A 71,552-nucleotide genomic window follows, 5' to 3' on the forward strand; every position below is an offset into this window, starting at 1 on the left:
GAAATTGAGCTTCTATATGGGCCCGCAATACCACTTCTGGGAATATATTCTGAGGATGCAAAAAAGCACAGTAGGAATGACATCAGTACCTATATATTCATTGCAGCACTGTTCACAATAGCCAAAATCTGGAAACAATCCAAGTGCCCTAGAACAGATGACTGGTTAAAGAAACTCTGGTACATCTACACAATGGAATACTATGCAGCTGTCAGGAGAGATGAAGTCATGAAATTTGCTTATAAATGAATAGACATGGAGAGTATCATGCGAAGTGAAATGAGTCAGAGAGGGACAGACATAGAAGGATTGCATTCATTTGTGGAGTATAGAATAACATCACATGAGGCTGACACCCAAGGACAGTAGATACAAGGGCCAGGAGGATTGCCCCATAGCTGGAAGACTTCTTCATGAGCAGAGGGGAGAAGGCAGATGGAATAGGGAAGGGATCACTAAGAAAATGATGCCTGGAGGAATCAGTCGGGATGGGAGATGCGTGCCGAAAGTAGATAATGGACAAAACATGATGACCTCTCAGTGTCTGTGTTGCAAGCCATAATGCCCAAAAGTAGAGAGAGAATATTGGGAATATTATCTGACATGGAAGCATGGGGAGGGTGGGAAAGGGGGGGTATACTGGAGATATTCGTGGTGGGGAATGTGCACTGGTAGAGGGATGGATGTTTGATCATTGTGTGATTGTAATCCAAACATGAAAGCTTGTAACTATCTCACAGTGATTCAGTAAAATTTTTAAAAAATTAAAAAGAGAAAAAAGAAAAGCTTTAAAATTTAAGTTAAGGGGCTGGAGAGATAGCACAGCGGGTAAGGTGTTTGCCTTGCACGTAGCCGACCCAGGTTCGATTCCCAGCATCCCATATGGTCTCCTGAACACCGCCAGGAGTAATTCCTGAGTGCAGAGCCAGGAATAACCCAGGTGTGACCCAAAAAGAAAAATAAATAAGTAAATAAATAAATTTGAAGTTAAATTTACTAATCTATCTCAATTAACTCAATGAATTTAAAATGTCATTCCAAGACTGTAGAGACAGAACAGCAGGTCATGCGCTGGCACACAGCCAACACTGGTTCAATCCTCAGCACCCAAATGTGGTTCCCTAAGCCCACCTGGCATGATCTCTGAGCACAGAGTCAGGAATAAGCTCTGAACAAAGGTGGATGTGGCCCAAAACCCAAAACAAAATTAAAATTTAAAAAGCATAAGATATCGTTTCACTATAAAAGCAATGCAAAAATTATTAGCACAATTTTTTACTTTCTCTTTTGTTATGCCAAAAGTCTTCAAAGCCTTCTATGAATTGTTTATTCACAGGAAAGCAGAGCACCAGATAGTCTGTTTTTCCCAGGCTCGGTAGACATAGATCTCTGGGGGCTCCCAGACTTGATGGCACAGCTTAGAGCCTCCTGCCTGGGTTCCCAGTGGGTGTTACAGTTGCCATCTGACGGTAACTGTAGGTTGTTCACATTTACATTTCTCACCATATCCTATAGCTTCACTGTTCCAGTTAATGTTCAACGGTATCTAGAAAAAAGTGGCTTGCACCTAAAAAGGTCCCAAATTGACACTCAGCTGCTACACCTGGCCTCAGGAAGGAAGGAGCAACCCCGGGCCTCGTCTGTCCTTTCCTCTCATCAATATCATTTTTTTTTTAACCCCACCCTCCCTTTTTGAAGCAGACTGGATTTTACTTATATATTTTGCTATTTGGGGCCACAACTGGCAGAGCTCAGGGGTTACTCCTGACTCTGTTCTCAGAAATTACTCCTGGTGGTGCTCGGGGAACCCTATGGGACACCAGGGGTGGACCTCAGGTTGGCTGCACACAAGGCAGGCACTTTACCCACTATAACATAGTTCTGGCCCCATGGGCTTGATTTTTTGAATTATAAATTGTAACAGCCTCTACATGGAAGAGCTTTTAACACATATCTTATTACCTCTAAAGATATATAAATGTCAGGGGCTGGAGCGATAGCACAGCGGGTAGGGCGTTTGCCTTGCATGCAGCCAACCCGGGTTCCAACCCCAGCATCCCATATGGTCCCCTGAGCACAGCCAGGGGTAACTCCTGAGTGCAGAGCCAGGAGTAACCGGTGTGCATTGCCAGGTGTGACGCAGAAAGAAAGAAAGAAAGAAAGAAAGAAAGAAAGAAAGAAAGAAAGAAAGAAAGAAAGAAAGAAAGAAAGAAAGAAAGAAAGAAAGAAAGAAAGAAAGAAAGAAAGAAAGAAAGAAAGAAAGAAAGAAAGAAAGAAAGAAAGAAAGAAAGAAAGAAAGAAAGAAAGAAAGAAAGAAAGAAAGAAAGAAAGAAAGAAAAGAAAGAAAAGAAAATTTCCCCCAAAGCTGAAAAAGGCCATAGTTTTGTGTCTAATAAATCACTGCCTGTTGAGAAGGGCTCTCCTGAATGTGTCACCTTCCACAGGACAGTGGCTGTGCCTGACAAGCGTGATATCCTCCAACACTGTATGCAGTGAACAACATGATTGTCCCCATTTTACAAATGAGGAAACTGAGGGTCAGAGAGAGCAAGAGGCTTACCTAAAGACATGTCATTAGGGTCTTCATCGGAATTTATGCTTAGATCACTAGTCACAACTGATGTGACTGGACTGTTGTACAGTTTCAGTGAAGCCATGATGTGGGCCTGAGCAGCAACCAGGGTTCAGACTAGCAGACCAGCATGCCCCCCCCCCCACTCTCCCATAGTGGTCAGAAAAGAAAATCACCATGACCTGGTTAAAGCCCACACTCATGTTGAATGCATCCACAAAGCTGGCATAATCTCTGAACACCTCCAGTCTGGCCAAATAGCTGCTCTCCAGGCATTCCAAACTCCTACCCTCAAGTATTCCAGGCTTCCCATTATCCAATGAGTAAAGGACTAGAGCCCAGCACCCTCCCCAGAATTTTAATACATCCCGACCTCCAATATATTTGTCAGTGCCTATGCCACAAGGGCTGATGAGTATTTTTAATATAATTTTGGGTAATACAAGATTTGTGGCTTGGAACTTTGTCATAAGTTAACTTACCAAATGATCTCATATCCTTCCTCCCATTCAGAAGAATACTTATCTGGCCAACTATTTGATAATTTTCTGAGCTCCAGAAAGGCTAAACATGGGAACTGATATAGAACAAGCCCTCAGCCCATAGCCGTATCTTGAACTCTCGCTATGCCATTGGTAAGCTGGGTCTGTCCTTTCTTGACTCCTCTGTACCACTGCATATCCTGAAAGGTGCTCAACAAGACTCTAGGACCAAGAGATGCTACAGAATTAAAAACAAAAGTGAAAACTGAGGTCAAGTGAATTCGGGGAGCCGAAGCTGCTTGACTTCACAATGTGAATGACGTGAGAAGGGTTGCGGTCCAGAAACTGGGTTGGCATTGTTTGCTTCCAAACCTATTTGGACTAATCAACTGGAGTCTCTTTCTCTGTAGGGAGAGTCAAGTGGGTGGGTAAACACCCATGTGCCACCTCCAGAATTCACATCGGAAACATGTACTGTTTCCAACCCAAAACCAAGTTAAGACGATCAAGCTGTGGTAGGCGTATCTGTGCGTGCATGTGCATGCATGAATGTGTGTTTGTGTGTGTGTGTGTGTGTGTGTGTGTGTGTGCGCGCGCGCGCGTTTCACCTGCAAACTGGTCCTGAGAATCATTTCCCTGAAGGGACCCAACATTTGAGCATGGATGGAAGAGGTTGGTGCAGCTCTTACAACATGTGAACTTCCGTGGCATGTGAACACACAGGTATGTAGACTCACTTCTGTGGCACAGGAGCTCACAGGTATAGAGTGTAGACTCTTTTTTTTTCTTTTTGAGTCACACCCGGCGATGCACAGAGGTTACTCCTGGCTCATGCACTCAGGAATTACTCCTGGTGGTGCTCAGGGGACCCTATGGGATGCTGGGAATCGAACCCGGGTCGGCTGCGTGCATGGCAAACGCCCTACCCGCTGTGCTATCGCTCCAGCCCCATGGAGTGTAGACTCTTTCCCATAGCGAGTGAGTTCACATGTGTGTAGACTCTTTCCCATGACGAGTGAGTTCACACGTGTAAGGACTCTTTTCCACCGTGTGTGGACTCACACATGCGTAGTCTCTTTTCCATGGTGAGCTCACACTTCTGCACCGTGGAAGCTCATGCAGGTAAGCATGCACCCTGCCCGGTCTCCCTTCCGCTGAGACGGTGCTGGCAAGCGGTGGGGTGGGGACAGAGGGGAAGGCTTCCTTGAGGAAGGGAGTGTTGAACCAGCCATTTAGGAGGGGTGGAGCACAGAAAGGCAAGGCTGAGGGTGGAGGTGAAAACGCCACACCCCTGGAACCGGGCACCTTCCAAACCATGCGGCACCCTGTCAAAGTCAGCTGTTGGCTCCGTGCCCTGGCTTTCTGCCCTCCTTCCTTCCCCTCCTTCCCTCCTAGGTCCAGAACAACCTCCTGAGTCAGCTTTGGGCTTCCGGCTGAGGGCTCTGACCCCTTCCTGCCCAGGGAAGCGACCACTGCCTTAGGACAGCAGGGTGCCTTGTCCCCTCCTCTATGGCCAGCCACTGACTTTCCTGCCTTGGGGGGCAGAGCCTCTAAGGTGGTGTTTGCTCCGGGTCAGCCCTGGCTTAGAGCTCAGGCAGCCTCTCAATCCAACCTCTCGCTTGCCCTATGGGGAAGGCAGGAGCTGAGGAAGGAGCTGAGTAGGAACCCCCTTCAGGCTGGAGGGAGCATGGGGGTCCCCAGGGCCCACTAGAGGCCTTGGACTGAGCTTTGCTGGGAGCGGCTGAGGTGGGAGAGGCAGAGAGCAGGCGCCGACCGGGCCGTCTCTCCACCCCAGCCCAGGGGAGCGGTCTGGATCCCTCCCTCCCTCTCAGCTGACAGGGCGGGGCCCAGAGCGTGCAGGGACCTGGAACCGAAACTCAAAAAGAGGACTCACCCTGAGGACCCTCGCCCAGGCGGAACCCCAGCAAGCCCCGAACTCCCCTGGAGCTGCCCCACCCCAAGACTGTGCCGCCCTGAAGGGGGCTGGGGTGGAATCACAGACCAATGGCAGAGGCAAGGCTTTGCCATCAGACAGGGGATGTTTGCTGAGCACCTGTTACGCTTTTCTTTTCCTTTTTTTTTTTCTTAATTAAACCACTGTGAGATACACAGTTACAAAGCTGTTCATGGTTGGATTTCAATTATACAATGTTCCAACACCCGTAACACCTGTCCCTTCTGCCAGTGCACATTTCCCAGCACCAACGTCTGGTTTCTCTCCTTCTAGCACCCACCCCTGGAACCCCCAGGCCGCCTTTACAGCAGGCACTTTTCCTCTCTCTCTCTCTCTCTCTCTCTCTCTCTCTCTCTCTCTCTCTCTCTCTCTCTCTCTCTCTCTCTCTCTCTCTCTCTCTCTCTCTCTCTCTCCTCTCTCTCTCCCCTCTCTTTCTCTCTCCCCTCTCTCCTCTCTCTCCCTCTCTCTCTCTGTCTCCCTCTCTCTTCCTCTCTCTCTCTCTCTCTCTCTCTCTCTCTCTCTCTCTCTCTCTCTCTCTCTCTCCCCTTTTCCTTGTGGGCATTATGGTTTGCAGTATAGGTACTGGAAGGTTATCATGCATATCCCTTTACTACTTTGAGCCTCAATTCTTGTCCAGAGTGATCATTTCCAATTATCATCACCATAGTGGTCCATTCTATATCCTAACTGCCTTTCCCCCACTCTTGTGGCAAGTTTCCAACCATGGGCCAGTCCTCCTGGCCCTCGTTTCTACTGTCCTTGGGTAATAGGCTCATTCTATGTTTTTTTATATAAATGAGCACCTGTTATGCCTCGGGCCCCAAGCTTGGTTCCAGAACATACACAAGGTGGGACACAAACTAGACCTGCCTCTTACAGGCTGTGTGGCTTTGTCATGTTCCCCAACCACTCTGAGCCTCAGCTCTAGTGCCGGGCTCTGAATGACCTTCTGCCTAGGTAGCTGTGAGGACCGACTGGCCTAAGCTTCTGGGTGTGGAACCCCGCAAAGCGAAGGGAAGGGGCTGGGATATGTTGGCTCTTCAGCAAGTCTCACTATATTCAGGTCAGCCCTTTGCTGTCTCTGCAGCAGCAGAACCCCAGTATCCCCTGGCTGACCTCAACAGACCCTGCCCCCCGCCTCTCTAGCCCTCAGTTACCTCTGCTCTGAAACTGGATCCAGCTCTTGGCCACTTCCTCAGATTCAATGAGAACAACTCTGAACCCATTAAAAAGTCCGCACAGGCTAAAAAGGGGCCACAGAAGCAATGGCTTTCAAAATGCGGGTCATGACCTATTATGAATTTTGAAAACCGGGTAGAAGCTAAAAGCAAGAATTTTAAATAGGCAGAAAGAAATAACATTGGAGACCACTCAGGTTGCATGAGGTACTTTTCCTGAATAATTTTTTTGTTCCAGTTAAATGTTGAGAGATAGATGTGTTTTCTGATTCAGAATGTAAAATGTGTTTCTTGTCTTTTTCAAAAAATTTTGGCCCACACCCTGCAGTGTTCAGGGGCTATTCTGGTTCTCTGCTCAGGAGTGACCCCTGGTGGTGCTCAAGGAACCATACTCAGGGATTTGAACTGGGTGGGCCACATGCAAGGCAAGGGCCGTATCCCCTAGACTATCTCTTCACCCCCAATAAAATGTGTTTCTTAATGAGGGCCCAAAACCAACAGAAACCTACAACCCAGCTGGTTTCTGGGTTCTAGAATCCTGGGCTTTTTGTTTTGTTTTGATTCTTTTTGGGTCACACCCAGCGATGCACAGGGGTTACTCCTGGCTCTACACTCAGGAATTACCCCGGCAGGGCTCATGGGACCATATGGGATGCTGGGAATCCAACCCGGGTTGGCTGTGTGCAAGGCAAACGCCCTACCCGCTGTGCTATCGCTCCAGCCCCAGAAGCCTGGGGTTGCCCTTGCCGATGGTTTGATGTTGGGCAAGTACTTTAGCTCCCTGGGCCTCGGTGTCCTTCTCTGTAAACGAAGGCAGAAGTAACCCCTATCTTATGAGGTCTACTAGGGGCTGCCTCAGAGCGCCTACCAAAGCCTGGCAGGGAATGCCAGTCGCCAGTTGGCCCTGGTACTGGCAGAGGTAGGGCTCAGGGGTAGCATCTCTGAAGCAGGGCTAGGGAGCGGGTCAGCCCCTGAAGCAGGAAGAAGAGGAGCTGAAGCCTGTCCACCTTCCTCTCGGGAGGCTGTTCCCCCCTCTCCGGAGGCAGGCCAGTAACTAGCCGGCTCCTGCAGTGGACTCAGGGGCCTGACACTCTTACTCCGCAGCCTGCCGGACCACATTCTGCCCTCAGAGTGGGAGAGGAACGGAGGTGGTCACCAACGCACTCTGTGGGCGACACTAAGCGGGGCACAGGCTCCAGAGGCACTAGGCTGGGGCAAGCAGAGTAAGGTTCCTGGCCTCAGGCGAGGGTGCCTCATGGCCCCCAGGACCACACTGGCCTTTGCTCTCAGGCCTTCCCTGGACATTGAAAAGTCCCATCAGCACCAGCTGTTTTAACCTGTGATGTATCTATCAACACAAAAGGCCGCTGTGAGTCCCCACTGGCAGGACGAGCTTTCCCTCCCCCCCCTCAGCAGGCAGGAATGTGATCCGAGCAGGCCCAGCAGTTGGGCCCCGTGACCATGACCATGAGCTACAGTGGGCACCAGGCAGTCTCTGCTGCATGTGGTTGTACCAACATCTCCAGCTGCCACTTTTTCTTCAGGAAATGTGTATTGTTTTTCTATGAAGGACAAAAAGATTATTTTTATCAACCAAAATAAAAACTCCTACCCACCTCAACTGACTCATGCTACCTTCCCGGACCCGCACGTGGGTTGAGCCCAGGCCACGTTCCTCTGAGAGCCGCCAGGCGTGTCCTTCTGGTTTGGGGCACCAGAGCCCCAAGAGGCAGCCTGCTTCTCTCTTTCTTTTCTTTCTTTTTTTTTTGTTTGCTACCGGTGGCTTTCTGTGTAACACACACACACATGCTACAGATGGCGCATCTCACGTATAGCATGCAGGAGGCCGGGAGGATGTCCCAGGTTTATCGGGGGTGACTCCTGCATCTTCTGTGTACAAACCGAAGCCAGGAAGAGATCAAAGTTGGGGACAGATATTCTCTAAGCCTTGAGTGCCAAAACAAGATGTGGTCTAGGTGGGCAGGGTGAGCAGCAGAAGTGGGCAGGTAAAGGAAGAACTTTAGAAACTGCTTCACAGCCAAATGGCCCTTTATTGGGGCTGGAGAGATAGTACAGTGGGTAGGGCGTTTGCCTTGCACACGGCCGACGAGGGTTCGATTCTCAGCTTCTCATATGATCCCCTGAGCACCACCAGGAGTAATTCTTGAGCACAAAGCCAGGAGTAACCCTTGTGCATCACCGGGTGTGAAAGAAAAAAAATGGCCCTTTCCTGAGCCTTCCCATGAGCTACCTTATTCAACATAAGTGTGTGTATGTGAGTGTGTGAGCTAGTGCATATGTGTGATCACACCTGTGTTTCAGCAAAATTATGTGTATGTGTACAAATATGCATGTGTATATGTATGTGCACATGTGTGTGCATGTGTGCACCTGTCTTCAGGTTCCTGTGTATACTCTGCCTATGTGTGCCTAAGTGTATACGTGTATGTGCATGTGTATTGGGGGCGGTGTTGAAGGGAGAGCTGCTATTTGACCAAGAAGGAGTATAGCAGCTGAGGAGTGCATGTTGGGTATCGGGCATAGGGAAATAGATTCAGGTAGACCCTTTCAAAAGCCTCCCCACCTTCCGGGAGGCTGCAGCTTTGCCGGTTACCACAGGCATTCAGAAGTGAAGCCTGTCCCCAGCACCCCAGATACCTGTCCCTTCCGCATAGCACATTTGCTCTACACCACCTCCCCCTCCTGCCCGGGTCCCAGGGTCCCTCCTCCCACTTGGCCTAACCCCAAGCTGGACACGGTGCCTGCTACTAGCAGATGCTCACAGATGTCCATGGAAGGACTGAGCATGAAGACCACTGAAGTTTGGGGGGCATTACAGACCCCTGCCCAAGGCCAGGGGGACCCAGATTCCTTTCCCCTTTGGCCCATGAGTGAAGGGCAGGCGCACCTTCTGGGGTACCCGTCCCTCTTTCTGCTCTGCCTGCAGAGAGCAGCTTGTTGACCCCCACCTCATTTTCTGCTCTAGAGAGGAGTTAGGGAAAGGTTTTTACAGAGCAGAAGTGGGAGCATACAGCCTGCCAAGAGAAGGTCGCTGTGCATGTTGGGCCACTTCAGGGAAATCAGCAATCACTACAAAGTTAGATGGTGAGGGCAGGTGGCTGGGAGTCTGGGAAGCAAAGTTCAGAGACTTTGCTTGAGCCTCTAAGCAGGAGGAGGCCAGCAAGAGAATCTGAGAAGACAGGACCAGACCCAGCAAGGAAAGTTTGTACTAGTTTGGATCTTTACTATGCGGAAACCAGGCCTCAGCTGACACTACACGAGGGAAAATTGCCTCCATTAGTTCAATCGCTGTGCATCAAATAGAAGTAAATGCCAACAGTGCCTCCTGCTGGATGGTCTGAGCACTGTACCATTGCATCTTTTTCTTCCAAGAGATCAGAACTAAAACAGGGCATTTGATATCTACCAGTACTACTGCCGCTTTTCTTGTTTGAGAGCTTACTGTGTCTTGGTTACTGTGCTAAATCCTTTTGTTGAATGACTTGACTCATCTGAGAATTATGATGAATTAATGCTGTCTACTAGGGATGTTGGAAGGGATACAGCAGTGTGTAAGTCAGATGTGACTTCCTTTCTAACATAATCCAACGCACTGTTTACAGTGATGTTTACAGTAACCCCAAGAAAGGGATCAAGGCTCAGTCTACACAGTGATCTAAAAGGCATTTCAAATGTACTGTCTAAGTAGGAACTCTTGCTTGCACCTCCAAAGTTTTCCTCCCTCTATTTGTTTCATCACTGGTCACCGTCTCAGCCAATGCCTTGGTACTATCCCTCTCTCCCTCTTGCACCTCACATCCAATTTATCAATAAATCTCATTGGTTCTTGCTTCAAAATATGTCCATAATAAGCCGCTGCTCATCACTTCCACACCCCCCAGCACCATCATCAGCCCTGAGCTAAGAGAGAGAGCTAATGTCACACCTGACGAGTCCTGCCCCTGGATCTCTCCACACACTAGTCTCAATACCTCAGACATTCATCAGCTTTCTGGTTTTCAAAGTTCTTTTACATAAGACACACCTCTCTCCCCCCCACACACACCACCTTGCACAAACATGTGTGCACGCGCACACAGACACACAGACACACAGACACAGACACACACACACACACACACACACACACACACACACCATGCTCTTTCCACCCCAAGAGCCTCTATGGTCCACCTAAAGGTCCCAGGTTGGAAAGGTCTGGTAAGGAGAATGGCAAAGAAATCCAAAAAGACGTCTTTCTTCATCTTAGAGTACCCCCTCCTTGAAATGTCTTCTTGGTGTAACGGAATTTTGCATCTTCAGTCGGAATTCTTTTTGGTGTGTGGTGCCCCCTTGTGCTCACTATGGTGAAATGCAGTTGATTGACTAAAAGCCGGGGTGTGTGTACCTTTAGGGTGGAGGCAATGCCTCAGGTTCTCTGCCATTCCCCCTCTCAGAGGAGCTCGCTCTCAGTAAGGCTCTTCTTTTTTTAGAAGCTGGAGTGGTTCAGAAGGTAAAACAAAGCTTACCCTTTTCATGTAAACCCACACTGGTGCAGCTTTCCTGAAAGTGTCATTTAAACACAGACACACATACACACAGATTTTTTTTAAAAGGGCTTGCATGATTTATCATGACAAGTATAAATGAAAACTTAGTACAAACATAAGTGAAATGTCATATATGCCAATTCCCATTGAACATGCCCACAAAGAGAGCAGTAACAATTCTGGAGAGGGGGCTTATGTTCTTTGGTTGTTTTCTTTGTGATTTGCTGTATTTTCTAAATTTCTCTATCCTGAGCACATTTACTTTTGGGGAGGGGGTGGTGTTCGAATGACACCTGAAATTACTCCTGGCTCTGTGCTTAGGTATCACCCTGGCAGTGCACAGGGGACCATATGAGATGCCAGGGATCAAACCTGCGTCAGTTGTGTGCAAGACAAGCACCCTGCCCACCGTGCTATCACTCCTGTCCCCACACACACTTACTTTTTAAATCTAGCTCCTTAGACATCTCAGTCACGCCATACATGTACTTTTTCAGTCACATTTTAACAACAAAAATTAATAAGAGTGAAGCTCTTTTGATGTGGGGTCTGGCCCATTCTCCAAACAGGCTGGCAGAAGCTCTCCTAGAAGTACACAGTGAGTTATAAGCAAGTGAATTTGTCCCCTGAAAGGAATTTTTGTGCATTCTAGTCCTCAGAGGGCATTGTGCCAACCCAAGCATCTTATACCCTAGCAGGAGGGGGGGGGAGGAGAAGACCCACTGGAGATGGAAACAGTGACAAGGAAACAGGGAACCATCCTCCCATCTCCCACCAAATAAATAAATTGTCACTGTCATCCCATTGCTCATCGATTTGCTCAAGTGGGCACCAGTAACGTCTCCAATTGTGAGACTTGTTACTGTTTTTGGCATATCGAATACTCCACGGATAGCTTGCCAGGCTCTGCCGTGCGGGCAAGATACTCTCGGTAGCTTGCCGGGCTCTCCGAGAGGGGCGGAGGAATCGAACCTGGGTCTGCCACATGCAAGGTGAACACCCTACCCCAAAATGTCTGGAGAAATATTCTCAAGCTGAGCAGAAATTACAGACTGCAGAAAGATTATGTACATAAATGTGGCCAGGACCAGAGAGGTAACAGGATCCTCCCAAGGTCATGCAGTAGATAGAGTGAGTCTAGATCCAGAACAAGTAACCCCTGAGCTTTTCCCCCTCGTTAGCTACCTGGAACTTCCAAAAAGTTCTCTATTTACTTTGGTGGGTATGCAAATTATCACAGCAATGAGAAAAGAATATTGGCCCACAGAAGTAAGCTTGATGAGATCAGAGGCTGGCAAGGATCCTGAGCAAAGAATAGTCTCAGGTGAACGACTGTAAAAATGAGACTGAGCTGATTACCATGGAGACCAACTGGCAATCTTTCACACCACACACAACAGTGAACTCTAGCTCCAGTATAAGATGAAAAAAGGGAACTTTGCAGCACTTTGTCATCCTGAAAACCAAATACACTCAAAGGAGTCATTGCTTATACAACAGTTCACTCGAGTGCCACCCATCAGAACTGTGGAATAATCTGAAAAGTTGGACAGGAAGAGGGGAGTCTCCAGTTATTGATGCAGAAAGTTCTCTGCCAAGTTTTACTGAGTGAAAGCTGCCAGAAGCAGGTTGCAGAAAGGCATGACCTTTTATTAAATACCACACACAGAAATACACAATATCATATCATTTCTATTAGTTGATTTAAAAAAGTCTTAGAGAAGTCACCCCTGAAACTGGCCATTGCAGTTACTTTAAGAGGAATAAGGCATGTAGGAAGGGGGGCCAGGGGGCACTGCTGTGCTCTGTGTTAAAGGGAGAATGCATTCATGTATGTCTTATATAATTAAAAACTTATCCTTGGGGCCAGAGAGATAGAACCATGGGTAGAGCATTTGCTTTGAACCCAGGTTTGATACCCAGCACCTCACATGGTCCCCTGAGCACCACCAGGAGCAACCTTCAAGTGCAGAGCCAGGACTTACTAGTCCTGAGCATTGTCAGGTGGGGCACCCAGACAATAAATAAATCACCGTCACTGTCATCCCGTTGCTCATTAATTTGCTCGAGCAGGCACCAGTAATATCTCCATTGTGAGACTTGTTGTTACTGTTTTTGGCATATTGAATACGCCACCGGTAGCTTGCCAGGCTCTGTCGTGCGGGTGAGATATTCTTGGTAACTTGCCGGGCTCTCCAAGAGGGGCGGAGGAATCGAACCCGGGTCAGCCGCGCGCAAGGCAAACGCCCTACTTACTGTGCTATTGCTCCAGCCCAATAAATAAGTAAATAAATAAATAAAAACATTCTTTACAAAATCGAAATGAAGGCCCAGAGAAAATATGCAGCAGGTAGGGCACTTGCCTTGCACACAGTCAACCCAGGTTCAATTCCCAGCATCCCATATGGTTCCCTGAACACTACCAGGAGTGATTTCTGAGTACAGAGCCAGAAGTAATCCCTGAGCATTTCTGGGTATGCTCCCAAAACAAATACCCCCCCCCAAAAAAAACACATGGTAAAAAAAAATAGAAATAACAGAAAGAGGAGGAGGGAGCTTTCCCTTTGGCTGGATAGCTCACCACATGCCAGCTCGGGCGTTCAGGATAGAGATATCATGGGCTGGATGATTCCAGGAGGAAACAGAGGCTCCATTGCTAACAGGCAGCTCCCCGGGGGCAGGGGTGCAGGGGGCAGGCTCATGCAGGTGCCTCTGTGTTCCCAGGAGGCACAGGTTGGCATCTGGGCTCTGGGCTAGGTCTCTGCATGCGCACTGCAGTCCCTACATGCCCAGTGGCCAACAAGCCTGGGAACGGCTGACAAAAGCCTGGGGGCCTTCCCAGGCTGGAAGGAGCTGATAAAAGGCAGGCTTGGAAAGGTCCCAGCTCCTCTTACAGGATGCAGGCAGGGGGTTCTCAGGATAAGAGCAGCTTCTCCTCTCCCACTCCCTCTGTGCCCAATAGGCAGCATGTCACTTGCAGTCCCCTACTTTTCAGGCCTCTGACTGTGAATCAGGACAGGTTTCAGCCCAATGGGAATATGAGGAAACCTACCTAAGATAAATTGCTGAACTGAGGTCAAGAAAACTGGGGATCCTGTTACAGCTGCCTTATGCGCCTGGGTTCAAATCCCGGCCCACCTCTCTCTAGCTTTGTGCCCGTAGGAAATGTGCCCCACCCCCCAAATTTTAATGAAAATACTGGTGACATGCCATAAAATCCACTTTTAAAGTGTATGGTGTGGAGTCAGGAGATAGTATAGTGGTTAGGGAATGTGTCTTCTGTGTACCCAATTGGGGTTTGATTTCTGGAACTATATGATGCCCTGTACATCCCTAGGTGTGGTTCTGGAGGTCTCCCAGCACTGACAAAGGGAGTCAAGGTATTCCTGATATCTAGGGACCAAGCAGCACCAAATCCTCAAACCCTTGCATTGAACAACCCAGGCTGACTGAGAATTGCCATTGGGTCCCCTCAGCTTCCTGAGGACCATTTGGGAGTCCCCCACTGCCAAATAAAGTAAAGTATATGGTGTCTCAAGTAAAATAAGTGTATATTATCTTACATATTCACAAAGCCACACAATTGTTACCACTAAAAATCCAGAACATCACCTGAGAAAAGTACTCTCATACCCACCATCAGACGCCCACCAAGACTCTCTTCCCTCTGCCAGTCCCTCAACCACTTACATACCTAAAGACTCTGTAGATGCGCCTATTCTGGGTGTTTCATATAAATGAATAAAAATTCAAGACGTGCCCTTTGTGTCTGGCCGGTGTCCCTCAGCACCATGTTGTCAAGGTCCACCAGTGTTATTTCCTGTCCCCACTTCATTCCTTTCAGTGGACCGAACTTGGTTTCTTCTTTCATCTAGTGATGGAAAGTTAGGTTGCATTCACTTTCCAACTGTTGTGGAAAATGTCTTTGTGAACTTTGAGGGCAGTTTTGGAGAGCACAAGTTCCCTGTTCTCAGCCACACACCTAGGAGTGAAACTGCTGTGTCATATGATAACTCGATGTTTGACATTTTGAAGACCCACCCAACTATTTTTACCACAATTGCACCATCTTATACTCCCATTAGTTAACTTCTTACCCTCCTTGAACCTTATGGCAAAACTTCAGTATTGATCATTCGGTAAGACGTAGGGGATAAACTTAGCAGGTAATGGTGCTCAAATCCTGGAATTATTATACTTAGACAATCTACAAGACTTCATTCCTGCTCCTTTTGTTTTCTTCAAATGACTGAACATCCGTTCCTCATTCTCTCCACTTGTTTAATCTATGTCTTGAATTTCCCTCAAAAATTAAATTAACTTTACTATGGAACAAAATCAATCTCAATCTCACTCCCAATGTTTTCCCTCCCCATTCTCTCTAATGGGGTCTAATTCGAAGACAAATGAATGCCCATCTTTTAAGGGCAGGAAGCTTGTGTGGCTGGTCTCGGGACCCCTCATTTGTTACCCTCTGGATTGTAAATGCACTGTTTTCTCTGCAGCATTCATTCTTTGGGAAGTTCGCCTGCTCCCCTCCACATGCATGATTGAGCTATTAATCAGGATGCCCCATTCACTGCTCTCACCCCAGGAAAGACATTGCATGCAGATCAGTCAACTCGGGAAGCCCGTTCTCCCTGATTAAAGTATTGACCCAAATCAGCCCAATCTTCTTTTTTTTATCTTTTGCAAAAATTACATTTTATTGGATTTTTAAAAATTTAGATGCCATGACTTACAGTTGTGTTCATATATATGTAATTTTTGGTTTGAATCACACCTTCTGGTGCTCAGGGCTTACCCCTGACTCTGTGCTCATACTGAGCTCAGGAGACCAGATGGGGTGCCAGGAATCAAGCCTGAGTCAGCCACATGCAAGGCAAATACCCTACCGGCTGTAGTGTCACTCCAGCCCAATTGTGTTGACATTTATCAGGCATACAATGTTGCTGCACCACACTCACCTCTAATGTGCTAGCATCTCACCACCAAGGTCCCTAGGATCCCTCCTAGTGAACTCAGTTCCTTATAGAATATTCTCAGGGTCTTTGATCATTAAGTCAGGCCAATTAACACCTTTTTTTTCTGTGAGAGCCATCCCATAGCCACTCCAGCCTTGAGCTGTTCATTCTGGAAGACTGCAGAATTTTTTTATGGCTTTAGCCCAACTGAGGCATCTGTCCTGGTCACTGATAAATTTTTTTTTTTTTTTGCTTTTTGGGTCACACCCGGCGATGCACAGGGGTCACCCCTGACTCTGCACTCAGGAATTACCCCTGGCCGTGCTCAGGGGACCATATGGGATGCTGGGATTTGAACCCGGGTCGGCCGCATGCAAGGCAAACGCCCTACCCGCTGTGCTATCTCTCCAGCCCCTCACTGATAAAATCTTAAGTGACGTGGCATCCGCCATATTATGAGGACTATAAGCAGGTATGAACTTGGTGGCGCGGGAAGGAGAAAAAAAAAGAGAGAGTTATGTACTTAGAACAGCGGGATGCTTGGGCAGTCTCGGGCCGGGGCCGATACCGGCTCGCGCTCCGCCGAGACTTGACCCGGGCGGCCACACTTTGGTGCGGCCGCTTTGCTGCTGATTGACCACGATTCAGAGGCCAGCTAGACTACTCTTGGTCCCAGAAACTGCTTGCAGCCATGTTTCTAGACTGTGAACTAAGCCATTGCCTCACACCGCCCCAGGTAGGGAAATTATGCAGTTCCTAACATAAGTCTCCCTGGACTTAATTACTAAAATACTAAAATACAGAAATCCTAAACCATGCGGCCACTACTGCGGCAGCGTGACTTCATATCTCTTCATTCTCAACAATGGAAAACTAATTATCAAATGCTTCCTTGTCAATAGGGCTGGTTTTTTTTTGGGGGGGGGCAAACTCCAACAACAATAGTGAGTTTTGTGTTGAAATATGGAATGTAATCAAGGTAAAGAGAAAATGAAGTGAAATTTATCAGGCGGGGTTGGGGGGTTGGGGGGTGGGAGGTATACTGGGTTTTTGGTGTTGGAATATGGGCACTGGTGAAGGAACGGGTGTTTGAGCATTGTATAACTGAGACATAAGCCTAAGAACTTTGTAACTTTCCACATGGTGATTCAATAAAATAAATAATAATAAAAAAATCTTCAGTGACACTACTATATAAAAGTGGCTCTTCTGAGGTGCCTGACATAGAGGAAGGTTGGGTTGAGGGGTAGCTTGAAGGGATGGGAGGGAAACTGGAGACACTGGTGCTGGGAAATTACAGTGGTGGAGGGATAGATGTTGGAACTATGTATGACTGAAACATAATTATGAACAATTTTGTAATTCTCTATCTCATGACGATTTCTTTTAAAAAATTTTAAAGAAAAGAAACAGAAATGGAAAAAAATAAAATAAAAGTGGCTCTTCTGTCAAGAAGGCAGCCTCACAGTGGCATGTGCCAGAGCTGGCGGAGGGAGAGCAGCTCCCAGCTCTCTAAACAGCCGATGGGTTATAAAACTTCTGTGTAAGCAAATATGGGTGTCCCTTGGATATTCTGTCTCAGAAAGAGCACCATTAAGTGATAACTGCCTGTCACCCACCTTGGAACACGGAACAGGAGTGGGGCTTGTGAGGATGGGGCCACCAGCTGGAGCTACCACAGCTCTCGGTGCTATGGGCAGTGGAAGAGTTTTAACATGTCTGAATAGGGTTCTTCAGGTCCAACTTGGCACCACCGTGGAGTGTAGGTCCCAGAGTTGAGGGATTGCCCCAAGTTCCCACCATGGGGCTCTGACAATTCACTGCCTGCAGGTAGGCCCCACCACCATTTATTTCCCAGACCAGCCTGCAGCATCTTATGGAGGAATACCTCCCTGAGTGCCAACTGTCTGGAGACCCAAGATGGGGGGGAGGGGTGTGCCTCCTGGTCAGGCTTTGCTGGACTGGTGACTGTAGCCTGCCCAGAGCAGCCAGGCCATGGACAGTAACAGCCCTGACCCCAGTTCTGGTCCCTGCTGGGGCTGCTGCTGCCATCACCACTGGGGCCCAGGGAGCGCCATGCCACCAGCTGGTCAACCTGGACCTGTGGGACAAGTGCATCAGCAGCCTGACTTCAGGTTTCCTGATACCCCAAAACTGCTGCTGTGCCTCTGGCCAGACTCCAAAACTCAGGCCCAAGTTTCCCCAAAAATTAAATTGCCCACAGTTCAATATGTGGGAGCCATAAACCACCTCTGGCTCAGCCACAGAAGCTCATTTATCAGCCTTGCTTCAGAGACCCATAAATACGTCTCAAAAGAGATTAAAAGCCACAGTTAATTTCAGGCCCTCAAAAGGCTGAACAGACCAGATACAACAAAGGGGCATGGGTTATCCCAATGCCTGCCCAAACAGAGCCCCCAGCAACCACTTGCTCCCACAATCCAAAATCGCCACCATGTCCCCAGCCAGACTTGACCATCTCAAATGGACATCACTGAAATATTAACCTGCTGAAAATTTGGGTATGCAGATTTTGTGACTGAAATCTCTAGGCTTTCTCAGGATCAGGATAGGCTACTTCCCCCCACCTCCCTGTATTTTCTGAAGCCCTATCAGTCATGTCCACAGTCCTAAGCTACCAGTTAAACAAAGCTACTTCACCTGTTTCTTCTCTATAAAAATACTTAATGCCCTGAATAAACACAGTGACCTCTTAGTATCTGTATTGCAAACCATAATGCACAAAAAAGAGAGAGAGAGAAAGAAGAAAGGTGCCTGCCATAGAGGCAGGTGGGGAGGGGGAGGGGTGGTGGGAGAGAAAATGGGAACATTGGTGGTGGGAAATATATACTGGTGGAGGGATGGGTGTTGGAACATTATATGACTGAAACCCAATCATTAATAGCTTTGTGATTATCTATCTCACAGTGATTCAATTTTTTAAAGTGGTTCTTCTTAGGGCTGGAGAGACTATATAGAGGGTAGGGTACTTGTTTTGCATGTGGCTGACCCAGGTTCAATCCCTGGCACCAAGTATGGTTCCCCAGGCCCACCAAGAGTAATGAGACAAAGCCAAAGCCAAGAGTAAGCCCTGAGCATAGCCAGGTATGGCCCAAATAAAAAAAAATAAGAAAAGAAAAGAAAAAACAACAACTACAAAAAGTGACTCTTCTTGCTCTTACACTAAGGTCTGCCACTGCCCCTACCCCAGCATTGAACTAAAACAAGAGCAAGAAGAAAAGAGTCAAAATAATAATTCCAATTAGTTTAAACTCTTCAGATTCCTGGGAGGGAAAAATGTTAAAAGAAATCCTTGTCCTAAGAAAACAAAAAAGGATTTTTTGTTTGGGTTTTGATTTTGAGCTACACCTAACTATGCTCAGGGCTTTCTCCTAGCTCTGTGCTCAAGGTCACTTTTGGCAAGGCTCAGGGGACCATATGGGACACTGGGGATCTAACTCAGCTCAGCCATGTGCAAGACAAATGCCCTATCTGCTGTACTATCACTCCTGCCCAAGAACAAAAAAGTTTTAAAATGTATTTTCTCCATCTTTCTTTCTTCCTATATCTTATTTCTCAACTGCTGATTTCTAAACTGATACTTTCTTCTCCAGAAGCCCAACCCTTCACTGGTATTTATTGTCTTTTTACTGCCTTTTTAAATGTCCCTCTACTCCACCTTGTTGACACTAGGCCAGTCCAGGTGAAAGAAGGCAAGGCATGGGGATCTAGGCTATTTCTTGGGACCATTTGCTAATATGCCCTTCTCTGGGTCTATGGGAGAAGGCTGGTACAAAAGCCGGCTATGACAGGAAGTGGGCAATGAGATCATACCTTCAGAAGAGATACCAAGAGTTCTGAAATATGAATCATATACCAGTTTCTACTTGGTAAATTATTTCTAGACATTTAGTAAATAGAATGCCAGCTACAGCCTGGAGCAAGGCTGATTTTCCTTGGGCACATGAAATTGTCCTGCTGAGCCCGGATGTTGAAGCACTGATACTTTTTTTTCCACACCCTGCTTTGCTCAGGGATTACTTCTGGCTCTGTGCTCAAGGATCATTCCAGGTGGGGCTCAGGGACCATATGGGATGCCCTGGACGAAACCCGGATTGACCATGTGCAAAGCAAATGCCCTACTCACTGTACTATTGCTCTGGTCTCCTGATATTCACTCTTGGAATATCTATCAAGTGCCAGGGCATAAATAGGTAGTCAGAAAAAAATAGTAAACACACACACAGACACACAATGATTTCTATGAAATACAGATAAGTCCTGCCAAAGAGCCAAATATGAGGGTTGAGAATGAAGTTATTAGGAGCTAAGGTGAAGTCTGAGGACTGACCTATGATCTGTGACAGGAAGGAAGAGCAAGAGTTGTCTGGGAAGGAGACACTGACATCATGAGTAATATTTGGAAGGCTGAGGTGTATGTGTGTGTGTGGTGGGGGGATAAGGAGAAAAAAGGGGGAGATAAAAGAAGGGGCTCCATGTGGCTGGGCCTGGAGAACCAGAGAAGGAGAGAACTTCAGGGAGTCTGGGGGGAGACTGTGTTTTGACGGCCTTGGACAGCTGTGGAAGAGATCTTGAGTCTCATATTGGGGATCACAGACTTTCAGCATGAATCCCACAGGTCACATGGGCTTGGGGTCAGTTTTGTTCTAAGCACCCATCCACTGGGCTGAGTATTGCTAGGGTGGCCCTGGACTACCCCTCTCAAGCTCAGCCCTATTAAAACAAATAAGCACAGACATGCACAAGTAAATAAAACCCCAATGTTCAGTTGCAGGTTGTCCGTCCTAGAGACAGCAGGACCTCCAGGCCCTAGCCTGGCTGGGCAGAGCAGAGCAGACCACAGAAGCTTTTCTCCCAGCTCACCATTCTGGGTCTATTCAACCACCATGGCCTGATTCAAGCCACCAAAACTAGCTACCAGGCAAGGCTGCACTCTGTCCCCCTAAGACTAATACTTATAACACCCCTGCTGCCCCTCACATGCTGGATCAAGGAAGTGGCACCTCCTCCAGCAGTTGAGAGTCTTATGATCTCTGCAAATCGAGACCGAAACTGAGCAATTATTTTTTTCCTCCCCCCCAAGCCCCCACCCTGGGTCTACCCTTAGCCTTTTGGAGACTGAGAAGCAGAAGTTTTAAAACCACAGTCTTTGAGCCAGACTGAGAAACAAATCCCAGCCCCCATTGTGGACCTCAGACAAGCAATGAATACTCCCAGAGTCAGACCTTGTATTAATTATTTTTCTTGAGGTGGGGAATTGGAGTTATACTTGATGATGCTCAAGGGTTAGTTCTGGCTCTGTACTCATGGGTCACTCTTGGTAGTGCTTGAGGAGTAGGAATTATATGCAGTGCCAGGGAAGAACCAGGGCAACAATAAGAAGGCAAGTGCCTTAAACCTCATAATATCTCACCCACTTTATGGGGTTGCTTCAAGGATTAAACATTATAATGTATGTAAACTGTAATACTGTCCAGGGCCACCTCACCTTGTAGGTGTGAACATGACCTCTAAAACCCCTTCTAGAAGGAGGTGATGGAACAAAAGTGCTGATTTACTTAAATGATGTAAATGCGAGAACCATCCTGAAAGCACTGAATGTCTCCAGCCAGACCCTAGCGTTCTCTCTGCTATGTCCGGCTGTGTTCATGGACTTGGTCCCAACTGACCAAAGGTCACAGTTTGTCACTAAGACCTAGAGAGAGAACAGGCCAGTGACTCAGAGGGAATGTAAAAGCAGACAGGTGCCCAGAAACCAGCACTCACGAAAGCTCTCCAAACAAGAGAGTCTTCGTCTATGAAGAGGAAGTAATAACACCTTCAAGGGTGGTGGAAAGACAACAAATACCATTTAAGAACTAAGAACTAAGATTGTGTTTTGAGTAAGAGTCTTGTTGGAAAGTAATGCATAGAAATTATTGGAAAACCTAGAAACTAAACATGAATGGACAAACTATATCCACAACACCCAGAGATAACCACCATTAACAGATTGTTGAAGTTTCTCCCAAATCTGTAACCCATGCACGAAGACTACATTTTTCTAATAGACTCACGATTGGTTACTTGCTTTGCCGCTGCTGAGTTAATTGTAGCTATCTCTAGTGATTTCAAAGACTTAGACCATGTTCTCTTATAATTATTGTAGAGGACTCCACAGTGAGGTTTGTTTGGAAGCAACTTCACCCAGGCAACAGATAACACACCCCTAGACTTTGGCCTAGGAAGGCCCAGTTTTCCCTGCCACAAGCCACGAATGTCTGGAAGCTGCCACTCGTGCATGAAAACTGGAAATAAAAGCCTCTCCCTGCCCTGTCTCCACATACACACAGATGCACTTGGGCTTCTCATAGGGTCAAGGTAGATAAGGGACAAAAAGTGCTTTTCTCAGTACCTGATACAAAAAGTTCCGTCTCCGACTTTCGGGTGTTTTTGTTACTGTTTTTTGTTTGTTTGTTTTTTGTTTTGCTTTTTTTGTGTCACACCGGTGATGCTCAGGAGTTACTCCTGACGGTGCTCGGGGGACTATATGGAGTGCTGGGATCGAAGCCGGATTAGCCGCGTGCAAGGCAAAAATGCCTTCTCCGCTGTACTATCGCTCCGGCCCCTGGACTTTCTAACTTTCTATGTCTGTGGTTGTTTATAATAAAGCTGTCCCTCTCCCCTCCCCCCAGGCACGGGTTTACAGATCCTGCACCCCGGGATCCAGCACGGAGGAGCCACGGGATGGTTTCTGAGCCTGGCGGGCTCGGGGGTGGTGGAACAGTGGGCGCCGGTTGGCCAAGTATCGGTCCCGCCCACCAGGTCTTCCCCGGGGGATGCCCCAGCGGAGTCCCGACCTACCAGGGGCGGGTCCGCAGCTGGCTCGGCCTCCCATTGGCTGCGTGTTGCGACACCTGCGGGCCGGTGGGAGCCGAGGTTGGAGGCGGGACCTGGCGCTGCCTGGCCGGGCGGCCTGACTGTCGGGCAGGCACCGGAGGGCTGACATGGCCCGGGCCTGGCCCTGGGTCTCCCTGTTGCTGTGCCTGCTGCAGTTCGCTTCAGGTAAGGCCGCGGGCCGGCGGAGCGCGAGCGCGGCGGGGCGGGCGGGCCGGAGCGTCCACTCTCGGCCCGGGGTCGGTGTGCGCGTGCGGAGGACGCCGGAGGCCCAGGGCCACCACCAGACTGGGGTGCCCTGTGCCCTGCCACCCCCCACCAGTGAACTTTTCCCGAGGACAGAACAGAGCCGAGTTTTGGAGTTCCTTTCCAGGAGGAAGTGAATTCAGATTCCTATTCCATTTCAGACTTGAGTCTTGTTACTGATTTTGGCATGTCGTAGCTTGCCAGGCTCTGCCGTGCGGATGGGATGCTCTCGGTAGCTTGCCCGAGCAAATCAATGAGCAAATCTGAATTCCATTTCAGAAGCTCCCAGCGAACAGGAAAAGACAGTGGGGGTTGTCAAAGAAGCCAAACTATTTAAGTGCAAGCATTAGGCGTTTCCTGGCTGCTGATTGAGCGCCTCCTAATGTGGCCAAACAATCCTCTCCCCTTACCTCTGAGTGTCCCTTCCCCCAACTTCCCCCAAAAGAAAAAGAAATAAAATCTGTTTGACTTCAGGGGTGGGCAGTGGGAACTGGCCCTCGCCGTCCAGCCATCCACCTCAGCTGAAGGATGCCCTTGACACTGTCACAACCAGGGTGCATTTATGTGACAGGAACAATATGACTGTGGGAGGGAGGTGGGGAGAGGCCCCCCTCACCCTGTTTTACTGTCAAGCTTAATAGTTTTTCTGTCTGCACTTGGACACATTCACCCAAGGGGTATTTCACTTATAAACATAGAAAGATGGGTTAAAAAGCCACGGGTGAAACGATTGACCATCCCACTATCTCTGAACCTGGGACCAGGAAGGGAAACAGAGTGGAGTGACCCAATCCCCAAAGCAGGCTGGCCTGGAGACTGCAGGAGGCCTTGCACCAAGGAGGGTGGCTGCCCAGTTCCCCCTCCTCTGCAATCCAGAGGGCCTTGGGGCTCATTCCCGCCCCAGGAAATCTTACATGATACTAGAGGAGGACTTTGACCTCTCAATGGTCACAGCATTAGTTGAGAAGCTGAAAATCATGAGAGCACCCATGTCCTGGCCGTACAATTCCAGCTGGAGGACAGGGAGGGGTGGGGAGCAGACACCCATATTTTGGGTCTAAATGACCAACGGTGGGGACCCAAACCAAGAAGCATCTCTAGAACTGGTCTCTCCAGCCCTGAGCCAGACCATCTGTGCTCTGGGTTTCCATCATAGCATGTGACCTGCCTAACACTGAAGTCTCTGTGACGCTGGGAGTTCCAAAGGACAGTAATGGAGTTGGACTCCAGCTGGACTTTTTAAAACCTCTGGCCTGAAGTGCGCCATAGATGGTAGGATAAAGCTAAACAGGCCCCGTGAGGACCTCGAAGAGGATATGCAGTGAGAAGTTCCATTTTGGTGGGGGTGAGCAAGGAGGCAGCAGAGGGGTTCAGGTGCTTGCCTGTGTGCAATGACCCAGCACCACATGGTTCCCGGTAATCCCCAAGCAGCACCCTATCCCCAGGCCCTCACACTGAATCTCCATGTTTGTGGGCTGCAAACTGGTGGGAGGGGCCCTTGGCCTCCTGAGCATTGTTTGGGGAGCCTCCCCCCACCCCACCCCAAACTCTCCCCCAGATAAATAACTCCAAATTCAGAGCTGGCCGGGCTTGGATTTGTATTCAGAGTCTACATGTCATTAGCTAAGAGGACCTCAGTTTTCTCACTTGTCATGTGATTATTATAATTACCTGCTTCTAAGAGGGTAGGAAGGGCTTAAAGACAAAATACAGGCAAAGTGCTTAGCACTGTCTGTAGGACACAAAACACACTTGGCTGCTGTTGCTGTTACCATCATCATCATCACCACCATGACCACCAATACTATTTTTTTGGCCAGAGGTGGGGGAAAGGGGTATACTCATCTGTGTCCAGGGATTAGTCCTGGTTCTGTGCCCAGGGATCACTCTTGGAGGTGTTTAGGGAACAATGTGCAGTGCCAGGGATGGCCACATGCAAGGCAAGAGACTTCAACCGTCTGCACTGTCTCTCTGGCCCACATCACCACTACTTCTTAGCAAAGTAAAGGAAGATGCCCTGGAGGGAGTGATGTTGAATTAAGGCTTTCTAGGATTAGACAGTGAGCACCAGGCAGTCAGAGCATCTGGCTTCACAGACACACGAAAGGATGCAAAAGTTGAGAAGAGCAGGAAAGGACAGTATCTGTAGGCCAGCATGCCTGCAGAAAGCTGGAGGGAAGAGGTGTGGACAGGCCATGACCTCACAGACTTCCATAAGGTGTGTGGACTGTCTTCTGAAGGCAAGGGAAAAGCATGAAACAGGAGTAGTCAGATAGAAAACCCAGGTCCTGCAGGTTAGCAGTGAGGAGGGGAGAGATGTCAGTCCTGTATGAAGGCGATTGGGGAGCATGTCGCTGAGACAGTGGCATCTGAGCAGAGATGTGAGGGAGCAATGGGAGGCCAGGTGGACACCCAGAGATCAGCCTAGCCAATGAAAACAATGTGTGGAAAGGCCTCAAGAGCGGAGCGTGCCTTGGGGGGGGGGCTCTAGGAACAGCAAAAAAGATCCTAGGGAAAGACCCGAGGGGAGAGTCAGAGGGGGCAGGAATCTATAGATATAAGGTGAAGACACTGAATTTTACACTGAATGAAATGGAAACCTTTAGAGGGTTTCAAGCCGGAAAGTCACTGATCATTGGCTTTCACGTTCACTGGCTGCTTTGTGAAGAATGGGTGGAGGAGACAAGGTTGGAAGCGGGGGGACCATTTAGGGGGCCTTTGGAGTATTTGCAGTTACCTCAAAATTCATTCACTTACTCAACGGGGAGGAGCTTGCACGCAGGGTGGAACATGTCTCAGAACCAGAGAGAGTCCCTGGTCCCAAACCCTTGAGGCCATTCCCTTCTACAGGAATCCTGGTTGTATTCTATTCTATGGGCTGGAGCGATAGCACAGCGGTTGGGCTTTCGCCTTTCACACGGCCAACCTGTGTTTGATTCCTCTGCCCCTCTCGGAGAGCCCAGCAAGCTACTGAGAGTATGGAGCCTGCACGGCAGAGCCTGGCAAGCTACCCATTCATATTAGATATGCCAAAAATAGTAACAATAAGTCTCTCAATGAGAGACATTACTGGTGCCCGCTCAAACAAATCGATGAGCAACGGGATGACAGTGACAGTGACATTCTATTCTATGGTATTCTGCCAGGCCTCCAGGTGCCAGTGTGCCAAGGGCACAGACAGCCCATGGAGGCCAAGGAAGTGGAGGGGCCTATGGCACTGTTGTGGCTAGAATCCTGACCGTTCCCTGCTGTCACCCTGCCCCAGCCCATGCTACTCCAGATGGCTCCTAGATCCCCACACTCAGCCCATACCTGACTGCCTGCCCCGTTGCTCTTCAGCCCCAAATGGCCACATCTACATGTCAGAGCTCCAGACTTTATGGCCCCTTTCTCCCCCACAGGGAAGCCCCGTTTGGCCCCTCCTCAGAATGTGACGCTGCTCACCAAGGACTTCTACATGTACCTGACTTGGCTCCCGGGCCCCGGCAACCCCCAGAATGTGACCTATTCTGTGCAGTACCAGAGGTAGGAACGTGCCTCCAGGCTGCTGGGAGGGGGCCTGGGCTCTCTGGGCCAGCTGCCTCCAGGGTGGCCACCGTGGCCAGGGTCTGGCGCCTCGTGGGAAGCACCAGTGGGCGGTGTGTGGAGAGCGTGTGTGTGTGCTGAAGGCTGGGAGCTAGGAATAGTGCTGCCTAGAGAACATCTTTCTCTCCCACAGGTTTTCGAGTAGTTTTAATTTGAAATTAGTGGTTGTTTTGTCTTGTTTTTAATTATTTTAGGCTGGAAAGATAGTGCAGGAGGAAAGACACTTGTCTTGCGTGCAGCTGCAATGACCTTGATCCTGGTTCCAATGCCTAGGGTTACATATTGTCCCCTGAGCACCACTAAGGGTCACTGCTGAGCACAGAGTCAGGAATAGCCCCTGAGCACTATTGGGAATGGTCAAAAGCCAACACAAAATGAACATAGTTAAAAAAAATGAAAACATTTGTGTTGTGGTGGTAAGATGTCCCAGGCTAATTTGTAAACTTCCCAATGCAGGATCAGCTGTTTCTCCATTTAGTAGTATAAGAAGAAAAAGGGACAGTAAGAATGACCAAACAAAGTGTCATGTGAAGACACCATTAAAAATGTGGGCCCCTCACATCCCCAAAAACAAAAGCAACCGGTGTTGGCGTGGATGTGGGGAGAAAGGGACTCTCCTTCACTGCTGGTGGGAATGCCGACTGGTTCAGCCCTTTTGGAAAACAATATGGACGATTCTCAAAAAGTTAGAAATTGAGCTCCCATTTGACCCAGCAATACCACTCCTGGGAATATATCCCGGAGAGGCAAAAAGGTATAGTAGAGATGACATCTGCATTTCCATGTTCATTGCCGCTCTGTTCACAATAGCCACAATATGGAAAAAACCAGAGTGCCCGAAAACAGATGATTGGCTAAAGAAACTCTGGTATATTTACACAATGGAATACTATGTAGCTGTCAGGAAACATGAAGTCATGAAATTTGCATACAAGTGGATCAACATGGAAAGTATCATGTTGAGTGAAATGAGTCAGAAAGAAAGAGACAGACATAGAAAGATTGCACTCATATGTGGAGTATAATGTAACTGAGAAGTACAAGTTGGCAACGAGGCAACTTCTGGCAGATATCTCTCTGGACTTAGTTACTAAAATACTAAATTACAGAAACCCAAAACTGAGAGGCCGCTAAGTGTGGTCACTCGACCTCACACTTCTTCATCCTCAGCAATGGAAAACAAATTACCTAATGCTTCCTTTTCAGCAGGTCTGACTTTAGGGGAGAGACTCTCCAAACAATAATAGTGAGTTTTGTTGAAATATTGTATGCAATCAAAGTGAAAGTAAAGTGAAATTTATTAGTTACACAGGCGGGGGGGGGGCTTAGGGTGGGGGGGCTAGGGGCGTGGGGGTGTTTGGGGTGTGAGGGGGCGGGGTGGAGCTATACTGGGATTCTTGGTGGTGGAATATGAGCACTGGTGAAGGGATGGGTATTCGAGCATTGTATAACTGAGATTTAAACCTGAAAACTTTGTAACTTTGTAACTTTCCACAATAAAAAATTTAAAAAAAAAAAAAAAATGTGGGCCCCTGCCAGTCTAGGAGAAACTTCAAGAAGGAACCAAACTTGTTGTCATCTTGATCTTGGACTTCAGCCTTCAGAACTGTGTGAAATAAATTTCTGTGGTTTCAGCGTTGCCAGTTTGGAATTTCATTATGGTGCCCTGCCAGACTGATACAGATTCTGGAACCGTCCCCGGGCTGCGGAAGTGACTGTACATGAGTAATAGGTAGAGGCTTGAGGAGTTTTGTGTTGCACATGAACAAAACCCTAACCTGCTTTAAGGAAAACGTTGGTAAGAATATGGAACTTAAAGGGTAGTCTTAGATGGAAAGGAAAACCATTTTATTGGGAGCTAGAGGAAAAGTAGTTCGTGTTTGAGGTGGCAAAATTGTGACTGAACTGTGCTCCTGTGTTTTGTGAAAAGTTGAAGTTAAAGGTGATGTATTTCAGACAAGGAATATAACTGAGTGATAGAGCACAAACTTGACATTAGGAGGCCTGCTGCCCCTTGTAAATTTTTATTTCTAAGAATTTTGATAATATTCTGTTTTAGATATTTACTAATTTTCATCAGTCCTGAGTTTTATGAATGCTCTTAAAATTTAATTTTTCGGGGCTGGAGCGATAACACAGCAGGTAGGGCATTTGCCTTGCACGCGGCCGACTCGGGTTTGATTCCCGGCACCCCATATGGTCCCTCAGGCACCGCCAGGAGTAATTCCTGAGTGCAAAGCATCGCTGGGTGTGACCCAAAAAACAAAACAAAACAAAATTTTTTTAATTTAATTTTTCAAACTTTATTTCCCCATTCATTATTGTCTTTTCACTAGATTATTTGCAGTCAGAGAAAATAGTTTTTGTGATACCTACTCTTCAAATTTTTTTCAGTTGTTTTCTTTTTTAATGTATTAATTAAAAAAATAATTTAGGTACCACAATTTACAATACCGTTAATGATAAGGTTTCATACATATAATGTTCCAACATTTCACCTGCTACCAGAGCATCCCCCACCTACAACCTATGCCCTCCACCCCTCACACCCCTAATCTTCCACCATGGTAAGCTCAGTTCTGTAGACCAGTTTTCAGACTCTGTTGTCTTTAGCCATTTTTTATTGCCCTCCTGTGTTTCTTTAAAGGCCACCTATGAGAGAGATAAGGCCACCCTTAAGGCACCTGTCTGTCCCTTCCCTAGCCTATCTCTCTCTCACCTGTGCCTGTCCCTCTCCTTCTGACTAACTTCACTCAACATGATACTCTCCAAATCCATCCACAGCAACAAATGCATTTGATCTTTTCTTACAGCTGAGTAGTATTCCATTATGTATATGATTATGTATACTTACCACAATTTATTTATCCAATCATCTGTTCTTAGACACTGGTTTGCTTCCATAATTTGTCTATCATGAATAGTGCTACAATGAACATAGGAAAATACATGCCTTTTCTTAATACAGTTTTTTGCAGGTAGATGCCAAGAACTAAATTTTTGGATCATATGGAACCTCACTTTTTTTTTGTTCTTATGATGTTATTTTATTTTTTCATTATATTTTTTTAATTTATTATTTTTATTAGTGAATCACTGTGAGGATACAGTTACAGATTTACATATTTTCGTGCTTGTGTTTCAGTCATACAATGCTCGAGTGCCCATCCCTTCACCAGTGCCCATTCTCCATCACCGATGATCCCATTATCCCTCCCACCCCCCCAACTCGATCCCCCCCACCCCATCCCGCCTCTGTAGCAAGGCATTCCCTTTTGTTCTCTCTCTCCTTTTGAGTGTTGTGGTTTGCGATAGAGGTATTGAGTGGCCATCGTGTTCAATCTCTAGTCTACTTTCAGCACGCATCTCCCTTCCCAAGCAGGTGCTCCAACCACACTTTACTTGGTGTTTTCTTCTCTATCTGAGCTGCCTTTTCCCCCAGCATGTGAGGCCAGCTTCCAAGCCATGAAGCAAACCTCCTGGTATTTATTTCTACTATTCTTGGGTGTTAGTCTCCCATTCTGTTATTTTATATTCCACAGATGAGTGCAATCTTTCTATGTCTGTCTCTCTATTTCTGACTCATTTCACTTACTTTCCATGTTGATCCACTTATATGCAAAGTTCGTGACTTCATCTTTTCTAACAGCTGCATAGTATTCCATTGTGTAGATGTACCAAAGTTTCTTTAACCAGTCATCTGTTCTCAGGCACTCAGGTTTTTTCCAGATTCTGGCTATTGTAAACAGTGCTTTGATGAACATACAAGTGCAGATGTCATTTCAACTATACTTTTTTGCCTCTCTGGGATATATTCCCAGAAGTGGTATTGCTGGGTCAAATGGGAACTCAATTTCTAATTTTTTGAGAAGCATCCATATTGTTTTCCAAAAAGGCTGAACCAGTCGCCATTCCCACCAGCAGTGTAGGAGGGTCCCTTTCTCCCCACATTCATGCCAACACCAGTTGCTTTTGTTCTTTTGGATGTGTGCCAGTCTCTGTGGTGTGAGGTGGTATCTCATAGTTGTTTTGATCTGCATCTCCCTGATGATTAGTGATGAAGAGCTTTTTTCATGTACCTTTTGACCATTCATATTTCTTCCTTGAGAAAGTTTCTGTTCATTTCTTCGCCCCATTTTCTGATGGGGTTGGATGTTTTCTTCTTGTAGAGGTCAGCCAGTGCTTTATATACCCTTGATATCAACCCCTTATCAGATGGGTATTGGGTGAATATCCTTTTCCATTCTGTAGAGTGTTTTTGTATTCTGGTCACTATATCTTTTGCAGTGCAGAAGCTTCTTAGTTTAATATAGTCCCATTTGTTTATCTCTGTTTCTACTTGGTTGGTCAGTTGCGTGTCACCTTTGAAGATACTTTAGCTTCAATATCGTGGAGGGTTTTGCTGACCTTGTCTTCAATGTATCTTATGGATTGTGGTCTAATGTTGAGGTATTTAATCTATTTTGATCTGACTTTTGTGCATGGTGTTAGGTCGAGGTCTAAGCCCATTCTTTTGCATGTGGTTGTCCAATTATACCAGCACCATTTGTTAAAGAGGCTTTCTTTGCTCCACTTCACATTTCTTGCTCCCTTATCAAAGATTAGGTGATCATACATTTGGGGTTGTGTATAGGGATATTCCACCCTGTTCCATTGGTCTGCGACTCTGCCTTTGTTCCAGTACCATGCTGTTTTAAATTGTTACTGCTTTGTAGTAGAGTTTGAGGTTGGGGAGGGTGATGCCTCCCATCGTCTTTTCCCCAAGAATTGTTTAGCTATTCGTGGGCATTTGTTGTTCCATATGAATTTCAGGATTGCTTGATCCATTTCTTTGAAGAATTTCATGGGTATCCTAATAGGGACCGCAATGAATCTATATAATGCTTTGGGGAGTATTGCCATTTTTACAATGTTGATTCTCCCTATCCATGAGCAGGGGATATGTTTCCATTTCCTCGTGTCCTCTTTTATTTCGTGGAGTAGCATTTTATAGTTTTCTTTGTAGAGGTCTTTTACCTCCTTAGTTAAGTTGATTCCAAGGTACTTGATTTTCTGATTGTGAACAGGATTGCTTTTTTCATGTCACTTTCCTCTGTCTCATTATTTGTGTATAGGAATGCCATGGACTTTTGGGTATTATTTTATAGCCTGGGACTTTACTGTACAAGTCTATTGTTTCTAAGAGTTTCTTGGTAGAAGTTTAGGACTCTCTAGATATAGTATCATATCATCTGTGAATAATGAGAATTTGATTTCTTCCTTTCCTATATGGATGCCCTTAATATCTTTTTCTTGCCTAATCACTATTGCAAGTACTTCCAATACTATATTGAACAGAAGTGGTGAGAGTGGGCACCCTTGTCTTTTCCCTGATCTTAGAGGAAAGGCCCTTAGTTTTTCCCCATTGAGGATAATGCTTGCCATGGGACTGTGGTAGATAGCTTTGACTATCTTGAGGAAAGTTCCTTCAAAACCCATTTTAGTGAGAGTTTTCATCATAAACGAGTGTTGGATCTTGTCAAATGCTTTCTCTGCATCTATTGATATGATCATATGGTTTTTATCTTATTTTTGTTGATATGATGGATTATGTTGATTGATTTCCAAATGTTAAACCATCTTTGCATCCCTGGGATGAATCCCACTTGGTCATGGTGTATGATTTTTTTGATGAGTTGTTGGATTCTATTTGCTAATATTTTGTTGAGGATCTTTGCATCAGGGATATTGGTCTACCGTTTATCAGGGATATTGGTCTACAGTTTTCTTTGTTAGTGGTATCTTTGTTTGCTTTTGGTATTAGGGAGATATGTGCCTCATAGAAACTGTTTGGGAGAGTTCCTGTTCCTTCAATTTCCTAGAAAAGCTTGAGAAGAACTGGGAACATGTCCTCTTTAAATGTTTGGAAGAATGGACCTGGGCTTTTGTTTTTGGGAAGACTTTTGATTACAGTTTCAATTTCCTTGATATTAGTGGGTCTATTCAGGTATTCCAAGTCTTCTTGGTTCAGTCTTGGGAGATTGTAGGAACCAAGGAATTTATCTATTTCTTTTAGGTTCTCTTGTTTCGTGGCATACAGACTTTCAAAGTAGTCTCTGATAATCTTTTGAATTTCATTGACTTCTGTTGTGATGTCCCCCTTTTCATTTCTGATTCAGTTTATTAGGGTTCTCTCCCTCTCTTTCTTTGTTAGTCTTGCTAGTAGTTTATCACTCTTGTTTATTTCCTCAAAGAACCAGCTCTTGATTTCATTGACCTTTCGGATTGTATTTTGGGTTTCCATGTCATTAATTTCTGCCCTAAGTTTTATTATTTCTTTCCGTAAGTCTGGTTTGGGTTCCTTTTGCTGGTCCTTTTCTAAGATCTTGAGCCATGAAGTCAAGCTATCTATGTAGGCCCTTTCTTCCTTCCTGAGGAATGCTTGCAGAGCTATAAATTTTCCCCTTAACACAGCTTTAGCTGCATCCCATAGGTTCTGATAGCTTGTGTCTTCATTCTCATTTGTTTCGAGGTATCTTTTGATTTCTTCCTTGATTTCCTTCCTGATCCACTCATTATTCAACATTGAGTTGTTTAATTTCCAGGTGTTTGATTTGGTTCTCCGTGTCTTTGTGTGATTAGTTTCCTTCTTCAGTGCATTGTGGTCTGAAAAGATAGTTGATACACTTTCTATCTTCCCAATTCTATTGAGGTATGTTTTGTGACGTGGTCAATTTTGGAAAATGTTTCATGTGCACTGGAAAAGAATGTGTATTCTTTCTTTTGGGGGTGTAAAACCCTGTATAGACCTATTAGCCCTCTCTATTCCATTTCTTCCTTCAGAGCCAGTGTTTCCTTGCTTAGTTTTATTCTTGTTGATCTATCCAGAGGTGATAAGGCGGTGTTGAAGTCTCCGGCTACTATTGTGTTGCTAGCATCTACTACAGTTTTTTTTGCCTCTCTAGGATATATTCCCAGAAGTGGTATTGCTGGGTCAAGTGAGAGCTCAATTTCTAATTTTTTGAGAAGCATCCATATTGTTTTCCAAAAGGGCTGAACCAGTCCACATTCCCACCAACAGTGTAGGAGGGTCCCTTTCTCCCCACATTCATGCCAACACCAGTTGCTTTTGTTCTTTTGGATGTGTGCCAGTCTCTGTGGTGTGAGGTGGTATCTCATAGTTGTTTTGATCTGCATCTCCCTGATGATTAGTGATGAAGAGCTTTTTTCATGTACCTTTTGACCATTCATATTTCTTCCTTGAGAAAGTTTCTGTTCATTTCTTCATTCCATTTTCTGACGAAGTTGGATGTTTTCTTCTTGTAGAGTTCAACCAGTGCCTTCTATACTCTTGATATCAACCCCTTATCAGATGGGTATTGGGTGAATATCCTTTCCTTTTCTGTAAATTGTCTTTGTATTCTGGTTTTATTTTTTCTTAATCATTGTGAGATACAGTTTCAAAGCTTTTGTGATTGAGTTTCAGTCATAAAATAATGGAATACCCATCCCTCTACCAGTGTACATTTTCCACCATCAATGTCTTCAGTATCCCTCCCGCCACCCCTCCCCAGCCCCACCCCCACCTCTATGGCAGACAGTTTCTTTCCTTCTTACTCTCTCTTTCTACTTTTGGGCATTATGGTTTGCAACACAGATACTGAGGGGCCATCATTGTTTGGTCCCTCATCTGCTTTCAGCACACATCTCCCATTCTGAGCGATTCTTCCAGCCATCATTGACTTAGTGATTCCTTCTTTCCCAGCTGCCTTCTCCCCCAGCTTATGAGGCAGGCTTCCAACTGTGGAGCAGTCTTCCTGTCCCTTGTGTCTACTGTCTTTGGGTTGGAACCTCACTTCTTAGTTGTGTGAGAAGTGTCCACACTATTTTCCAAAAAGTTTCAACCAGTCAGCATTCCAACCAGAAATGGATGAGGGTCCTTTATTCTCTATATCCAAACCAACACTGGTTGTGTTTTGTTCTTTGTGATGTGTGCCACTTTCACTGGTGTGAGGTGATATCTCGTTGTTGTTTGGATTTGCATTATCATATGATCATATCATAGGCATATCTTTGATGTGCCTATGATATGATCATAGAGTTTCTGTTCACCTCTTCTCCCAATTTTTTGATGGGGTTGATTTTTTTTTGTTCAATTTTTGTGAGTACTGGGGCTGGAGAGATAGTACAGTGGGTAGGGCAATTGCCTTGCATGTGGCTTACTCAGTTTCAATCCCCAGCATCACATATCATCCCCTGGCCACTATCAGGAATAATCCTGAGTGCAGACCCAGGAGTAAGCCCTGAGCATCGCTGGGTGTGCCGGGGGAAAAAAAAGGTTTTATGAGCACTTTTATAGCCCTTGAATACTAACCCTTTGTCAAATGAGTATTGATTTTGTTTTGTTTTACTGTTTGCTAACTCCTAGCTCTGCACTCAGGAGTTACACCTGCTGGTACTTGGGAGACCATATGGACTGTCAGGGATCAAATCCAGGTTGGCCACGTTGAAAGGCATATATTCTATCCGCTGTGCTATCTCTCCAGCTCCTGTCAGATGAATGTTGAACAAATATTTTCTCAGTCTGTGGGGTGTCTGTTTATTCTGGTCATTGTTTCTTTCACAGTGCAGAAGCTTCTCAGTTTAATGTAGCTCCTTTGTTTATCTTTGCTTTTATGTTTATATTTTTATTAGTATTTTGTTAGTGATTCATGGATGCCCAACCAATTTGGTTTATTCTAACTATAATCATTAGACCAGTTTTGTCTTTTTTTTTTAATTTTCTAATTTTCTTTGGATTTTGGGCCATCTGGCAATGCTCAGGGCTTACTCCTGCCTCTGCACTCAGGGATCACTCTTGATGAGACTATCTGAAACACCAGGGATCCAAACCAGGTCAGCTACATGCACAACAAGTGTCTTACACACTGTACTATTACTCTAGCTCAGTTTTGTCTATTTTTACTGTGCATAATTTCAGATTTTGAAGCTACATAGGCATATGTCAATTTGAGTGGGGGAGGGGGAAGGGAGGAGGGGGCATTGGTTTTCTTGTGAGAAGGATTCAGGCCATACCTGGACAGGCTCAGGGCTTACTCCTGACTCTGCATTCAGGGATCACTCCTGGTGGAGCTGCGGGGGACTATATGAGGTTCTAGGGATCAAATCCAGGTCAGCCAACTGCAACGCAAAAATGCCTTACTCCCTGTACTAAAAGTTTGGGGGGGTTATACTTCCTGGTCAATGGAATCATTTATCATTTTGTAGTCATTCTTTTCATCTTTATTATTCTCTTTATCTGACTCATATTTTGATTCATATTATTGCAAATAATCCAGTCACTTTATGGTTGATATTTGTGTATTATAATTTCAGTTAAGCACAAAACAGAGGAATTCTCCCCCCACCCCCCCCATTTGTTTTTGTTTTGTTTTGTTTTGGTTTTTTGATCCATCCCTGTCAGCTTTCTCCACTCCCGTGCTCTGTCCCCACCCCCACATTCTCCTTTTCTTCACATTCCACTTTCAAGTCAGGAGCAACTCTGTGAATCTACCTCCCAATTATCTCTAGAACCCTGCCCTTCCCACCTGGCCTTGTCTGTTCTCTCTGAAAGTGTGGCTTCCTAGTTCTATCAGAAGGACCTAAAAGCATGAACTATGTCTCCTCTGTCGACCTCTTGGGAGCCTTCCACTGGCCTCCAGTCAGAAAGAATGAATCCTGCATTCCTTACCAAGCCCTGCAACCCCCCACAATTCTCCTGAGTCCCCACACCTCTTCGCCCTTGGCCATGGGCTTCATCTTTCTGGTCTCCTTGTATTTCACCCCCAAACTTTTCCTGGCCTCCACCCTCATCATCATGGTCTCAGCTTCATTATTACATTCCTGGTCTTTCCTGAACTGCCTTTGAAAAGCAATCAGCCCCGTGTAACTCCATCATCATGCCTACCATCCTGTTATCTGGTGATAGTTTTCTCTTGCCTCCCCGTTCCCCCCACCAGCCCACATATCCTGAGGGCAGGGTCGGGTCTGTCTTGTTCCAGCATGAAGGTCCCCTCTTTGAACCCCAGAAACCTCAGGAGTGATAGACCTGTCAACTCCCTTGCTCCCTACTCTACTCCCTGCACAGTTCCTGGCACACATCCAATAGGTCATCAGTGATGGAAGGAGTACGCATGTAGAAAATGGTTTCTAGAACCAATGCTAGCAAATACTACAACAGCCCTTTGAGAGCCTTGACAGAAAAGGAGATTGAGGCTGAGATTCAGTTCCTGGGGAAGGTCCCAAAGCCAGTGGTCCCAAAGCCAGGCAGAGCTTGGGTTCCCACAGAATCCATCTGCCTCCACAGCCTGAGATCCTAACCAAGTGTTTTCATTCTGTTGGATGGATGGATGGATGGATGGATGGATGGATGGATGGATGGATGGATCGATGGATCGATGGACAGATGGGAAAATATAATGAGTAGAGGGCTAAGCCATCACCTTTCCCTAGCCCCCTCTCCTCCAGAGATAGAATCCATGCCTCAGGCCCCCTGTCTTCTCCCTCAGCGTTTCAGAAACCAAGTGGCACAACGTGAAGAGTTGCAGAAGAACCACAGCACTGAACTGTGATCTGACATGCCTGAAGTCCCTGGACGAGTATAATAAGTTCAAAGCACAAGTGCGGGCTATTTCTGCCAGGTCGAAGTCGCACTGGGTGGAATCTAGGTTCTTGGATTACTTCTTTGAAGGTAGGTATGTGGAGGCTCTCTGGGGACTTAACTGAGTGGTGCTACTGCCTGGCCTGTCATTTGCTTCCCATTTCTCCACGCCCAAGGGCAGCTCCAGAGTGAAAGATACATCGCTGCAATGGTTGGGTGTATAGAAATAGGATTTGGAGCAGTAAAAAGAAAGATGCAGAGGAGATGTCTTTTTTCCTAATTAATTTTCTGCCTCCTTTGCTCTGCAGTCCTCCTGATTCTCCTGCAGTGTGGCCAATAGCCTTTCTTGTCTACTTGGAGGTTTTGTTGTTTGTTTTATTTGTTGGGGAGGAGTGTGGTTCTTGAGTTACTGTGGTTCTTGAATTACTCCTGTTTCTGTGCTCAGGGACCATGTTGTGCTGGGGTTGAACCCAGGTTTCCTGCATGCAGAGTGTTCTCCATCCTGCTGAGCTATAGCTTTCTGGGCCCTTTCTTGCCTTTTTACCCTCAACTCTGGCCTTGTTCACTTTCTTTCTTGAATTCTGGTCATTCACATATTTTACTTCTACTTTCCCCCCAGCTTCTGGAAGTCATTATTCATGAGCTTCACTTCACACTGCCCCTCATTTCTCTGTAACCAGTGTTCAGCAGATGCTTCCAGAACACATGATGTTGGCAGCATAAGGAAACCCTACATTTTCCCTGAGCACAGAGCAGAGATCATCAATATGATCAGAGTTCCAGCAGGCTGGTCATCAGGGGAACTTTCATGGGGAAAGTGGCATTTTAACTGAATCTTAAACTTGCTATATACATTTTCTGTTGCTGCCACACTGCTAGCGATGTTGACTTCTCCTGTCAACATCAGTGTGCAAAGTTTGATGACCCTGATGAGAATAATAACAAAAATATGGATGTGAAAGGCTACTAGTGAGGTCTCAGAAAGAAGGGAGGAGTCAGATAGAATAATTGTCCACAACAAATGCTAGTTCACAGGTGAAAAAAAAAGATTGGAAGCCACTGGTCTACAGTCTATAAGCTCGGTTATAGCTTCTGGGCTGGTCCACTATGGGCAGGCGTGCAGGACAGATGCTGGTCCACAGGTGTAAAAGAGTTGAGGAATACTGCTATAGAGAATACTTAACTCTTCAAGAATATTTAAATTGTCATGAGAAGATTGTTAATAGATTGTTAGCAGGTGTTAAAGGCAGTGCTCGGAAATGGAAATGAGAGATATGTAATTGAAAACTTGAGAGTGATGCTCGCTTGTTTGACATTGGCAGAAAGCTTGCAGAATCACTTCTTGCAGGTATGCAGCAAGTCAAAGTTGTATGAGATAACTTCTAATGTTTATCAGGGAAATTACCAAGTTAAGTGTTAAGTACTTGACCTGGTTTCTTGCAAGAGAAATTGAAAAAAAAGTCTAAGAGAACATGAACTTGGTTATTTGGGAAATTCTCAATCTATTCAAATAGCAAGAGATCTTGGAATTGGTTTCCAAATGTGTGGCATAAATAAACAGACAAGTATGTGGCTCTACAATCTTTTACAAAATTTCCAAACGATTCAAAAATCAAAGTACTCATTCATGAAAAAAAACTCTGAAAAGATTAAGAGTTTGATTCCTAGTTCCCATCAAACAAATGAAGAACATTCGGTCTTCTTAGCTAACCTCCAAAATAGAAAAGGACTTAAGTCGAAAAGGTTTGTGCACTTGGCTTCTAGCCAATGGATTAACTCCTCAAGACATTCATAGGAATCCATAAAGTTCTTGAAAATCCTGTATTAGCAGAAACATTGTCAGCTGGACTAAAAGGAACAGGGAGAATATAAAAGGCTATTTGGGCCCCAACTTCTGATGATGTGAAGTACACTTATATGCAACTTACTGTAAGTACCAGCTGTCTGTCATGAAAAAATATATATAATGGTCCAGAAGGAATTAAGAGCCCAGATAACAATGTTGAGAACCAGTGACAAGTTATCCCCAGAGCCTTGAATGAATCCTAATTAGAGTTTGCTGGTTGGTTTTCAAAGCTGAATTGGACCAATGACTCTTTTCTACCTTCCTGTTGAACCACAACAGTTCCTACCTCAATACAGTTGGGAGCAGATACTTTGGTTTTTGGTTTCACTGACCCAAAAATGGACAGCAATTATGTCTCAAGAGTTATGCTGAATAGAATACTTATAGTCTCATTACAATCTGATATAGGTACTTTAGAGGATGAAATTTTGGATTTTTGAGTTGGTGCTGTAATGGGATAAGTCCTTTAGATTAAGTCTTTTCACTAGAGAGGAACATAAATTGGGAGTGGGGGTGGAAATCAGAGGGAAGACCATGATAGACAGGTTTTCCAAGAATATTCATACCCTAAACCCTGTAAGCTGTGAATACGCATGATGTTAATATTACATGAAAAGGGATTAAGTTCATGGGTATTCAAGTATCGTGATTAGGAACTGGAGAGATAGTACAGCAGGTAGGGAGTTTGCCTTGCACTGGCCGACTTGGGTTCATCCTGTATCCCCCAAGCCCAATAGGAGTGATCCCTGAGCACAGAGCTAGGAGTATGCCCTGAGCACCACTCAGTATGGCCCCAAAGCAAACAAACAAACAAAAACATAGTGAGATTATTTTTGGATTATTTAAATGTGCTTTATATGGGGACTGGAGTGATAGTACAGCAGGTAGGACGCTTGCCTTGCACGTGGCAGACCCAGGTTCGATTCCCAGCATTTCATATGGTACCCACAATCCACTGAAAGGAATTATTCCTGAGTTAAAAGCCAAGACTAACCCCTGAGCATTGCCACTGTGACAAAAAAAAAAAAAAAAAGCAAATAAATAAATAAATAAATAAGTGGGTTCTATCTGATCCCATAATCTCTGAGAAGTAGAACTTTTCTTCAGCTAGAGGGTAAACACCATATGAATCAAAATCAAAGTAGAACAGTACACAGTGCCTCCAGGTCAAAGATGCAGGGGTAATGTGATAAGAAATGCAGGTCCCTGCAGATGCTGAGAGAAACTTAGATCTCTCTACAGCCCCAAGAAGCTGACGTCTGCTAATAGTCTGTATGAGCCCAGTAGTAAGTTCTCCCCCAAAGGTTCCAAATGAGAGCTCAGAACAGCTAGTTTCTGCCCTGTGGTCCCTAGAGCAGAAGACCATTCAGCCTACTGGATCCTGACCAGAATCTATGAGAGAAGAATCTGTGCTGTATTAAGCCACTAAGTGGGTGAGTGATGTGGTACCCACAGAAAACTAAAACCAAAAGGCAGAGCTCTGAGAGGTGATGGTATATCTGAGGCGCCCAGATGGCAGGGACAATGGAGGCCAAGGCAGGTGCACGAGCATGGCCCTGTCCACATTTCCCTATCTAGCTCAAGTCTGCCCTCTGTAAAAGGGCTCTCTCTCTTCCATGCTCACTTCAAGGCTTAAATACAAAGACTTTATTGCATAAGGCTCTTGGTGCATGATGCATTTTTGGCTCTCTGGATGTGTGAGGAGCAGGCTTGGCTGGAGGTCACAAAGTGGCACACTAATCCAGAGGGTTCTAATGGGTCCCATATTTTTCCTGTCAGTGGAGCCAGCCCCACCTGTCCTGCTCATCAGTCAGGCAGAAAATTTCCTGAACATCAATGCCACGTACCGGCTGCCCTCTTGCAGCATCGACTTGGACCTGAACTATCAGTTGGCTTTCTGGAAGGAGGGGACAGAGAACAAGGTGAGAAGTTTGTTTTCTGCCTCTGTCTTGGGATTTCTACCCCCATCTCCCCTGCCAAACCCCGGTGCCCTTTATGTCCCTAAGCCTGCTCCCTTCACCTCTGCTGCAGAAAGTCTACCCATTGTGCCCCTCACTTCCCACAGATTCCCCAGGACTGCACAGTGAGATTGGCCTGTGGCCCACCCCAGCCCTTCTCTACCTACTATACCGACTCCTGTCCCTGCATGTGAAACATTATAGGGGGCAGCAACATGAGCGTTTCTACCTAATTTATTTAAATGATGAAACTCTTTGAATGAAATGAAATGAAACCCAGTGAAATGTTAGTGAAGTACAGTGGGTGCCAGGCAAATTCACTACCAAAAAATAGCAGGCAGGTGAGCTCTCAGAAGGAAACCAACTTTTTGGTGTCTGTTCAGGTCCTGTGTGTGTATGTGTGTGTGTGTGTGTGTGTGTGTGTGTGTGTGTGTGTGAGTCTGTGTTTGTCTGTGCATGTGCATACATGCACACATACCCGGGGGTGTGGGGAGAAGGGCAGATTTTTTTTGTTTTGGGTCAGAGTGCAGATGGTTCCAACCTGATGGCCATTCGGACTATCATGGCCACTTTACAATCAGAGGAGAGGCGGTGTAGACCCATGGACATGAGCAGGCAGGACCGGCTTCCAGAAAGACTATTTACTCAGCCCTGAACTATCTAATTCAGTTCCTGTCCAGTTCCTGTCCCTTCTGTTCACCCACACTCACACTCCTGACCTCAGGGACTCTAGATCCTCGGGATGTCCCAAGTGGCCCCTGCCTTCCAGAACCTCACAAATATTCCTGATCCAAACTGCCCCACAGAAATACAATGCAAGGATCTTCTGTAATGTGCTAATGACCCACGTTAAGTAAAAAGAAATCAGTAAATTCTATTTTAGTTGGAGAGTTTATTTCAGCAAAAAAAGCGGTATGGAGGAATGAGGGGAGACTGGAGCTGTACCACACCTTGTGGTGATTAGAGGCTATTTCTGGCTCTGGAAATGATCCCTGTGGTACTTGGAAGACAGTATGCAGTGGCTGAACTACAGTCAGCTCCATGGGGGGCAGGCACCTTACCCCCTCTACTATCTTTCCAGTTCCAACATGTTATCACTCTAATATGTAATTAATGTACAACTTGGTGAGTTTGTCTGCACTCTTCGCACTTCATTCTCGAAAGGCGGCATGGTGCGTGTTTCATATTTAGAGCATACACACCTCGGTCTGAACCTGCCACACTTCAGGGTTTCCATGGTGTCGCGAGGCCAGTGGCTACTATATTGGACAGGGCAGCCCTGGAGTTTTCTGTGTCTGTAATAGCTGAATGATAGCCGTCTAATTAGGAGGGCCTGGGTTAGAAGGGCTAAGGAACCCTCCTCTTTAGCAAGGACCTGCAGGCCTTAGTAGCAGGGCTGCCTTTGAACCCAGACTGTCTCCAACTGGGCACTTTGTGAAAGCTTTCAGTTCAATAATACTTGAATTTTAACCCAGGGAAAGAAAAGGTCAGGGATCACAGCGCTGCCTGCCTGCCAACCCCACCCCATTCTAGTTGTCTGGAGCCAGCCCTCATAGCACTTCTGCTCTGCTCCTCTCCCCACACAGACCCTCCTTTCAGATTCCCCAGTCCAGATTCCCCTCGCACCACTTGCCAAAGGGAACTACTGCCTGAGTGCCAGAACCATCTATGTCCACAGTGACATCAAATACAGCAGCTTCTCCAAACCCACCTGCATCTTTCTGAAGGACCCAGGTAGGTGCCATGTGCCAGGAAGGGAGGGCTTTCTCCTGGGGCCTCCACATCTTGCCCTGACGTGGTTCAGCTCCTGGACCCAGCACTCTTGTTGTGTGTCCTTGGATGGTTTGCCTATCTCTTTGAACCTTGGTTTCACAATCTATTGTAAATAAATTAAATAAATAAATAAATAAATAAATAGATAAATAAATAAATAAATGATAAGAATGGTTTGTTAAAGACTGGAGATATAGTATGGCAGGTAGGGCACTAGCCTTGCATGCAGCTGACCTAGGTTTAATCCCTGGTATCCCAAACAATTTCCAAGTTTGCCAGGAGTAATTCCTAAGCACAGAGCCAGGAGTAACCCCAGAACATCGCCAGATGTGGCCCGAACACCTTAAAAAGGAAAAAAAGAAAAAAGAAAGAATGGTTTGGGGCCAGAATGATAGTACAGCAGATAAGGCACTTGCCTTGCACGTGGCCAACCCAGTTCAATCCCTGGCACCCATGTGATCGATCCCCTGAGCATTACCAGGAGTGATCCCTGAGCACAGAGCCAGAAGTAAGCCCTGAGCACTGCCAGTGCGGCTCAAAAACAAAGAGTGATGAATTGACTGGCAGAGGATTGCCACAGGGTGGGAGGGTTGTGGGGGGGGGGGCTCCCAGCCAGTGCTCAGTGGCCCCAGGGCCACTCCCAGCTGTAATACTCTGCCAGGCTATATGGATGTGATGTTTCAGCGCTTCGGCCCTATGTTCTGGGACACTAAGACTATAACCAGCAGTGCTGGGAGGGGTGGGCATGCAATGCTAGGGGTAGAACTAGGGGTTTAGTGCATGTAAGGTCCATACTCCAGCCTTCTAAGCTATTTCCTGGCCCCAGGAATGGTTTATTTGTGTGAGGGTTAAATCGGATCCGGTGAAGCCTCTGACTTACGCGTTTTGACAGACTGAAGTCACTGTGAGTTGCTTCTGCACTTACTGGTGTTTTCTCCATCAGTGGCCACCTGGGTGTTCCTGCTGCTACTGCTGCCCGTGCCACTGGTCATCGCCATAGGGGGTGTGGTCTGGAAGAACTTCACAGGGAGCTGCTGGTCTGAGAGGGTGAAGATGCCCCAAACCCTGGTATGCCAAATCTGGGAGGGGCTGGGGGAGAGAAGGGAGCCTTGATGAGAACTAAGGAAATGAGAGAGGCCTAGGGGGGATGCAAATCGAATACCAAGATGGTCCAGATGGTAAAGCATGTCCCTCCATTGTGTCTAAACTCCCACCATTAGGAATTCATTCCTTTGGCATCAGTTTAAAGCAAATATGCCCAGGCATGGAAAGTACCCTTTTAGCTCAATATCTTCATCTATTAAGGATTTTCCTGGTGCTGTGAGTAGAATGCCGAGCATGGGACTCAGGAGAGATGCCCGGAAGGGCAGGGAAAAGGGGGCTCTAGAGGGGACACTCAGAAGCGTGTCCATCCTTCATTCACAGTGTCACTGCAGTATGTCTTTCCCAGGGTGACACTGAAATTCTCTCATTTGTCACTGCTTTCAAAGCCAGGGCCAGTGGGGCAGAGTGCGGGTGAGTCAGCCTTTGTGGGTTCTGAGAATTCTGGCCTGTAAGAGTGTGTTTCCGTTCATCATTTGTTTCCATTAACTCAATACTTCTATGTGTGTGAGTTGCCAGGTTTTGCTCATATTTTTAATTTTTTAATGTTTCGTTTGTTTGTTTTGGCTTTTTGGGTCACATCCGGCGATGCACAGGGGTTACTCCTGGATTGTGCACTCAAGAATTAACTCCTGGCAGTGCTCGGGGATGCTGGAATCAAACCCCGGTTGGCCACGTGCAAGGCAAATGCCCTACCCGCTGTGCTATTGCTCCAGCCCCTTTTAATATTTTAAAGGGCTTATTTTGTCTCTCAAATGAAGTATCATAAGTTTACAATCATATTAAAACTGTTTTGGTTTTGGTTTTTGGGCCACACCTGACTGTGCTCAGGCCTTCCTCCTGGTTCTGGCTCAGGGATCACACCTGGCAGGACTCAGGAGACCATATGCAGTGTCAGGAATTGAACCTTGGAAGGCCACATGTGAGGCAAGCTCCCTACATGTTGTACTATTTCTGGCCCTGAAAATTTTTTTTTAATTTTTGAAATTGTTATTATATAGTTGTAGATGGCTACAGCATTTTTGTTTTTAAAAGTTTTTTGGGGTTTTTTTTTGGGGGGGGCCAAGAATGCAAGCCAGGGCCTCACACGTGACAACCATGCTCTGAGCTCCTTCCTGCCCCTAGGAGCCTTTTCAAATCCTGGCTCTGAGAACTGAGGAAAATCTCACAAATGTGAGGCCACCTGGTGTCCACTACCCCTGCCCCTGCCCTGGCTCCTCTAGCTTTTAGGAAAAACCCCACTTTGCCCTCCAGGAGCAGGTACCTGCATCTGGGGGCGTTCCCTGGCCCCTAGGGTCTACTCCGCCAGCCCTGGGGACAGGGTACATTTGGCAAGGAATCCACAGAACCACCCTCTCCTTCCCGGCCAGCTGGCAGACTAACATTCCAAGTACCCTTGGTCCATGCAGTGCAGTGGCCCCTGGATGCCCGGCAGCGGCTCTTGGGTGCACTCACCTGAAAGCAGCCCTCTTAGAGGCTCTTCCCCCAGCCCTTCTCATCTGCCCACCCCATACTGGAGTTTCCTGGGATCGCATCTTATTCTGGTCAGAGTCTGTTTAGTGGGGACCAGATTAAAGGGTCCTTCCTGCTTGCTGATTTCCATTCTTTCCTCTCCCCAAACCAGGACTTCTCTGGACACAGACCCACCGTTGTCACTTTGCCACCCAGCATCCTTGAATCCCTGGATAAATTGAGTCTCCATCCCCAGAAGGAACTGAGCATCAGGGCCAAGCTGAGTGCTCAAGGCAGGAGCCCAGTGAGCACTCAGGCATGGACAGAGAAGGGTAGCGCCAAGGGGGTCAACAAGGAGGAGGAGGAAGAAGTCACCGATGAAGATGACGACAATGACAGCATCTACTTCCAGCCCTACATTTTGCCACCCCAACTGCCAGAGCACTCAGAGCTCGGGGACTGGGGGACTCCACCACTCCTAGCAGATAAGCCCCCAGCCTGGGATTCTTCGTCCTCCTCTTGGACCAGGACTGAGTCCTCTGGCTATCTCTCCAAGGAGGGGTCGGGCCAGAGACTGGGGAGGGAGGAGTCTCCGGAGCCCCTCCTGCTCCCCAAAGACTCCGAGGACTCAGATTCCCTGGAGGAGCCCCTGAAAGATGAGCTCAGCTCTTGGGTGAGCTGCGGTTCCTTATTGCCAGGCTGGACTCTGGACCTTGAGGAGCCCCAGGTTTGTCTGCACACACTGAGCATCCTCAGCAGCACTGGGGAGGAGGAGGAGGGAGAGGAGGAAGAGGAGAGCGGGCTGGACTCTGACAGTGAAGACTGTGGAGCCAGCAGCTGGGAGATTAAGAGCCCCCAGGAGACTGAAACCAGGGGTCAGGCTCTGGGGCATTACATGGCCAGGTGAGCTGTGCCCTGCTTCCCTCCTGTTCTGCGGCCACCAGGGCTGCTGAGCTTTCCAAGGACCACGAGGCTCGGGAATAGCTTCACTGGGGTGGCCAAAGGTTCTCACAGCTCTTTGGGGAACCCCCAGAGGCTGCTTGTCAGCGGGATGATGGTAAGGAATCACCCTGCTTAGGGCTGGGCTCTAAGAGCAGTCAAGAGAAGACTGGGCTGATGTCAGAGGCGGCTAGGCCGCAGGTGAAAGCACTTTCCTGGGGTGAAAGGTCAGGTGAATGAGCGCTCCGTGGACAATGTGAAGCAGCTGAGGTCAGGTCACAGTGGACATCAGGCACCTTCCAGGAATTGAGAGAGCAGGAAATTTGAGGCGCATCTCACTCTCTCTCAAATCTCAGCTTCCTGACCCATGCATTCCCTGGGTGGGCCCCAAAAGGCAAGTAGAAGGTGCTGAAAGGGGAAGGGGAGAATTTTGACCTCCAGCCACGTGTCTGAGTCTTGGAATCACAGTGTTTACGTCATATACTGGACCCCAGTTCCAGCTCTGCCAGGACCCCCTGTGGCCCTCTTTCTTTTTTTTTTGTTTTTGTTTTTGTTTTGGGTGTTTTGTTTTGTTTTGTTTTGTTTTTAGGACTACACTTAGTGGTGCTCAGGGCTCACTCCTGGCAGACTCATATGGGTTCTGGGGATCAAAACCAGGTCAGCCGTTTGCAAGACAAACACCTTATCTGCAGTCCCGTAGCTCCGGCCCCTGTGCCTTGGTCTCTTCACTAAGGTTCCTTCACTGCCACCTGGGGTGTTGTGAGAGTCAAGAGAGTACAGAAGAGAAAGACAAAGATGGGATGCTTGTAACCTGCATATTGTGGGTGTCTGTGTAGTGGCCTTTGGGTCCTCCCTCTGCCCAGGCTGGGAGGCGGCCACAGGGTCTTTTGCATTGGAGCCCCCTGAGCTCAGACTGAGGGGATGCAGCTGCCTTGGCATATGTCTCCCTTCTGTGCTCACTGTCCCATCTCAGAAACCTGGGGAATCAGGGCCCAACTAAGGGAGCCCAAGTCCCTCTCCCTTTTCCCTGCAAAAAGACAAATGTCAACCTTCCAGAAGGTGCATTCATGGAGGTGGGCTCACAGGCAGTAGGAAACTGGGATTCCTGGGCTTCGGGTCCTGTTTTAGCACTTCAGACCTTTGGTTGATGCTAGGTTTCACTCTCCGTCCTCGTATCTCTGGAAATAATATGTCACTGCCCCAAACTGGGGCGAGTGACTCAACTTCTCAAACAGGTGCTTTAGTAACAGCCTCCCACCCAGTTGTCTGTGAGCACACAACCACAGATGAACATGGTTGAACTTTCACCCAGAGCGTCCAGCATTTTGGTCTGTTGTGCGGCTGGAGGTCTGAACAATCGGTTCTGTCTGGGCTCTGCCGTTGAACCGCCAGCACCTGCCTTTCTCTATTACGCCTAAAGCATTCCAGAGCTATTTACCCATGGCAAAGTGTTGTTCTAAAGCCAACCTGAGAGACTAGAATGAAAAGAAAAATCTGGAAAAGCTCCTCAAGGATACCTGGCCCAGGAGTTCTCACACCTTATCACCAGAAGCCTGTGGTTTCCCCGGGAGGAGCGGATAGTGAGAGGGAGGAGCCTGCTTGATAGAGTCCCCCATTCCTGCCAGCCAGCACAACCTCCCTGTGCCCAGATTCCTGGCTGCAGGAGGAGCCTGCCCCAGGATTTGGATTTGAGGGATTCCTCTGCTAAAGAAAAGGTTAGTTAGCCTCCAGATGTCTGTCTTATTTCCAACGAAGAGAAGAATCTGGAACGTTGACTTGCTATTTTATCCTTAAGGGTGAGAGCTTTGTTTTTCCTCAGCTGGGCCAAGTACTTTGACTGTGTCAGCAAAACCTTGGTTGTATTTCTCAGACACACAAACACATGAACAGATATATACATGCATACATATAGACACAAATATCCACACATGCACACATATATAGGCATATACATATTCTCTCTGTCTCTCTCTGTCATATACATATACAGGCTTATACATGTTCTCTCCGTCTCTCTTTGTTTCTCTTTCTCTCTCTCTGTCGTATGTGCATACATGCATTTCTGCAAGCATTGCCCTACGATTAGGTCTGCCCCCATTCCTAAGCGTGAAGAAGGAAGAACAAAGCAAATTCTGGGCCAGTTCCCAGGAAATTTCCCAGACCTAGGCTCAGCCTAAGCCCCACAGTCCTGCTTAAAGGACTTGAGGTAAAGAAGGAGATATGCTTCATATTGGAACAACTTTATTCTTTAGGGAATTGACATTATATATACCATTCTAGGTATTCATATTTATTTATAGTTTTGTTCTGTTTGTATAATATTTAAATGATTTCCTAATGTTTGTTGGTGCAAGCCTAAACTTTTTTTTTTAATAAAGAAATCTCTTTTAGAAGGAAAGGTAAAAGTGAATGAGAAGTATGTGTTCTTTTTCAAAGTCTCCTCACCTCTCATCTATGTAATTCTAGCCTTTGAGACAATAAGGTTTTTGTTGGTGGGAATGTAAACTGGTGCAGCCTGAACAGGGAACAGTAATTAAAGAAATTCCATGTAATAGAGCTCTTCCACTTCTGAGTAATTACACCTCCCCCCCAAATCACAGCATTATTTCAATAACAAATATTTGGAAACAACTTAAGTGCTAAACATGAGTGGATCAAGAAGCTGTGGTATGTATGCGCAGGGGACGGAGCAATAGTACAGCAGGTGGGGCTTTTGCCTTGCACTCACCAACCCAGATTCAATCCCTGGCACCCAAATGGTTCCCCGAGTATGGCCAAGAATATTCCTGAGGGCAGAGCCAGGAGTAACCCCTGAGCACTACCGGGTGTGACATAAATGAAAACAAAAAACGATATACTACTCAGTTTCTTTTTTTCTCTTTTTGGTAATGAAATCCTTCCTTTTGCAATTATAGGGATGGACTTAGTATTATACTCAGGGAGGTAAACCAGACAAGAATGATAAACCCCATATGATTTCACTCACATATGGTGAGAAGATTTTAAAAATTAATTTAAAAAATAGAGATTATCAGACTAATGTTAGTAGGGGTAGATCAATAAGATAAAAAGGGTGAATTTTATGATGAAAGAAGTGGACTTTTACTGGTGAATTTAATGTGGTATAATGTTGATTTTTGTTTGGGGGAGGGGGGCTATGCCCAGCATTGTTCAGGGCCCTCTCCTGGCTCTGTGCTCAGGGATTACTCCTTGCTTGCTCAGGGGACCATCTGGGGTGTTGGGGATAAATCAGGGTCAGCCGTGTGCAAGGCAAATGCCATGTCTGCTGTACTATCATTCTGGCTCCCAGATGTTGATTTATAATAATGCACACTTGAAAATTATGTAGTATTAGTAACATTACTTTGATTTTAAAATTTTAATTAGGGATAATTTAATGATATGATTTAAGAATAGTTACTTCACAAGTGAAGGAGAATCTGAGGTTTTGAGGCAGTGGTTGATTCCAGAAAGTGCCAAAAAACACAGACAGGGAAATGGGAAATAAGCCAGAGAAAAAAAAGGAAATGAGAGGGGAAGTAGGTACTATGGGAATGTGATCTTACAGTCACTAGCCTGGGCCACTGGGGCTCACTTCTCCTGTGAGAGAGAGAGAGAGAGAGAGAGAGAGAGAGAGAGAAATATGTATATATATATATATATATATATATATATATATATATATATATAGCATTCAGCCTCTCTTGCAGTGAGCACTTCGATAGCACACCCTGAGCTATCAAATATCAACCTGATGGGGAGAGGTTAGCCTTTGGGTGTCTGTGTTAGAGCTTCTGATTTATTCCCCTGCCAATGGCAAGAGCTAGGGGGATTGGCCCATTAACTTCTATCAGTACTGTGTAGACAGCCTTCACCATGGCCGGATATGGCCCAAAAGCCAAAGAAAAAATTACCTGGACGTCTTGGTCCCTGGCCCAGAGCTTGTGAAGTCCAGGTTATTTCCAGGGTGACAGGAGCATCTCTTGTACTTGGGAGGAGATTCTGAGGGGGCCTCTGGGAGGCTCCTGATTGGGGCTTATCATCTGGGAAAGCCAAGCCCTGAGAGAAGCTTGGAGTTTTTTTAGCCCTCCCTACTGATAACGAAGTTAATGATTGATGTGACCTAGGTGAGGTTGCCTCCATAAAATCCCAACAGTATGAAGTTGGGAGACCTTCCAGGTCAGCAGTACAAGAATGTGATCATATGGTCGGTATATGATGGTATGGAACGGGCACACCCAACTCCAAGGGAGTGGAAATTCCTGCCCTTGGGACCCCCCCTGGCCTCACCCGGTGTAAGGCTTCATCTACCTTTTCATCTCTACCCATCATCAGAACCACTAGGAAACTGGTAAGTGTGTTTCTCTAGGTCTATGAGCTGCTCTAACAAATTAATGAGGCCCAAAGAGGAGATGGTGGGAACTTCAGAATCTGTCCAAAACTCAAGTGAGACCCTGGGCTTGGCACGGGCATCTGAATCTGACTTTCCCAGGGAATCTGTAGCTCTCTCCTGGTAGTGTCAAAAGTGAGTAAACATGTAGGATATCCAATTGGGCCTGCAGAATTTCATGGTGGGTGAAGGGTGGGGGCAGAAGACCCACACATCTGTGATCAGAGTGCATGAGCGTCACAGTGTGAGCATAAAGGAGAGACGGGGAAATACTGGTACCTTCTGCAACAACCTGCAAACCCAAACTGGCTCTGTAGCTCTCCACTGGGAATGGTCTTCCTGCTTTCAACCACTCTCCCAGGGCTCCCTGCTCAGCACCTGGCATTGTGTTTGCACATTGTCACCCTTTGCGGCAACAGGGTAGGCTCAAGACCCAGACTGAACTGATCCAATGACTTTTTCTCTCTGGAACTCAGAAGTACTCTTCACCAGCAGGTTCTAAAACAGAACCTGCTATAGCCATACTTTCCATTTCCCAATTCAAGGAATAGGAAGCCCGTAGAGCAAAGGGGACAAAAAAAGGCTGCTCAGAAACGTTTTGAAGCAGAATTTTAAGTTTAGCTGGAATCACAAGGTGTGCACCGGCACATGTCCTCTGTTTGGGAGATGGTGATGCAACTGCTAGTGGGCAGAGGTTAGCCACTGTAGTGTATTTTGATACATTTTAACTTCTCAATATAAGGTGACTCATTCTTCAGATTTTATATATGTATAGACTTTTAAACTGGAGCGATACCACAGCGGGTAGGGCATTTGCCTTGCACGTGGCCGACCTGGGTTTGATTCCTCCCTCCCTCTCAGAGAGCCCAGCCGGCAAGCTACCAAGAGTATCCCGCCCGCACGGCAGAGCCTGGCAAGCTACCCATGGCATATTTGATATGCCAAAAACAGTAATAAGTCTCACAATGGAGATGTTACTGGTGCCCACTCGAGCAAATCTATGAACAACGGGATGACGGTGATACAGAGCTATAGACTTTCAAAAAAAAATAGTGAACAAATTTCTATAAGGAATTTCAAATGATGACCTTTCTGAAAGGAGGCTAAGGCTAGACTAATTGTGATTAAAGATAATGTGCTTCGTGTTGAAAGAAAAACATTCTTAGCAAGAAGGAATTAAAGGAATGGGGGCTCAAATTTAAATTGTTGAGCATGTGTCAAATGAGAATTAGTGAATATGTACTGTAAAGCATTCTTTTAATGGTGAAAACACTGGGCTATTAATGTCAGTCATTTCAGTGGGCATAAGAGAATTTTAGGTAGAAAGATCTAATTTAGCTTCTCAGAGACCTGGTTCCTATTTACAGACATATTATAAGATTTTCCATCCACCCCCAATACTTATAATCACAGTGCACACAGAACAGGATTTTCCCATTTTGCCTGGTTGAAGATTTAATTTTTAAGACAAAAATCTGTGGTTCTTTTAGGTTGTTATTTTTTAGGTCATTGAATAGACTGGCTAGATAAATATTCCTCTGGGAAACTTTTTCCATTGTTTAGGAGCTTACAAATACGTTGTTTGCTCACTTTTAATTCCTAGAAATTCTGTCTTGGGAGGAGCCAAAGTGTTAGAGAAGTGGGTAGGGTGCTTGCTTGCATATGGCTGCCACAGGTTCTATCCCTGGCACCCCATATAGTCCCCCGAGCCTTCCAGGATGGCTAGATATGGCCCCAAAACCAAAATAACAAAAAGTAGGCTGCTCAGATCGAAAAGGAGAAACCCAGGGCTGGAGCGATCGATAGCACAGCGGGTAGGGCGTTTGCAGTGCATGTGGCCGATCCTGCTTCGATTCCCGGCTTCCCATATGGTCCCCTGAGCACCGCCAGGAGTGATTCCTGAGTGCATGAACCAGAAGTAACTCCTGTGCATCACCAGATGTGACCCAAAAAGCCAAAAAACAAAACTGAAAAGGAGAAACCCAGGTTCTATTCCGTTCCTGAAGCTCAGCTGCATGCTCATCTCTCTCCCCCGCCGCACAGTTTTTTGTTTGGTTTGGTGCTGAAACCCAAGAACGAGCCAGGAATGAACCATGCAATGTAGTTTTGTTTTTGTTTTTTTTAGCTTTTTTTTTTTTTTTAAATATGGAACGCTTCACGAATTTGCGTATCATCCTTGCGCAGGGGCCATGCTAATCTTCTCTGTATCGTTCCAATTTTAGTATATGTGCTGCCGAAGCGAGCACTTTTTTTAGCTTTTAAATTTTATTTTCATAAATTTGTTCACAATAATTGTTTACATTCAATATTTCAACACCAATCCCACCACCATTATACCGTCCCACCACCATTATTTCAAATTTTCTCCTCACCACCCAAGCCTGCCCCATGGGCAGATGCTAAATAATTTATTTTGTATTGCTTGTTATGAATAGTATGAGATGTTGTGTGGTCACTTTCTCCTGGAATTCTAAAGTTTTTAAATATTTGGGATCCAGAGGCTTCTCTGTGGCATGTTGCTCTCTTCCTAGAATCATTTGTGAGTCTCTGAATCAAGGTCATTAATGTGCTTAAATGATTCCAAGAGGTAGTTCATGGGTGTGACTGCCAGGAAACATGAAGGGTGGGGAATGGGGGGAAGTCACCCATTCCCAACTCCATGAAGCCTGGAATTTTCAGTCCCTAGTCTTGCATACCTGGGTTTTTCAGCGGGTTCATTCTCATGTGTGGGGAGCTCAGCATGAGCAAGTGAAGGTTGGCTGTGAGTGTGGCAGCAATTGGGTTCTGGAGGTTTGTGGCTGCTGGGGTTCATTTGGGGTAGGTGGAGGGACACACCTGTCCCCCTCAGAGATGCCCCAGTGAAATCAGCCTGGAGCTGGGCGGGGAGATATCTCTGTGGCATGCTGCTCTTTTCCAAGATTCATTTGTGAGTCTTTAAATCATAGCCTTTAGGGGCCGGAGTGATAGCACAGCGGGTAGGGTGTTTGCCTTGCATGCAGCCGACCCGGGTTCGATCCCCGGTATCCCATATGGTCCCCCAAGCACCGCCAGGAGTAATTCCGGAGTGCAAAGCCAGGAGTAACCTCTGAGTATTGCTGGGTGTGACCCAAAAAGCAAAAAAAAAAAAAAAAAAAAAAAAACCATAGCCTTTAATGAGTTTAAATGGCCTGATTTTGATCTCTTTCGAGATTTATTTATGGGTCTCTGAGGCAAGGTCAATAAATGAGCTTGTATAGCTGAGGTGGTTTGTGGGCATGACTCCCACATACCTAACTTTTGGCCATTTAATTTCTTAGGATACTTGGTCCTAAATTGTTGGGGTCTCACCAGCGGCAATTTGGGTATATAATTCTGAAGGCACCATCAGGCTGCACTTGACCCCATATATACAGGTTGACCTGCTGGACGCCACCGTACCCCCAGCAATGTAGTTTTAAGGTAAAATTTAAGCTGTGTCTCAGGACCTGGTGCTACTTGTAATCAAATATCTTTGTCTTGTCAATTCACACTGATTATTCATAACCAATATCACTGCTTCTGATAAGGTTGTGGATCTGCTTTCCTGAATGGCACAGTGGGTACTTTCCAGAACAGTTCAGAACTTCCTGTCCAATTTGATCCCCAGCCTCCCGCCCTGCACCTTTAGGTCAGATCAACTTTTCTTGACCTGCTTTCGCCACCTTGTGGATGGTGGAAGGATGCCACACTGGTCGCCAGCACACATTCTTCAGGCAACTCAGAGGGAAAGGTGGGTATTATGCTGAGAATTCCTTTGGGGAAAGGGAGTGTCTGTTACTCCTAGTGCCCACACTTGGAATCTTAGTATTGAAAGAATGAATTAGTGAATTGATGCATTCATGAGCCTTAAGAAGGGGCTGGCTGGAGCTAATTTACATATACAGGTATCCCCTGCATTTTGAAAGTTCACATTATGCCACTTCACTTTGATGAAGGTACAGGCTTTCCCTGAGCAAAAGAAATCCTAAGAAGAGGTTCAGGAGCAATAGTATAACAGGTAGGGGCTGGAGCAATAGTACAGCGGGTAGGACGTTTGCCTTGCACACCGCCGACCCTGGTTTGATTCTCAGCATCCCATATGGTCCCCCAAGCACCGCCAGGAGTGATTCCTGAGTGCAGATCCAGGAGTCCTGAGCATCGCCGGGTGTGACCCAAAAAGCCAAAAAATAGTACAACAGATAAGGCAGTAACCTGGCATGTAGATAACCCAGGTTCCATCCCTGGCAACCCATAGGGTCTCCTGGGCCAGCCAGGAGTGGTCTCTAAATCCTGCCACATGGGGTCCAAAATCTGAAGAAGAAAAATAAATCCTAAGAAGATATTTTCTTTTCAGACAAAAAAAGGGGGAGGGAAACCCAGCACTCAGCCTCTTTTTTGCAGTGTGCACTTAGGGAGCACTTTCTGAGTGGGCAAGTGAAACCACCGGGCACCTTCACACGTAAGAGCTACTGAAAACACAACTTCAGAGAGCATGTGCACATGTCATAGCATTTCTGCTTTTATTAGAGGTCAGTGGGACTCGAGTTGCACATGCTATTGGCACAAACCATGCGGTTTGTTATCTATGAGATAGAGAACAAAGAAAAAATCCATCTAAATCAATGGTGATTGATCTTCATGACACATAATTCCAGTTACGAATGATGCAGAGGTGTCCCGGGTTGTCATCGTGGGGAGACCTCTAATATGTCCAGCCACTTTATATTCAGTACCATCCCAGGCACCAAATTTCTGTTGTATGTGGTCCCCCCTCAACAATGTATTTGCTCTGTGAAGGAAACAGTGATGGAAGAGTCGGGGGAGAAAGAAAGTAGCATAATCCCTTCATGTCACTTGTTATTGCCCTTATGACACAGTGTTCCATCCATGGTGTTTACTCACCGCATGCCTGAGTTCATTCCTGCACGCACATAGTAAGGTCAGAGAGATGGTGTTCTGGGGTTTGGGGTGTAGTTTAAGAAAAACAAAACAGAAGACCAAGAATTCCATCTATAATGCCTGAAGGTGTGAGTAAGTTCCATAAGTCAATCACTCCCATGTTGGCTCCAGGACCCATTCCAGACCAAGGAGCCCCACCACCAAACAAATAAGATACAAGATGGTATGGTTGGGTGGGGGGGGGTGTGGAGGGGGTTTGTGACAGTGATTGCTTTTTATAAACTTCCAAGTCTTCTTGCCCTTTCCTGCCCCTTTAAGTGGGTTCAGAGGGAAAGGTAGAAATTCCAAGAGAGGAAAGTCTTGGAATGTCCTGTCCAAGTGGGAAAGCCATGAGCCTCTCCAGGGGCCACCAGGCAGGGTGAGGCCCCTTCACTCTTTATGGCTCATTCCAATCCACCAGAGCCCCAGCTGCTCTAGATACTACATGGAGATGGTGGAAGCCAGAATCCACAACCTCACTACTATTGCTGAGTCCCAGGCCCTTTTTCCTCTAAATAATTCTACCCCATGGGGCTGAAGCAATAGTACTGTGGGTAAAGCTCTTGCCTTGCAAGAGACTGACATAGGCTTGACTAGGCTTGATCTCTGGCACCCCATAGAGTCCCCAAGCCCTGCCAGGAGTGATCCCTGAGCACAGAACCTGGATTAAGTCCTGAGTTCCACTGGATGTGGTCCAAAAACAGAAGGAAAGGAAGAAGGGAAGAAAGGAAGAAAGGAAAGAAAGAAAGAAAGAAAGAAAGAAAGAAAGAAAGAAAGAAAGAAAGAAAGAAAGAAAGAAAGAAAGAAAGAAAGAAAGAAAGAAAGAAGAGGAGGGAGGGAGGGAGGGAGGGAGGGAGGGAGGGAGGGAGGGAGGGAGGGAGGGAGGGAGGGAGGGAGGGAGGGAGGGAGAGAGGGAGGGAGGGAGAGAGGAAGGATGGAAGGAAGGAAGGAAGGAAGGAAGAAAGGAAGGAAGGAAGGAAGGAAGGAAGGAAGGAAGGAAGGAAGGAAGGAAGGAAGGAAGGAAGGAAGGAAGGAAGGAAGGAAGGAAGGAAGGAAGGAAGGAAGGAAGGAAGGAAGGAAGGACTCCACCCCAGCCTTAAAGCCTCAGCTGTAGGATGCAAGAGCCACAATGCAATGCTTTCTGATTTTACTTCCTTGTTCTCCCATGCCCTGGAATTTGGCCTCAGAAACAACTAGTAACTCAAATGTTCTGTTTGGTTTGAATTTTTGCAAATCTAGGGCCTCATACTTGTCAGACATATACATCACTAAGCCACACACTGGTTACTTCAATTATTTTTGTTTGTTTGTATTTGGGGGAATTGCACCCAGCAGTACTCAGGGGCTATTCCCAGTTCTGTGCTCAATGGTCACACCTAACAGTGCTCAGGGAACCATATGAGGTGCTAGGGATTCTAATCAGGGTCAGTTGCATGCAAGGTGGGGGCCTTGCCCCTGTGTTATCTCTCCAGCCCCTAATTAAAATTTCAAAGTGACATTTCTCTTTGTCCCCACTGGTGCCCCTCATTTCACTCCCACACCTATCTACATGAGTCTGGGGTTGTGCAAAGGTTTTATTAAGGTGTTTCAATTAGTTCTTGAGTCCTCATTTTGTGAAGAGGGGATTCACTGTCCTTTTCAGAAATTGACCAGACATCAGCCTGATTAATCCTCTAAGCATCTCTAAGGAGCAGAAGCTACAATTTTCCATTTGTGGACAAAATCAGAGAGAGATTAAGCAGCCCACATGCTGCAGGGATATGGCAGAGCCAGGATCTGAACCCCAGTGTCTGTCCAATACCCACATTCCACTCACATCCCAGCTCTCAAGGGGATATGTGAAAAATTATTCCCCAATCTTGGCAAGAGACATGGGGTCTTCCTCATGCCTTAATGAAGAAGTGTGGTTTCACAAGCTCGCATATACTCACTTCAGGAACTCTTTATCCTGAGGGCACCAGAATCAATAAATTCTTCACGTAATCTGTGCTAATGTCACCAAGTGCAGCCACAAAAGGAATTCTGGGGTGTCAGAGGAGCTTTTCAATTCCAAAATGACCTAGTCATAGACTCAGTTCACATTCCAAGGGACCCAAGAGCCTGTTCACCAACCCCCCTCTCAGAGAAACTGAGGCCCAGGGAAGAAATAAGGTCAACTCAGAGACTTCTGGAATCAGGCACAGGGCCGGACAAGACACAAGCTCCTCGGTGGTAGAAAATGGGCATTGGTAGAGGGACGGGTACTTGACTACTGTATTACTGAAACACAAGCACGAAAGTTTGTAAGTCTGTAACTGTACCTCACGGTGATTCACTAATAAAAAATTTTTAAGAGGAAACAAGCTCCTGACCTGGGACACCTAAGCCATGGAACTTGATGGACCTAGTCCCAGCTTGGAACCACATGGATTCAGAGTAAGCCTAATTCTCAGGCTTGTCTCTCAGAAAGGGTCTGGGAGCTTTATTCCTTATCCCCGTGCCCACAAGTGATCCAGTGATCACTCCACCTTTAATTCTTTCTCACAGCCAAACCAGTAGAAATAGGGCACAGCTCTGGGTCCTCTCGCCAGGCAGACCCTAATGTCTTTCCACCTTTGCTACTGCAGAACAGGTTCTGACATCTCTAGGAAGAGACGGGAGCAAGTCACAGTCCTGAGTGCTGTAGTTTTAAAACGTTCATTTTCCCCTTACAGCCCAGGGACATCTCATCATCCATTTTGAAACCCTGGGCCTCTCTGCCCGGCACATTCTTTATTCAGCAAGTCATACTGGCACTTGCTCTCAGTTGGCAGAATCTGAAAGTTCTCATCTGAATGCAGAACTTTCAAGGAGAGTCCATGCATAGCAAGCCCCCTGACATCAATGTTGGAAATAAAATGGTGTGATACACACTAGAAAGTGGGGGGATGGGAAAATGGGGAGCACAGAGCTGGTGCTCTAACCCAATTAGGACATGCACACCCGAGGACCGCTTCCTGGAGGAAATGAATTTGAGAAGAGAGCTGAAGAATGAATTAACAGAATCAGACAGGAAAAGAGAAGGGTGTTCAGGGAACAGGTATAGCTTATACAGGCTCAGAGGGGAAACAGTGCAAGGTTGCAATGGAGAAATAAGGGCAATGGAGGAATAAGGGAATAGAGAAATCGATCAGGCAGATAACAAGTGCATTTTCCTGGAACCAGCAGAGTGAATCTGCTGCTATAAAGGTCAGTTCCCTAAATCAATGTTGAACAACTGTTCTATATTCAGCCCTCCGGAGGGTACAGAGAAATACAAGGAGTGCTCTCTGTACCCAGAATGTTTTCTTCCTTGCTGGGGAGACAAGAGCCATTGGATTTTAAGGAGCAGATTGTTCCTGGGGAACACATACCAGGCTCATAGCTGCTCATGAATGAATACTCCAGTATCCAGGCAACCCAGCATCTCGTCAGCAACACCTCTTAGGGAGAGAATCCCTTAGATCCAAAGCAGTCCGCAGTCTTATGACTCCTCACTACCCTGTCACTGTCACTGTCCTCATTGATTTGCTTGAGCAGGCACCAGTAATGTCTCCATTGTGAGACTTATTGTTACTATTTTGGTCATATTGAATACGCCACGGGTAGCTTGCCAGGCTCTGCCATGCAGGCAAGATACTCTTGGTAGCTTGCTGGGCTCTCTGAGAGGGGCGGAGGAATCAAACTACCCGCTGCACTCTCGCTCCAACCCTCCTCACTATCCACCCCTGTTTTTCCTATTTAGAGGTAGTTATGCTTCTCCATTCAACAACAACATAGTATTTGAAGAAAATCTGACATCTCACCCCACTCTCACCCAAGTCTCTTAAACTACCCTTAAACATGTATAATCATGGACAATGCCAAGTATACAGTAAACAGAAATTCCAGAAAGATTTTCAAAGTGACGATATAGCAGGCCAGAGTTATCATGAGTCTTATGTTTGAGGAGTATCTGAATCCATATTGATAAAGAGGGTGTTTGGTCATTTAGCTGAGAGAAGAAATAACATCCCAGTGAAGGGCTACAATTCAAATCAATGCCCATTGGCTTTGCTCCTTACTTCTTTACTATAAAATAATGCTTCCAATAAACGTCTCAAATTGTGCTATTGAGTGGAGAGAAGAAACACAACCTTCAATTCTATGATCACCCAGAGATAAATCCACTAATATTTAAAATATATTTTTCAAGATTTTTCCCTCTACATGCAAATTGTTACCGGACATCAAAAGCCCGTGTGGCCACCCACCTACGGGATGGTCAGACTTCTTGGTCAAAACCCTGAATGAATGGTTCGAAGCTCTTTGTGTTCCTGGAACAAGCAGATATCATTGGGCTACACTAGCATGTGACAGGGAAAAATGGAGATGTTACTGGCACCCACTCGAGCAAATCGAAGATCAACGGGATGACAAGTGATACAAGTGATACAAATTATGTATTTTTGGTTTTATGTTTTAGTTTCTCTTGTTTGTTTAGTTATTGGTTTTTTATTTTTGTTGTTGCTTTTGGCTTTTTTGGTGGCTTGGGGGTTGTTTGCTTGTTTGTTTGGGGGCTATACCTGGCAGTACTCAGGACTTACTCCTGGCTCTGTGCTCAGGGATCCCTCCTGGTGATGCTCAGGGAAACATAAGGTGCTGGGAATCAAACTCGGGTCAACCACATAGAGTACAAAGCCTTAACTCTGTGCTATCTCTCTGACCCTACATATTATGTGTTTTAATCAGGTGTGTTCTGTAAAATTTTCTTTTAATTTGATGGGAGATGGTAAGGCTAACAAACATTTTTCTTCACCATTATTCAGATGCAATGTGCATTACTTTTTCATTGGGTGGACATACCATTCTGTACTTAATCATGTCCCTGCCATTAAAGAGTTGTTTTCACAGCAACACGGTAGTATTTGGAGATCCCAACACTGCTTTATCACCTCTAGATAGATCAAATAGAAGCTAGACTAAAACTCAACAAGGAAACACTAACTTTAAAAGAAGTGATGAGGGGCTGGAGCAATAGCACAAAGGGTAGGGTGTTTGCCTTGCACATGGCCGACCCAGGTTCAATTCCCAGCAAAAGTTCACAGCAAAAAAAAAAAAAATGTATGGTCCCCTGAGCACCGCCAGGAGTAATTCCTAAGTGCATGAGCCAGGAGTAACCTCTGTGCATCGCCAGATGTGACCCAAAAGCAAAAAAAAAAAAAAAGAAGAAGACTTTATATATATATATATATATATATATGAATATATATACATACACGTATATGTACTGAGACTTGTTATTACTGTTTTTGGTGCCTGCTCAAGTAAATCAATGAACAAAGGGAGGACAGTGCTATATATATATATATATATGTGTGTGTGTGTGTATATATTTATTTATGTATAAACTTAATATGTATACATATGTATATATGTGTATATGAATATATGTGTATATGTATTATATAATAAATTTTTTTTCTTCTCCAGTGGACATGAGGCATTCTCCAAGATAGACCATATGCTGGGTCTCAAATATACCTACATAAAATCAAGAGAATAAAAATTGTATCAACTATCTTCTCAGACCATGACATGTTGAAAATGAAAGTTAATCACACACAATATATGGAGAAACTCAAATATTTGAAAATTAAACAACTCATTACTGAACAACTAGTGGGACAAAGAGGAAATTAGAGGAGAAAAAGAGGAAATTCTGGAAACAAATGAGAATGAAGATATAAGATATCAGAGCACATGAGATACAGAAAAAGCAGTGTCAAGAGGAAAGTTCACAGCAAAGGAAGCATTCATTAGGAAGGAGGAAAGGACCCACAAAATAACTATACAGGGGCTGGAGTGATAGCACAGCGGGGAGGGCATTTGCCTTGCACTCGGCCAACCCGGGTTCAAATCCCAGCATCCCATATGGTCCCCCGAGCACCACCAGGAGTAATTCCTAAGTGCATGAGCCAGGAATGACCCTTGTGCATCGCCGGGTGTGACCCAAAAAGAAAAAAAAAAGCTATACAGCTTAAGTAACTAGAAAAGATGGGGAATTCAAAGCAGAGGCTGGAGGGATAAGGAGGCAGGTAGAGCATTTGCCTTGCATGAGGTCAACCTGTGTTCGAACCTCAGTACCTCACATAGTCCCCCAAGACCACCAGGACTGATTCCTGAGCTCAGAGACAGCAGTAAGTCCTGATCACTGCCAGGTGTGTGCCCCCAAGAGGTGGGAAAGGGATATCCAAAGCAAGCAGCAGGAAGGAAATAATAAAACTTAGAACAGAAATAAAATAGAAGCTAAAAAAGCAGTACAAAAGATCAATGAAACCAAGGGCTGGTTCTTGAGAAAAACAAGCAGGATTGGCAAACCATCAGCAAGACTCCCAAAGAAATGCCTAGTAAACCAAATCACAAATGAAAAGGGGAGACATCACAACAGATACCACAGAAATTCAAAGACCATCAGAGATTACTTGGAAAATGTTTACCATTAAATGGGAGCATGTTGAAAAACATTGATACATTTTTGGACCCCTACAATCACCCCAGATTGAACCAAGAAGAAGCAGAGCACCTGAACAAGCCAATTACTATCAAGGAAGTCAAGATTTTAATAAAAAAATCTTCCCATAAACAAAAGCCCAGGCCCTTATAGGTTTATTAGTAAGTTCTTTCTAAAGAATTTTTTAAAGAAAGATTTTATTTATTTATTTATTTTTGCTCTTGGGGGCCACACCCAGCAATTTTCAGGGGTTACTCCTGGCCCTGCACTCAGGAATCACTTGGGGGACCATATGGGATGCCAGATATCAAGCCTAGGTCAGCTGCGTGCAAGGCAAGCAAACACCCTACCCGTTGTACTATTGCTCAAACCACTCTTCCAAATCTTTAAAAACTACCTATTCCTAATCTTCTTCAGGCTCCTTCAGAAAGCTAAGAAAACAGGAATACTCCCATACAGTTTCTATGAGGCAAACATGACCCTGATATCAAAAGCAGACAAAGACATCTCAGAAAAGGAACATTATAGACCAATATCCCTAGTGAACATAGATGCAAAGATCCTCAACAAAATATCTGCAAATCAAATTCAATAATATATCAAAAATATCATACACCGTGACCTAGCAGAATCCATCCAGGAATGCAAATATGGTTTAATATAAACAAGTCAATTAAAATATATTGTATCAAGATAAGTAAAAATAAAAATTATATGACATATCAATAAATTCTGGGAAGGCACTTGACAAGAAAGAGCCAATGTCCATTTATGATAAAAACTCTCAATCAAAGAACCTTCCTCAACATAGTTAAGCCGTTTAATACGCACAAACAGCAAACATTGTACTCAGTGGTGAAAAACTGAAAATCTTCCTTCCAAGATCAGTTATAAGACAAGGTTGTCCATTCTTACCTCTACTATTCAATATAGCTTTGGAAGTCCTTCTTATAACAAGTAAGAAAGAGATTTTGTGGGCATCCAGATCAGAAAACAAGTCAAACTCTCACTATTTTTAGATAACATGTTACTAAGCTTAGAAAACTCTAAGAACTCTGCAAAGAAGTTTTGTAGAATTTATTTGTACAGAAAAGTGGCAGGTTACAAAATTCAACATACCAAAATCCATGGCTTTTCTATATGCAAATAATTAAATGGAAAAGAGAAAAAAAATTTAAAACAATCTCATTCACAGTTGTGCCTCAGAAAATCAAGTACCTAGGAATCAGCTTAATAAAAGAGATGAAAGACTTATACAAAGAAAATTATAAATCACAACTGAAAGAAATAAAAGAGGACACAAGAAAATGGAAATATATCTTTTGTTCATGGATTGAAAGGATCAACATGCCAAAATGTCAAAATTAGGCAAGACAATGACAACACTGTCAAAATGACAAGACATAATCATAATCTTGCCCAAAGCATTATATGGAGTCAATGCAGTCCCAATTTAAAAACCCATGACATTTTTTAAAGATATAGATTAAATGGGAGAGCCTGGCAAGATCCCCTTGGAGTATTTATATCCAAAATACAGTAACAGATATATACATACCTCTCGGAGATCCCAGCAAGCTACCGAGAGTATCCCGCCCACACGGCAGAGCCGGGCAAGCTACCCATGGTATATTCGATTTGCCAAAACCAGTAACGATAGGTCTCATTCCCCTGATCCTGAGAGAGCCTCCAATCGTTGGGAAAGATGAGTAAGGAGAGACTGCTAAAATCTCAGGACTGAGTGTAATAGAGATGTTACTGGTGCCCACTTGAGTAAATTGACGAACAATGGGATGACAATGACAGCGATACAGTGATAGATTTAGATTAAATGTTCTTGAAATTCAGATAGAGTAATAACTCCCCAAGGTATGAAAAACTAAAGCAGCCCCAGGAAAAAATAAGATGGGAAGCTTCTGTTTCCCCAACTTTAAACTGTACTGTGAAGTTGTGAAGTGGTAGTCATCAAGATAGTGTATTAATGGAATAAGGACAGACTCTCATAAACAACTGTCTTCAACAATTGGTGTTGAGGTAACTGGTAAATAACATGATTTAAAAAAATGACTTCAGACCTCTTTCTACCATTATGCACAAAAGTCAAATCAAAATGGAGTAAAGACTTCAATATCAGACCTGATTCCATAAATTATATTGAGGAGAACATAGGTAGAACACTCCACAACATTGAAGTTGAAGTATCTTTAGCAAACAAAAGCAAAGATAAAAATAAAATGGGACTACATCAAGCTTAGAAGCTTCCGCACAGCAAAAGAAATGAAGACCAGAGTAAAGACACGCCGCTGATTGGGAGATAATATTTTCCCACCACTCATCTGAATAGGATATGTAAAGTGGATTGGAGCCATAGCACAGAGGGTAGGGCATTTGCCTTGTACACAGTCGACCCTGGTTTGATTACTTCATCCCTCTCGGAAAGTCCGGCAAGCTACCAAGAGTATCCCACCTGCACAGCAGAGCCTGGCAAGCTAACCATGGTGTATTCGATATGCCAAAAACAGTAACAAGTTTCACAATGGAGACATTACTGGTGCGCACTCGAGCAAATCGATGAACAACGGCACGACAGTGCTACAGTGCTACAGTGATATATAAAGCACTGAGAAAACTTTATCTGAAGAAAAAACAACGAGTCCCTGCCAGAGAGTTTGGACGGTGGGTAAGGTGTTTCCTAGTACATGGCAGATGTGGGTTTTACCCCGGGCACTCCACTTGGTCCTGCAAGCCTGCCAGGAATGATCACTGAGCACAGAGCCAGAAGTAAGTCCTGAGCACCTCTAGGTGTGGACCCCATACCCAAACAAACCAAAATCAGCAACTACCACCAGCTCCATAAAAAATGTGGGGAAGAGAGCACATATCTAGCATGAGTGAGGGCCTAAGATCCATTCCCAGCACCTCATGGCTCCTCTGAACCACTGAGCCAGGGTGCCCTTCCTTTTGAGCTCCCAGCACTTGCTGCTGTGACTATAAAAACAACAGCACCATGGGGCTGGAGCGATAGCACAGCAGGTATTGTGTTTGCCTTGCATGCAGCCAACCCGGGCTCGATTCCCAGCATCCCATATGGTCCCCCAAGCATTGCCAGGAGTAACTCCTGAGTGCAGAGCCAGGAGTAACCCCTGAGCATCACCGGGTATGACAGACAAAAAAAAACAGCAACAAAGAACAGGAATAAATTTGTTGAACAGCTTCTTTCTCCCTCTCATACAAACCCAGATTATACACTATGTTCATGGGCAAGCCATTTGTCTTTTAGAGAATTAGAAGGATACCAAGCATTTGTCTTTATCTTGGTGGAGATTGAGGGTTCAGGGGTTGAGGGGCCTAAAAAATGGTTCTCAGGGGCACTAGGGGCCTTCCTGTGATTCTCAGCCTGACCAGGCGTTCAGTGCCAAGGACCGAGGATCTGGTGCTGTGTGCATCTTAACCCCTCTATTGCCTCACTGGTCCCCACACACATTTGTCTATAGCAATTCCCCTAAGCCTTGCTGAACAAGAAAAAGTAATGCATTTGACTTTTGACTTCATTTCCAAAAGTAGAAGATATTCTCGGTGTGAGGAGACGCAAGCTAAGAGATAGGGAGAGCGTTTGTTTAGCTGGACTCAGGACTGGGTCTCAGTGAGACAGGGCTTCAGTCAAGGTGCTCCAGCCTTGACTGGCATGCAGATGACTGAAGTTGGGGGTGCTTTGGGGCATTTATATATTTTTTTAAAATTTATTTTATTGAATCACCATGTGGAAAGTTACAAAGTTCTCAGGCTTATGTCTCAGTTAAACAATGCTCAAACACCCGTCCTTTCAACAGTGCCCATATTCCACCACCAAAAAAAACCCCCAAAAAACAGTATACCTCCCACCCCCCACCCCTCAACCCTCCCTGCATAACTGATAAATTTCACTTTCTTTTCTCTTTACCTTGATTACATTCCATATTTCAACACAAAACTCACTATTGTTATTGGAGTTTCAACACAGAACTCACTATTCTTGTTGGAATTTATCCCCCAAGAATACAGCCCTATTGACAGGGAAACATTTGATAATTAGTTTTCCACTGATGAGAATCAAGAGATATAAAGTCTCGAGGCCACAGTAGCAGCTGCGTGGTTTAGGATTTCTATATTTTAGTAAGTAAGGCCAGGGAGATTTAAGTTGGAAATTAAATCATTTCCCTTCCTAGAGCAGCATGGAGCAAAAGCTTAGTTCACAGTCTGGAGACATGGCTGCAAGCACTCACTGGGACCCCAACTAATATAGCTGGCTCTGGATCCTGGTTGTTCAGCAGCAAAGCGGCTGTGCCAAGGCATGGCCACCCGGGTTGAATCTCGGTGGAGCTTGAGCCGGCACCGGCCCCGGCCCAAGACTCGATTTGGGGCATTTAAAAGTGGGAAATGAGTTTATTTTCTCTTAACAAAAAACACCTTTGCAAAAATTGCTTCTGGGCCCAAACTTCCTACAACTGAAGCCAAAAGCTACTCTGCTTTTTAAGAAGCCTGCTCTTCATCTGTTTTCTGGGGCTGGTAGCATGTGGCAGGGCCACCAATCTCTCTCCGGGGACAGGGACTTTGATCATCCTCCCAGACAAAGTCCAGGCCCCCTCAGGATGCATAGCAAGGAGAAACCCTTGGTCTTCTCACCCCGTGCATTGAACTTAATCTCTTTGGCATTCGGTATTGCCTGGCTGAATTATAGCTTAAATCTTCATCCATGATAGTTGGAAATGATCTCTCTGGACAAGAACTGAGTGCTGAAAGAAAGTAAATGGATACACATGATGACCTTATAGTACCTGTACCGCAAACTATAATGAGAAAAGGGAGGGAGAGAGGGAGAGAGAGAGAGAGAGAGAGAGAGAGAAGACTGGGGGTGGGGGGTAGAGGAAGGGAAGGGACTGGTGCCAGAACATTGTATGACTGAAACCCAATTGAAATCCAATCATGGACAACTTTGTAACTGTATCTCACGTGATTTAATTTAAAAAAAATTTTTTTTTTTTTTTTTTGCTTTTTGGGTCGCACCCAGCGAGGCACAGGGGTTATTCCTGGCTTTGCCCTCAGGAATTACTTCTGGCAGTGCTTGCGGGACCATATGGGATGCTGGGAATCAAACCCAGGTTCGGCCATGTGCAAGGCAAGCACCCTACCTGCTGTACTATCGCTCCAGCCCCAATAAAAAAAAAAGTTTTTTAAAAAAGTAATTTAAATCTTTATTGGTCTGAGGTTTGCAAAGATCAGTTCCCAGTTATTGATTGGTTTAGGTTTAGGTTTTCAGCAGGGCTGGGGCTGTGGTTGTGGAGACCAACTCAGCTATGGCTCACGTATGGCTCCATGCTCAAGCCTAGGACATGGTGCTTGGTGTCACCAGGATTCAGGGACCCCGGCCCCCTGCTGATGAATTTTTCTCTTTCTCTTTAACCTAACAGTCACTGACATTTTACAGATCTCCAGGTCAAAATACCAGAGCTTCTCGCCCTGATGGTCTCTCAATGACCCCTAGTTCATGGTCTGGTCTGGGGCCCCAACTTCAGCAGGGGAATCCGGGGAGGCTACAGACACTAAGTCCCCTCCTATCAGGACCACGCCAGGGCCAGGGCTGCCTGCTTTTTCTCCACCTCGAGAAATATTCACAAACCTCTTTGCTGCTCCCTGTTGGCTGTGCCATTCCTCAGTAATACCAAACGGAATTACCAAGGCAAAAGGTAAGGTCGGGTTGCTAGGTTTTTATTACCCACTGCCCACCGATCTCGGGTAAGAGAGCATGTGCGAGATTCTCCCTGCCTTCGCTGCCTCTCCGCTCCCTGATAACTGCATTGAAGTGTCTGGGGATAAATCAGTCACCAGACCAGATAAACAAGCCAGCCAGTCCTGCTGCCGTTCTCTGCAACTAGAAAGGGAAACTCCCTTGGATCCCTCCCAGATCCTGGAATACCAAAGCAAGCCGCTGGCCAGGCACCTTTGCACCCCGCTCCCCACGGCTCAGGTCCCACCTCCCCACTCCCCGCCCAGCAGCCTGAGGAGCCACCTGCCAAGGCGCCAAAGCTTCCGAGGACGCAAGTACGGGCCAGAGTGAAAGACAGAAGAAGAGGGCTCCGTGCAGGGCTGATGAGGACGCTCCTTGCCATTCTCACTGCAGGGTCCCTGGTCGGTGAGTACCCCTGGTGGGCAGCCCCCGGCCCCCCGCCAGCAGCCAGAGTCCAGGTGGGCACCTTCATACCTCTCGTCAGCCCCCAGCAAGGCCGCTTTCAGTTTCATCTCTGCTAGGACTGAACTGGCTGCTGAGTTACCGGGGTGGGGGGCCGGAGGTGTGGTGGGCACCCAGGTCACTGGAGAGGTTGAGAGGGTGCCTCAAAAATGCAATCAACAAATTCTCTGAACTGGAGAGGCCAGAGAACCTCCTCTACCCCCACCATTAGCGGAGAAATCGCGGAAGACAGACAGACATCCTCTGACCCCTCAAATCCTCCTGGAAGGTGCTGTACCTCCTATACTTCTTTCTACTTCTGGCTTGACAAGGACAGATGATGGAGGGAGGGAACAGACCAGCTTGAGTCCAGTCGCAGCCTCGGTCCCTGCGCCCCGGGCACCCTAGCTGGGCTGGCCAAGGCCGAAAGTGCAAGAGTCTTTCTCTGTGGGGGCCACTGCTGCTGTTGTTTTTTTGCATTATTGGGTCTGAAAACACCTGCACTTGTGAAACAGAACTGAAGGGCCTAGTTTCCCACTGCGGTGAGTCTGTGGCTCAGCATTAAGGAGAACTTTGAGTCCCGTGTGTGAGCCCAGGTTGTGGCTCTGTTCCTTGAAATGTTGATGTCTTTCAGGGAACTTTCTAGGGAATGAAAGCCTTGATCTGACCGAAGTAGGGGGACAAGGGTGGGGCGGTTTCTGTAAGCCCTTCCCCATCCTAGTGCAAGCAGAGGGCCATGACTAACTGGGACTGCCCAGCCCGCTGTGCTGTCCCCGGCCAGGCTTCCAGCTGTCCCCCGTTCCTCGCAGTATAAACTCTTCCAGGCCCCAAGCTTGGCATTGCCAACAGATGGGATCTGTGATGAGTTCGGACTTAATGGAGCCCCGAGAGACTCCAAGAAATGCCCCTTTGGCTTCCCATCTATGCCGGGGGAATCTTGGAGGTCCCTGGCCTTTTCGGATTGGAAGGTGACTGAAGAGATTGTTAAGAAGCAGGAATTTCACTAGGGAGACCCCAGCCTCTCACCCAGCGCTCTCAGACTGATTCATGAGCAGATGCAATTGTATTCCTTCAGTTCCCAAATGGTGGATGCAAAGTGGGTCTTCCTAGTGTGAAGAATCTTTCTCTGGAGAACCGTCCGCAGCATTCCAGATCAACACAGGAAGTGCCCCAACACAGGAAGTACGGGAGTGACAAAGACTGAGGAACAGACAGTGGGTTTGAGAAGGAAAGGGAAGAGGGGAGACTCATGAGCCCTTCATACCCCCCTCAAAGTAGAGGCCAAGCTTCCCTATGGGAAGCTAATTCCCGTGACAGTCAACCTCCACACAGCCTGGCCCTTAATCTGCTTTCCACCCCCACTCTGTGATCTCTGCCTCAGCCACAGGCTTCCACCAACCCACATAGCCCACCCTGATATGAGTTCCACCAACCCCCCACCAGAAGAGACTAAGCCCACCCCAGACTACCTCTCCAATGCCCCCTCTTTTTCCTCTTCCCTGGACTTCACCACCCCACCAGCGGTCCCACTTCAGTTCTGAGTGCAGTGAACTCCCTCCCTCCACTCAGCCTCAGCCTCAAGCCCAGCATCCCCCTGCCCCCTTCTTCCAGGACAGACCCCCAATCCAGCCCAGGCTCAGATCCAGACAAGGTGTCAGCCGCACCGTGAGGCCCACAGCTCACCTGACCCACTAGCTGGCAGGGACAAAACCCCTGGGGCCCCCAGGTCTATTCTGAGGCCCTCAGGAAGCCTGGAAGACAAAGATTGCTTCAGCTTCTGCGACTGACCAGTCCAGGTTCAGGAAGAAATGTGACCTTAGTGCGAGCCTGCTGCAAGCAGGGCCAAACTTCCCCAAGAGTCTCCATGCCCCCCCCCACACACAGATGGAGCCCTCCACCCCCAAGCCCGTGGATCGTGTCCACACTCCCAGTCTGCAGAAGCACAGTGGAGATCCAGAGTGAAAGAACCCTCCACTCCCTGCCTGTTGGCCTTTCTGGCAGTCACGGTCATGTCCAGGCACCCAGAGCCACTCCAGACTTCAAGGCCTCCCTCAGCCAGAGCCGTACCTGCTGCCTTCCCAGTCATCCCAGCAGGTCCTTCTGAGAAACCCTGGTCTCTGCCTCCCTGCCCCCATTTCCTTTCACAGACCAAGCTTGAGGGGGCCAAGAGAAGAGTTCTGTAAAGTAGGGGCTCTCTTGGAGAGCTGCTTCAAGGCCCCTCTCGTTGTCCTACCCTAGACTTCGCAGCAATAGACCAAGCAAAGGCCGGGACTGGGTGAAGCTTCTCCATCTGCCAACAGAAGTCCCCTGAAAGGGCACAGGGTTAGCATGTGTCCAGTCCCTGTTTGACCCCCCCCTCCCATACTGATGGACCCTTGAGCATCACCAGGGGCAGTTCTGGAGGTCACTTTGCATTGCCAGGTTAGCCCTATTGACCCCTGGCACCACAGAGCCAACCAGCCCCGCCTTCTTGGGACCTTGCCCTGGGGCTGTGTGTCCTGGGAGTGGCCTCTGGATCCCCCAAGCACTGCTTGGGAGGCCTTGGGAAAAGAAAAATTAAATTGGACACACACACACACACACACACACACACACACACACACACACACCCCTCATCTATACAGTGAGTTTCTTGTTTCCCCAGGGGTTTGCATCCCTCCAATCCCTCCAACAGTACACACCTAAACAGAAGCTGGTGTGGCACCAAACGCTGTCCCAAACATTGTCCCCGAGGTTCTGCCCCACAGCCCACCGGGACCTGTGAAGAACTCTTCGGGCTTTGCATGGAGAAGGAGCCATGGCTGAGTCTCTGTGTTTGTCCACAGTTCCCAGGTCTCACAATGTTTTCAAAACTGAAAATATTGAGTAAAATTAGGCTTAGAGTGCTGGTACAGCAGGTAGGGCATTTGCTTGCATGCATTCAACCCAGATTCGATTCCCGGCATCCCATATGGTTCTCTGAGCCCACCAAGAGTGATCCCTGAGCTCAGAGCCAAGAATCAGACCTGAGCACTGCTGGGTGTGGCCCCCAGTGTTTATTACTCAAAAGAAAACATTGAGTAATAAAGATGCTCAGACTCGGAGTTAGAAAATAAAAATAGTTTATTGGAAAGTAGAAAGAAACTTCCCAGCAGGGGAGGAACTTAATATACAACTGTTAAGTATAGATTGTTTTGTGAGTTTTTTTAAATATAAAACTGGGTCTTTATGTTACTTATCAAACAAAGTATTAGAGCATTCCCATTTGTTTCACAGATAGGTCTTGTTAATTTAGAGCCCGTTTGTGTGTTGCTAAGGAAGATTAACATCTTGCATTCCCAATGAGGCTGGTGGGGACTATCTGTTTATTTAAGACCTTTTAAGTTATATATTTCACCATAGGCCCAGGCATTGCTCCCATTATCTCTTAGTCTCCTG

At 46.3% G+C, this 71,552-nt stretch overlaps 2 protein-coding genes and 1 non-coding gene across 3 annotated transcripts in view; 2 read left to right on the plus strand and 1 right to left on the minus strand.

Annotated features, from left to right (window-relative positions):
- The first annotated feature begins 22,649 nt into the window (after positions 1–22,649).
- IFNLR1 (interferon lambda receptor 1) lies at positions 22,650–47,424 on the plus strand. Its single transcript, XM_012931586.2, has 7 exons — positions 22,650–22,765; positions 26,245–26,368; positions 36,955–37,136; positions 40,672–40,814; positions 42,437–42,584; positions 43,567–43,691; positions 45,349–47,424. The coding sequence occupies exons 1-7, from the start codon at positions 22,708–22,710 to the stop codon at positions 46,081–46,083; spliced, it is 1,515 nt and encodes a 504-aa protein (XP_012787040.2). The 5' UTR covers positions 22,650–22,707; the 3' UTR covers positions 46,084–47,424.
- A 5,220-nt stretch (positions 47,425–52,644) lies between these two features.
- On the minus strand, positions 52,645–52,751 carry LOC129405225 (U6 spliceosomal RNA). The gene has a single exon (XR_008630408.1). It is a non-coding gene; the product is annotated as a U6 spliceosomal RNA (small nuclear RNA).
- A 15,305-nt stretch (positions 52,752–68,056) lies between these two features.
- The window catches only part of IL22RA1 (interleukin 22 receptor subunit alpha 1), a 19,080-nt gene continuing 15,584 nt past the window's right edge, over positions 68,057–71,552 (plus strand). The window contains exon 1 of the mRNA XM_004603445.2: positions 68,057–68,099. Within this exon, the coding sequence (XP_004603502.1) occupies positions 68,057–68,099 (43 nt within the window). The remainder of the gene's footprint in view (positions 68,100–71,552) is intronic.

This window comes from Sorex araneus, chromosome 5, assembly GCF_027595985.1.
Source record: "Sorex araneus isolate mSorAra2 chromosome 5, mSorAra2.pri, whole genome shotgun sequence".
Classification (NCBI taxonomy): Eukaryota; Metazoa; Chordata; class Mammalia; order Eulipotyphla; family Soricidae; genus Sorex; species Sorex araneus.

Coding starts and splice junctions, on each gene's coding strand:
- IFNLR1 (XM_012931586.2), top strand. CDS start 22,708: ATGGCCCGGGCCTGGCCCTGGGTCTCCCTGTTGCTGTGCCTGCTGCAG. Junction 42,585..43,566: donor CATCTTTCTGAAGGACCCAG/GTAGGTGCCATG, acceptor TTTCTCCATCAG/TGGCCACCTGGGTGTTCCTG. Junction 43,692..45,348: donor TGAAGATGCCCCAAACCCTG/GTATGCCAAATC, acceptor TCCCCAAACCAG/GACTTCTCTGGACACAGACC.